Genomic DNA, 72,089 nt, shown 5'->3' on the forward strand with positions numbered 1-72,089 from the left:
ATAATGTCCAGTGTTTGTGTTCTTTTGGTTTGGTCTGTCATATTCTAGGTCTATTGTGTGCCTTGTCTTGTCTCCTAAAATTCGATCTAATAATTTTCTGGTTCTTAGTTTGTGCTTTGCCATCAGCATTTTGATTGCTTAATTGAATTTTTCACCTTTCCATGATGATTAAATTGTATTCTCTACCTAGATTTTCTCTTATTTCATTCCCTTTTTTCTTCAGTTAAAGTATGCCCATTAATATTATATGATGTTATGTCTAGATATATTATGTTCTTATATTTACAATTATATGTAACATAATTTTCTCACACTTCCTAGTGCTACTCTATCCATATTTTAAATTGAATATTAGACTAAACAAGCTCATATACAGAAGAGGATGGCAAAGAAGAAAAACAAACAAATGAATGAAAATGTAATAAGGAAACTTGCAGCATCAAGAGAATAATTTTAAGATATTTTAAAGAGGATAAATTTTTTAAAACACTATCCTTTATAGCTTTCTTGAAATTTAATTTAAGAAATGGAAGAATAAGTAAGTGTAGTAATAGCTTACTGAGATTCTTTAAAATACGTAGAAAAAATAAACTAAAAAAATAGAACATGAACAGCTGCTTATTTCAAAATGCATATTGAGAATAAAGAATGCTCCATCCATCATTGTTGATATTTCTCTAGCTCTGTGCATCAAAGGAAGCTAAATGACTCTGGCTTTAAGTGTTGTGTAGGGATACAAACACTGTGACAGCCGTCCTGCATACTAATAAGAGCTCTAGAGTGCCACTGCTATAAGCTAGTAGAAAACGTGAAGCTAGGGCCATCGTGTTTCTCTATCCCTCTCTTATTTCTCTTTATAACAAAATTCTTTCTATAGAAATTGTCCACCTAGAAGTCACAATGTACTTCAAAATAATTGTTGTTTTTCTGTTGAACACTTTTTATAGAGTATATTTATTGCTTTGAGTTGTCTATTTCGCTATTGAATCGAACGTATTAAGTGGAATTGAAAATAATATTGGAGATAATACTCTAGGATCTTGATTATGAACATAAGCCATTTTAAACTGGATCTACCAATATGTTCAGAAGATGAGAGAGAGAGAGAGAGAGAGAGAGAGAGAGAGAGAGAGAGAGAGAGAGAGAGACAAAGAAAAAGGGAGAGAAATTAGGAAGGGAAATAATCTCTGAAAACAAATTTTTTAAATTACATGAAAGTAATATTTAAATAGGGGAAAATGGAAATAACCAGGTGGTACCCTAAATAAAGATAGGCCCAAATTATGCTGAAAAATAATAATTCTTAGTTTACACATTATCTGGTCCTGTGGCCATATGAAACTCAATATCCTTTTTAATCCTTCAGTAAGAAAAACAAAGGATGCACAATTCATTCTACCTGTAGAAAGAGGAATTAAAACTCCATTCCCTCTTAAGAACAACCACATATATTAAACCAAGGGAAACTTTATGGCAAATGTTGATTTTATAATCTATTGATAACTTTCTTATGAAAAACTTTGCAAAACAATTCTTTTTTTTGTATTAAATTCTTTTATTGGTACATTGTAGGTATACAACACAATTACATTTCTCATTGGGAATTGTACCTTTACATAATGCATCTTGGTTCTTATTTTTTCCCCATTCCTAGCCCTCCCTTCATCCCTTCCATCCTTCCCTATTTACAAAGACTTTATTTCCATTTTTTCCATTTCTCAGCATTTTTCATTCCCTTCTTTCCTTTCCCCTGCCCCTCCCACTACCCTGACCCCTTCGGACGTTTTCTTCCTATTTTGCATTATCGATTATTCATTCTAATAACTGGTACATTTTAGGTATACAATATAATGACATTCATCATTGGAAATTTGCATCTTTACATAGTCTCTCTCAGTTCTTATTTTTCACCTGTGCCCAGCCCTCCCTTCAACACCTCCATTCCTCCCTATTTACAAAGATCTGGTTCCTATTTTTCCATTTTCTCACATTAATCCTACTCCCTTCTATCCTTTCCCCTAGCCGTCCCACTTCCTTCCCCTTTGCCCCTTTTCTTCCTATTTCACATTACCTAGTATACATTTTATTCCTTATATACACTTTCAGTTTCTCACACCAGAGAAACTACTTGGTATTTATACATGTGTGTCCTATTTATTTCACTTAAGAGTGTTGCCACAATGTGCATACACTAAGCTATAAATGTCTCTAATTTCTCATTTTTTATGGCTGAGTAGTGTTCCATTTTATTAAAAAAAACACATTTTCTTTATCCAGTCTCCAGTTGATGGGCATTTGGGCTGTTTCCAAGTTTTAGCTATCACAAACTGTGCTGCTATGAACATGGGTGCACATATATCATTGTGGTATGATTCTTTTAATTCTTTGGGGAAGATCCCCAGCAGTGGAATAGCAGGGTCAAATGGGACTACCAGTCCTAGTTCTTTGAGGTATCTCCATACTGATTTCCACAATGCTTGCACCAGTCTACACACCCACCAGCAGTGGAGCAGGGTTCCTCTTCCCCTACCGCGCATCCAGCATTTGTTATTGGTTGATTTCATGATAGCAGCCATTCATTCTGGAGTGAGGTGGAATCTCAACATTGTTTTCATTTGCATCTCTCAAATGACAAATGATGTTGAACATTTTTTCATGTATTTATTTGCTATTTCTATTTCTTTGTCTGAGAAATGCCTGTTCATCTCAGATGCCCATTTTCAGATTTGGTCTTTAAATTTGGGAGATCTGATCTTTTAAAATTCTTTATAAATTTAAGATAGTAGACCTTTGTCTGAGTAACAGCGTGTGAAGATTTTTTCCCCACATTGTGGATTGTCTCTTCACACTGCTGGTGGTTTCTCTTGCTGTGCAGAAGCTTTGTAATAAGAAGAGATTCCACTTGTTGATTATTTGTGCTAGTTCACAGGCAACTGAGGTTTTGTTCATAAAATCTTTTCCTACACCGATGTCTTCAAGAGTTCTACCTAACCTCTGTTCCAACTGGTTCAGAGTTTCTATTTTAATATTTAGATCTTTAATCCATTTCAATTTTAGGTTAGTGAATGGTGAGAGATATAGGTCTAGTTTTAATCTTTGGTAAGTTGAAACCCAATTTTTTCAGCACCATTATTAAAGAGGCTATCTTTCCTCCAGTGAGGATGTTTGGCTCCTTTATCGAAGATGAGATGGCTGAGTGTGTCTGGAGGTGTTTCGGCATCTTCTAATCTGTTCCACTGGTCCTCAGGTCTGTTTCTTTGCCAGTACCATGCTGTTTTTGTCACAGTAGCTTTGTAGTATAGTTGCAGGTTGGGGATTGTGGTACCCCCTGCCATGTCTCTGTTACCTAGAATTGCTTTTTCTATTCTGGGTCTCTTCTTGTTCCAAATGAATTTTTGGATTGTTTTCTCAAGTTCCATGAAGTATGCTGCTGGGATCTCAATTGGAATTGCATTAAATCTATATAGCAGTTTTGGAAGTATGGCCATATTCACTATATTAATCCTTCCTACCCAGGAGCAGGGGATGTCTGTCCATTTTCTGATAGCATCTTCAATCTCTCTTTTCAGAGTACCATAGTTTTCAGAGAAGAGGTCTTTGATTTCTTTCATTAGGTTGATTCCTAGGTATTTCAGTTTTTTGGATGCTGTTGTGAAGGGAATTATTTGCCCTATTTCTCTCTCAGTGAGCCTGTCATTCATGTAGAGGAAAGCTATTGAGTTTTGTGGGTTGACTTTGTCACCAGCTACTTGACTGAATTTGGTTATTAAGTCTAGAAGGCTTTTGGTGGAGTTCTTTGGGTCTTCTATATTCAGTATCATGTCATCTGCAAATAATGACAATTTGACTTCTTCATTTCCTGTCTTTATTCCTTTTATTTCTTTCTCTTATCTAATTGCCGTGGCTAATGTTTCCAAAACTATATTGAACATGAGTGGTGATAGTGGACACCTTTGTCTTGTTCCTGATTTTAGTGTGAAGGATTTCAGTTTTTGACCATTTAGTATGATATTGACTGTTGGTTTTTCATAGATGGCTTTTATCAGTTTGAGGTAGAGACCATCTATTCCAATTTTTTGTAGGGTTTTTACCATAGATGCATGTTGGATTTTGTCAAATGCTTTTTCTGTGTCTGTGGAGATAATCATATGGTTTTTGTACTTGGCTCTATTGATATAGTATATTACATTGATTGATTAGCATATGTTGAACCATCCCTGCATCCCTGGGATGCAACCCACTTGATCAGGGTGTATGAACTTCTGGATGATCTTCTGCTTTCTATTTGCCAGTATCTTGTTAAGGTTTTTGCATCTATGTTCATTAGTGAGATTGGTTGATAGTTCTCCTTTTTGGTTGGGTCTTTCTCTGCTTTGGGGATCAAGGTGATGCTTGCTTCCAGGAATGAATTTGGGAGTATTGCTTCCCTTTCAATTTCATTGAAGAGTTTAAACAGTCGTGGCAGAAGTTCCTCTCTAAATATCTTGTAGAATTCAACAGTGAATCCATCAGGGCCCGGGATTTTCTTCATTGATAAGTTTTTACTTATGTTTTCAATTTCATTGTTTGATATTGGGTTGTTTAGAATTTTTAGGTCTTCTTTATTCAACTTTGATAATTTGTATGTATCTAGGAATCTGTCCATTTCTTCTGTGTTTTCCATCTTATTTGCATATAGGTTCTGGAAGTAGGTATTGATGATCCTCTGGATTTCTGCTGGGTCTGTTGTAATTTCACCCTTTTCATTCCTAATTGCATGGATTTGGGCCTTCTCTTTCTTTTTCTATTAAGGTTGACTAAGGGTTTGTCAATTTTGTTGATTCTTTCAAAGAATCAACTCTTTGGTTCATTGATTTTTTTGTATCATTTTCTTAGTCTCCATTGCATTGATTTCTCCTTGATCTTTATAATTTCCTCCTTTGTATGAGCTTTGGGGTTGTTCTGCTCTTCTTCTTCTAGAAGCTTGAGGTTCAGCATCAGGTTGTTTAATTGGGCTCATTCTGTTTTCCTAATATGAATATTCACTACTATGAATTTCCCTTGTACTACACTTGATCTTAGCCAAAAGGCCGAGAAGCGATGAATTTCCCTTGTAAGACTGGTTTCATTGTGCCCACAGATTCTGATATGTTGTATTGTCATTGTCATTTAATTGAAGGAACTGTCTGATTTCTTCTTTAATTTCCTCTGTGACCCATTGGTTATTCAGAAGTGTGTTGTTCAATTTCCACGTGTTTATGAAATTTTTTTAGTTTCTTTTGCTGTGGATCTCCAGTTTCACTGCACTATGGTCTGGTAATATACAGGGGATAACTTCAATTCCTTTGCACTTACTTAAACATGTTCTATGTGTGAGTATGTGGTCTATTTTGGAGAATGACCCATGTGCAGCTGAGAAGAATGTGTATTCTGATTTTGTGGGGTGGAAGATTCTGTAAACATCTGTTTAATTCATTTGTTCATTTGTTAATTGAGTTCTAGTATTTCATTACTTATTTTTTGTCTAGTTGATCTATCTATTTGTGACAATGGGGTGTTGTGGTCCCACACTACAATTGTGTTAGTGCATATATGACTTTTCATGTCGGTTAGTATTTGTTTTATATAGTTGGGTGCACTAGTGTTTGGTGCATAGATATTTATGATTGTCATCTCTTCCTCTTGGATTGTTCCCTTTACAAGGATGTAGTGTCCTTCATCATCTGTCTCTTTTTTTTTAACCTGCAGTACTTTTATTTTAGACATGCAAGAAAAGGTATTTCAGAATCTACTAATTTAAAGCAAGCAGCTGTTTACGGATAACAAAAGAAGCAACATTTTGTTACAACTTAGCACACAGCATCCAAAGCAAACAGGCATGAGACAATGCATATTTATGCAGCATTAAAACCAGATGAACAACATAGTGCAGGGCAGAGGGAGGGATGGAGGGGGAGAAAAGGAAATGAAAGACCCGTGTTTCCCAGTGCTTTGAATGTAGTGTCTTACAAACAAGAATGCCAAGAATAGAAATAACTGATTTGTATACCTGCCTAACACACAACACATTTTTGTAGGTCTTCCAGTGGCAAACCAGTTTGGGTAATTTTTGAAGCTACTGTTTAATGACAACTTACTTAACTCAGGCCTTAAATTCTGTAGATACAAACAATGAAGTATTTGGTACTTTTTCTTTTACAATAAAATATGCTATAAGTTTTATTAAAAGCATACACAATAGTGATTGATGTTAAAGGTTTTAGTATTCAGAAATATAAAACTATAGTTAACAAAGCATTAAATAACACCAACTTATATAGACTATAAGATAATTACACTAAATATAATTGTTTTCTTCAACAATTGAACAACAAGCCACTGTCAGTATTATGGCATTGCTTATTTTGATGGAGCACTTCAGCCATATTTTCTTTGGTAACATTAACGATTGCTGTGTTTTTCTCTTATAAGATTAATCACAGATATGTGTGTATGTGTCTAAGGTAAAAGTACATAGGACATATTTTGTCAAGAAGAAATTAAACCAGTTGTGGACAGGAATAAGCTATATCAAGATCACATATAGATTGAAAACAGGAAAGAAAATTATGAATGAAAAAATACAATTGTCAAGATATTAGTTCTGAAATGTTGTATGATTATTTAACATGACAACCAGTCACCATGCTGAGGACATTTTCTTTTATAAGTATATCAGCTCTCTTATTTCCTCTGGGAAATTCTGCATACTTGATGAGTAGTCATTTAGCACACAGGGACATTAAAATATTCGTGACGTGGCTACAAGAGAAATGCATATATTCTTACACAGAGTACACAAACTGGTACAGACACAATCAGATTTCTAGAATGTTTAGTTCATGGTAAAGTCACCTAAAACTTAAGTTTTTGGTTGCTTTTGTTCTTTGGTTTATGGCTAAACACGAAACTTCTTAATGCCTAGGAGTTCAGATTTATTTGTATAACTTTATATAATGATAAACAAGGTGATCACTTACACCCCAAAATATCCTATTTATATTTACTAGTAATACCCTGAAAAGATTTTCAGTTTAAGTCACCTACTCAGTGCCGAGTTAACTGAAAAAACAGAATAAATCCTTCCACCAGTATCTTAAGTTCATCAGGATTTTATCATATGAAGCAGGGGATCCTAGAGGAAAATCTTCCAAGAGAAAAATGGAAGTAGTCATGCATATGGTATTTTAAATAACAATAAAGGCTTTTAACTGTTCATTTAGCTACAAAACAGTAAGTCCAATGAATATGACTTTCAAAATAAAGATATTAATTTTTTTAAAAATCCTCAAATTAGACTTTTAGAGAACTCTCCAAACAAAACTGTTTAAATGTATATACCTACAAATTTATCTCACAAGATGTTTCTCACATCAACAAGGCAAAAAAGGTAACCTGAAGTGGGGTTTAAACTGATCCTGTCTGCCCCTGCCCCAATTTCCTGAGATAACATGGAAAATTCTGTCTATTCTATTTTATATTTATTCAAGCTTGAACTCTGAGATATTTGGCTACAAAAGCATGTAAACTGTCCCTCCAAAAATAACATTCCTACATTTATACAACCATTAAATACAGTAATATCTGAGGATAAAATCCAGTCATAAACATTTTAAGGAGATAGCTGCCCGTTTTTCTCCACTCAAAAGATAGTAGTGAAATTAAACAGCAAGCAATTAAAATAAATATTAATAACAAACAACCCCCAATTCAATTCCTTAGAGAAGCTTTTGTTTTCATAGGGAAATTCTACTTTACTGATGGTTTTAGAAAATCACAATATTTAATAAATATCTTTTTGTTTGTGAACCTCTAAACCTATTTCAATATTCTCTGTAGAAAATAAATTACAAGCCCCAGTGACTGCTCACTATCAGAGCAAAATTCCCTATGAAAGCATCAGTTTAATGAAATAATTGAGACTATCCCTTGGGATTTAATGTAATTTGGGCTAAGTAATGCTAAAATATAATAAGCTTGACAAAATTATAACTGTCAACTGAATTCATATATCCTACTACATTTTGATGCATGTCAGCACTCCAGCATGTATTCTAGTATGGATTTTTTCTTAGACCACCCATTGAAACTCCTGCTGTGATACGTATTCTGTTCTCCTGAAGGGGATGGGCTTGTTCGATTGCTTTAAGGACTTTTTTCTTGGATGTTTCCTGAACTTCTCCTCCCAAAAGAAGTTCATCCAAAATAAAAAAGGCCTCCTCAAAATTAAAGATGATATCAAGATAACACACACTGCCAAAATACTTGTCAAGTAATTCCATGTAACAATGAATTATTTCCAGGGTAATTAGTTCATTGTCCTGATCCTCAATAGCACAGCAAAAATACAGACTAGCATATCTTTTGTAAACAATCTTCAGATCTCCCCACTCAAGGAAGCTGCACATTTTAGGTTTCCTTGCTAAAATGGTTTGAACAAGTTCTCTTGTGATCTTTTTCTTCTCTTTGTCTGACAGTGGGACATACCATTTCTGCAGTCAAAGCTTTCCCTGACGACTAAAAAGCAACATAAACTGCATGGCGGCCGTGGGCCGCGGACGCGACAGGGATCAGCCAGCGGTGGCGGCAGAGGCAGAGGGGGAGCCCCTGCTGCCCAGCTGAGGAAGGGAAGCCCTGTTGCTGTGAGGAGGGCTTCATCATCTCTCTTAATCAGTGTTGGTTTGAAATCTACTTGATCTGCAAAGAGGATAGCTACTCCTGCTTTTTTTGGGGGGGGTGTCCTGTCGCATGGAGTATTGTTTTCCACCCTTTAACTTTCAGTCTATGAGTTTCATTTTGAATTAAGTGTGTTCCTTGTATGCAGCATATTGTTGGATTTTGCTTCTTGACCCATTCGGCCAGTCTATTTCTTTTGATTGGTGGATTGAGACCATTAACGTTGATGGTTATAAGTAAAACGTATTGACTTGTCATTGCCATGACTTTTTCTTTTTGTTGGGTTCTCCCCCTTTACATTTAATTTCTTGTCATGCCAGATGGGTTCATTCTGCTTTTCTTCCTGGGGTGCTGATCCTCAATGTCTGTTCCTAGGATATTGTGTAAAATATTTTGGAGTGCTGTTTTGGTATTCACGAAGTTCCTAAAGTGCTATCATGAAAGTATCTTATTTCTCCATTAATTTTGCAAGATAGTTTTGCAGGGTACATCCATCTAGGTTGGAGGCTGTTTTCTTTTAGGGCTTGGAATACATCACTCCAAGATCTTCTTGCCTTGAGGGTTTGCACTGAGAAGTCTGCTGTGATTCTGATGGGCTTTCCTTTGTATGTGATTTCTTTCTTTTCTCTAACTGCTTGTAGAACTTTGTTTTTCTGTTGAGTTTCTGGAATCGTCTCAATTATATGCCTATGTGTAGATTTTTTTTGATCAAGGCTATTTGGAGTCCTGTATGCCTGACTTATCTGGATGTCAAGTTCTTTTCCCCTGCTTGGGAAGTTTTCTCCCATCACTTCAGCGAAGAGTTTCTTTATGTCATCTGCACTCTCTCCTGTGTCTTCATTGACTCCAATCAGTCTTACGTTATTTTTCTTTGAATCATCTAGCAGCTGCTGGATTGATTTCTCATGTTCCCTTATAATTTTGAAGCAATTTTTCTTTTCCTGGTCACTAATTGCATTCTTATCTTCTATATCTGAAATTCTGTCCTCACATTGGCTCATCCTGCTGTGTAGACTTTCAATGGAGTTTTTCATCTCCTGGAAATCTATTTGCATCTGTTTTATGGATTCCATTTGTTTCCTGTATTGGGATATCATGTTCCTCAGCTCCTCTCTAGATTTATGAATCATGTCTTGCACTAGGGACACAATTTCTCCTGTTATCTGAGAAATTATTTCTGATTTCATTTTTTCCAGATCCCCTTTTGTTGCCAGTTCAGTGGGTCCAGGTGGTTGAGTATCAGAGTGTTCCATCTCATTTCTCTTTGGGGTTGCTGTAGGTGATTTGGAAGTCTGGTTTTGAGACTTATTTACGTGTTTTCTCATTTTGAGTGGGGGGGCAAGGGGGTGCTGTTGGCGCCTCTCCTCTGAGCTGGAAGAGGTGGGACAGGGCCCGGGAGCAGCAGTAGGGATGGTGGCCTGGAAGCCCCTTCCTCTGGACCGGGAGTGGCGGGACAGAAGATGGTCCAAAAGCCCCTTCCTCTGCTGGGAGCAGCTGGAGGAATGGTGGCTGGGAAGCACTTTCCTCTGGACCAGGAACAGTGGGACAGTGGCTCAGAAGGCCCTACCTCTCTGCTGGAAGTGTCGGGAGGGATGCTGGGTGGAAAGCCCCTTCCTCTGGACCAGGAACAGTGGGACGGTGGCTCAGAAGCCCCTACCTCTGGGCCAGGAGCAGTGGGATCTCATTTTACTCTTGAAAATCCATTGATTTGGCTTAGATTTTGCACACATCTTTTACTCATACATGATTTTTATATCATAAAATAGTGGGGTTTTTGAGACATATTTGTTAATTTAGGCCGACCTTTCAAAGTTTTGATTCACTTCACTATACAATAGCAAAATGTCATATTTTTTATATCCAAACAATCTCATCAATAAAGTATTTGAATATCTGGATACTTTTCAAGTCCCCTCATGACTAACATAAGTATTTCAAATTCTAATTTTCAATTGAAGGCCCACATTTCATCATTAACAAAAATTTTTTAATGTTACTATTGGAGTTATGGAATCTTTATGCATTGTTGAGTAAACAGTTTTAAGGTCCAAATATTCAAGTAAACATAACCACAGGTTTTTTGTTAGCTTTTTCTTTGCCAAGCAAAACTGATTTTTCATTTTAAAAGCACCTAGATTAGTTATTACCACATTCAATTGTATGAGTATTTTTCCTTGAGACAGCTCTCTACTTTAGTGCTTTATCCATATTTCCTATTTGGCGCACAAAATGTTATAAAGACAAGTAATCAAATATTGAGTTGTAATAAAATTAGTAAAATTTATTTTCAAGTAAAATCATAAGGAAATCAGATTTCTATAAAAAATTTATGGAGATGAAGAGATACAATAATACTAGTATAATTTGGGGCTATTGTCTTGCTTTGAGCTAATTTGTCAACAGGTTTATACACAATTGCTGTCAGAATCTTGGTGAAAATACAAACACAATAAAAAAAAACAAGTGAAGTTTTAATTTTAGCATGAAAATAATTTCAACCTCAAAGACATTCTGCAAAGATAAGAGAAACTCCTAGAGTATGTAAATCATCCACTGAAGCTCAATATTTTGGTGAAATTAAAATTCCAAAAAATAAAGCAGGTTTCAATGGACAAGAAAATACGCAATACCTTCAAGGGTCTGGAAAAAATGGCAATCAGATACATATTTTCTCTTTGTAACAAATTGTGAAGACTGTGCTATGAGCAGAATAGAGGTGAAGTAAAAGCAACCATGCCTTTTCTTCTGCTGTTTTGTGAAAGATAGCATAAACTACACTAAGGGTCTCTTTGCAGACTTTCTTTCAACTTCATCAATGCTGTAAACAATATAGTTGTATAATATACATTTAATAAGTTTAACTATAAGCACACACTGCTCAATATGTATTAATCTATATTTTATTTATGATTTTATATTAATTAATTTGTACTATGAATTTGTATTTTGTATTAATTATTGAAGTTGAATACTATGAATAACTGAATAATTTGAGGTTTGGTTTCACAACTTTCCAACCAGGTAACCTGGTAAATTCATTATTTTAATTTCTCAGTATCTGTGCAGGTAAAGTAAGAATCATGTGGATGCCATGATCATAGAGTATAGCAAACATTCTCATCTCACTGCTTTAGCATGAGAATGTATTTACTCCATTGTCTACCAATATTTTTAATCATCTCGTGGCATTAGTTTGCTTTTATTTCCCAAATGTTTTCATGTAAAAGAATTTAAAATTGTGAAATAGTTCATTCTAGTCATGCATCTCTCATTCCATTATTTAAAAAGAGAGAAAAGAAAAAGAGAAGGGATGGGGAGGCAAAGTGAGGGAGAAAACTCCTTTTAGGAGTTCAGTGGGAATTTATTACAAAATTTGCTATAAAAATAATGGAAAAGCTAAGTGAGTAAATGAAATGGACTGAGAAAGCCCAGATACTGTTAATGACATAAAGCAGCTATTACTTTTAACAATGAGAGAAAAAAAATAAAGAAAAGAGATGGTTTTAAGAGAGATCACACAATTCAGGCAGTATTCTTGTGGGGAATATTGTGCTTTGAGTGTGTCATGCAAAGTACTGTTGTTGCTGCACTTTCCTCAGTAGTTTTATTTTAAGGAGTATTTCTGCCTATCACTGTTCAATTACAAACATGCTCTCCTTAAGAAATGCTGCTAAAACATTATATGAGACTTTTTAAGCATGGTGTCTTTGAAAATGCTTATAAAAAACCCTTAGGGGGATTATAGAAAATTTTTGGAAAAGGCATATTATGGGGGTATGTAATGCCCATGTTTACTTTTTAGGAGTATTTCTACTGATGAATTATTAATTTTATGAGTTTTGGTTGCTGTTCCACTGCTCTCAGCCAGGAGGAAGAGGCTTCTGGGCTGCTGTTCCACCACTCCCAGCCCAGAGGTAGGGGCTTCCAGGCAGCTGTTCCACTGCTCCCAGCCCAGAGGAGGTGAGCTATGTGGGAGCCAACAGCACCCCTCCCCCAGCCACCCTGGCAAAATGAAAAGACATGTAAACAAGTCTCAAAACCAGACTACAAGATCACTTGAAGCAACCTGAAAGGGAAATGAGAAGGAACATTCTGATACTCAACCACCTGGACTCCATGAACTGGAAAAAAAAAGAAGATATGGAAAAAATGAAATCAGACATAATTTCTCAGGTAACAGCAGAGATTGTGTGTCCATAGTGCAAGACATGATTAATAAAACTAGAGAGGACACAGATAAAAAAATAGAGGAGCTGAAAAACATGATGGAATCCCATCAGGGGAAATAAATGGAATCCATAAAACAGATACAAACAGATTTCCAGGAGATTAAAACCTCCATTGAAAGTCTACACAGCAAAATGAGCCAATGTGAGGACAGAATTTCAGATATAGAAGATAAGATTGCAATTAGTGACCAGGAAAATAAAAATTGCTCCAAAATTGTAGGGAGTCATGAGAAATCAATCCAGCAACTGCTAGACGATTCAAAGAAAAATAACATAAGACTGATTGGAGTCAACAAAGAAATAGAAGAGAATGCAGATGACATAAAAAATTGTTCACAGAAGTAATGACAGAAAACTTCCCAAGCAGGGGAAAAGAACTTGACATACAGATAAGTGACACATATAGGACTCCAAATAGACTTGATCAAAAAAAATCTACACATAGGCATATAATTGTTAAGATTCCAGAAGCACAACAGAAGAACAAAGTTCTCCAAGCAGTCAGAGAAAAGAAACAAATCACATACAAAGGAAAGCCCATCAGAATCATAGCAGACTTCTCAATGCAAACCCTCAAGGCAAGAAGATCTGGGAGTGATGTATTCCAAGCCCTAAAAGAAAACAGCCTCCAATCTAGAATGATGTACCCTGCAAAACTGTCTTTCAAAATTGGTGGAGAAACAACATACTTTCATGATAAAGAGCACCTTAGGAACTTCATGAATACCAAACTAGCACTTCAAAAAATTTTAGGGGGCTGGGGATTTAGCTCAGTGGTTCTGTTGCCTGCCTCATAAGCACAAGGTCCCTCATTTGATCTCCAGTACCAAAAAAAAAAAGTAGATAATATCCTAGGTACAGACAATGAGGATCACAACCCCAGGAAGCACAGCCAAATGAGTCCATCAGGTGAAAAAAGAAATTAAAAGCAAAGGGGGAGAATTCAACAAAAAGAAAAAGTCATGACAATTATAACTCAATATGTATCAGTTACAACCATCAATGTTAATGGTCTCAATTCACCAATCAAAAGAAACAGACTGGCAGAATGGGTCAAGAAGGAAAATCCAACAATATGCTGCATACAAGAAACACACTTAATTCAAAAAGAAAATCATATATTGAAAGTTGAAGGGTAGAAAACAATACTCCATGTGATAGGAACCCCCCAAAAAGCAGGGGTAGCTATCCTCTTTTCAGAGCAAGTGGATTTCAAAGCAACACTGATTAAGAGAGACAAAGAAGGACACTACATCCTTGTAAAGGATACAATCCAAGAGGAAGAGATGACAATCATAAATATATATGCACCAAATACTAGTGCTCCCAACTATATAAAACAAATACTAAAGGACATTAAAAGTCATATATGCACTTATACAATAGTAGTGGGTGACTTGAATACCCCACTATCACAATTAAATAGATCAACTACACAAAAAATAAATAATGAAATACTAGAATGCAATCAAACTCTTGAACAAATGTATTTAACAGATGTTTACAGAGTGTTCCACCTCAAAAATGAGAATACACATTCTTCTCAGCTACACACTGGTCATTCTCCAAAATAGACCATATATTCACATATAGAACATGTTTAATTAAGTGCAAAGAAATGGAAGTTATCCCCTGTTGATTATCAGACCATAGTGCAATGAAATTGGAGATCAATAGCAAAAGAAACCACAAAAAATTCATAAACACATGGAATTTGAACAACATACTTCTGAATAACCAATGGGTCACAGGGGAAATTAAAGAAGAACTCACAGAGTTCCTTCAGTTAAATGACGGTGACAATAAAACATATTACAATCTATGGGACACAATGAAAGCAGTCTTATGAGGGAAATTCATAGCAGTGAATACACATATTAGGAAAATAGAGTAAAACAAATAAAACAACCTAATGCTGAACCTCAAGCTTCTACAAAAAGAAAAGCAGAACAAACCCAAAACTCATACAAGGGAGGAAATTATAAAGATCAGAGGAAAAATCAATGCAATGGAAACTAAGAGAATGATACAAAAAAGAAAATGAAGCCAAGAGTTGATTCTATGAAAGAATAAACAAAACTGACAAACCCTTACCAACCTTTTAAGAAAAAGGAAAGAAAAGGCCCAAATCCATGTGATAAGGAATGGAAAGGGTGAAATTACAACAGACCCAGCAGAAATCCAGAGGATCATCAATACCTACTTCCAGAACCTATACGCAAACAAGATGGAAAACACAGAAGAATTGGACAAATTCCTAGATACATACGAATTACCAAAGTTGAACAAAGAAGACCTGAAAATTCTAAACAACCCAATATCAAAAAGTGAAATTGAAAACATAATTAAAAACTTATCAATGAAGAAAAGCCCAGGCCCTGATGGATTCACTGTTGAATTCTACATGATATTTAGAGAGGAACTTCTGCCACGACTGTTTAAACTCTTCAATGAAATTGAAAGGGAAGCAATACTCCCAAATTCATTCCTGGAAGCAAGCATCACCTTGATCCCCAAAGCAGAGAAAGACCCAACTGAAAAGGAGAACTATCAACCAATCTCACTAATGAACATAGATGCAAAAATCTGTGATAAAATATTGGCAAATAGAATACAAAAGATCATCCAGAAGATCATACACCCTGACCAAGTGGGTTTCATCCCAGTGATACAGGGTTGGTTCAACATATGCAAATCAATCAATGTAATACACTATATCAATAGAGCCAAGGACAAAAATTATAAGATTATCTCCATAGATGCAGAAAAAGCATTTGACAAAATCCAACATGCATTTATGATAAAAACCCTACAAAAAATTGGAATAGATTGTCTCTACCTCAATCTGATAAAAGTCATCTATGAAAAAGCAACAGCAAATATCATATTAAATGGTCAAAAACTGAAATCCTTCACACTAAAATCAGGAACAAGACAAGGGCATCCACTATCACCACTCTTCTTCAATATAGTTTTGGAAACATTAGCCATGGCAAATAGACAAGAGAAAGAATTAAAAGGAATAAAGATAGGAAAAGAAGAAGTCAAATTGTCATTATTTGTAGATGGCATGATACTCTATATAGAAGACCCCAAGAACTCCACCAAAAGTCTTCTAGACTTAACAACCAAATTCAGTAGAGTAGTTGGATCCAAGGTCAACACACAAAAATCAATTGCTTTCCTCTACATGAACAACAGGTTCACTGAGAGAGAAACAGGGCAAACAATTCCTTTCACAATAGCATCCAAAAAAACTGAAATACCTAGGAATCAACCTAATGAAAGAAATCAAAGACCTCTTCTCTGAAAACTATAGCACTCTGAAAAGAGAGATTGAACATGATATCAGAAAATGGAAAGACATCCCCCACTCCTAGGTAGGAATGATCAATATAGTGAAAATGGCCATACTTCCAAAACTGCTATATAGATTCAATGCAATTCCAATTGAGACCCCAGCAGTATACTTCATGGAACTTGAGAAAACAATCCAAAAATTCATTTGGAACAAGAAGAGACCCAGAATAGAAGAAGCAATTCTAGGTAACAGAGACATGGCAGGGGGTATCACAATCCCCAACCTGCAACTATATTACAAAGCTACTGTGATAAAAACAGCATGGTACTGGCAAAGAAACAGACCTGAGGACCAGTGGAACAGATTAGAAGATGCAGAAACAACAGCAGACACACTCAGCCATCTCATCTTCGAAAAAGGAGCCAAACACCCTCACTGGAGGAAAAATAGCCTCTTTAATAAATGATGTCGGAAAAATTGGGTTTCAACTTGCCAAAGATTAAAACTAGACCTGTATCTCTCACCATGCACTAAACTAAAATCAAAATGGATTAAAGATCTAAATATTAAAATAGAAAGTCTGATCCAGATGGAACAGAGGTTACATAGAACTCTTGAAAGTGTAGGAAAAGATTTTATGAACAAAACCTCAGTTGTCCATGAACTAGCCCAAACAATGAACAAGTGGGATCTCTTCTTATTATAAAGCTTCTGCACAGCAAGAGAAACCACCAGCAGTGTGAAGAGACAACCCACAATGTCGGAAAATATCTTCACCTCCAATTCCTCAGACAAAAGTCTACTATCTCAAATCTATAAGAACTTAAAAATATCAGACCTCCCAAATTTAAAAACCCAATCTGAAAATGGGCCTCTGAAATGAACAGACATTTCTCAGACAAAGAAGTAGAAATAGCAAATAAACATATGAAAAAATGTTCAGCATCACTGGTAATTTGAGAGATGCTGAGATTCACCCTCAATCCAGAGAGATTGGCTGCTATCATGAAATCAACCAATAAAAAATACTGGAGGAGCTGTGGGGAAAGAAGAACCCTGCTGCACTGCTGGTGGGAGTGTAGACTGGTGCCACCACTGTGTAAATCAGTATGGAGATACCTCAAAGAACTAGGACTGGAAATCCCATTTGACCCAGCTATTCCCCTGCTGGTATCTTCCCCAAAGATTTAAAAGAATCATACCACAGTGATATATGTGCACCTATGTCCATAGCAGCACAGTTTGTAATAGCTAAAACTTTAAAGCAGCCTAAATGCCCATCAAGTGGAGCTGGATAAATAAAATGAGGTGTTCTTTTTAGGAAAATGGAACACTACTCAGCCATAAAAATGAGAAATTAGAGACATTTATAGCTAAATGGATGCACATTGAGGTGATACACTTAAGTGGAATAAACAGGACACACATCTGTAAATCCCGAATAGTTTCTCTAGTGTAAGAAACTGAAAGTGTAAATAAGGACTAAAATGTATAATAGATAATGTGAAATAGGAAGAAAAGGGGCAGAGGGGAAGGTGAAGTGGGAGGGGTAGGGGAAAGGAAAGAAGGGAATGGAATTAATATGAGAAAATGGAAAAATGGAAACAAAGTCTTTGTAAATAGGGAGGGATGGAGGGGTTGAAGGGAGGGCTGGGCAAGGGTGAAAAATAAGAACCAAGAGAGATTATGTAAAGGTGCAAATTTCCAATGATGAATGTCATTATATTGTATGCCTAAAATGTACCAGTAAAACAATATTAAAAAAATAACTGCAGTTCAAACTGCAAAGCCACCCTGAAAAAAAATTATGTTTTATTGTATTACACAATGTATATTTAACAGCAAAATAAAATATCAATAAAATATTAAATTTTTAATATGTATTGAATGTGTGGAATAAACACCAACTGTTTACCTGCTTACAAGATCTAAAAAATAACAGCAGAAATAAATTCTTATGTGATTTACAGTGAAAATACAAACAATATTCTACCACAAAAATAGTCTTTGCTTCAATTATCACACCTAAGGCAGTCTTCACACATGGCAACAGCATGTTCCATACACAAGTCTCACTCACACTGACAGCACATGTGCTTATCTTTCCTTTCCTGTTTGGCATGCCATACTCACCATCACTCTTATTTTATACAATGTATACTTACCAGGAAAATGAAACAACAATAAAATAAAATACCAAATATATAATAAGTGTTTAAAATAAATGTCATTTTCTACATCCACTTTTTGTTTGCTTACTAATTCTAAAAAATAACAACAGAAATACATTCTTATGTGAACTACTATGAGAATACAAACAAAACACTACCGCGAAAATAATGTTTACTTCATGTATCACACCTATGGCAGCTTTCTCACATGAAAACAGCATGTTCCATACACAGCGGCCATCTATACTGATAGGACATGTGTTTGGTATTCCTGTCTTCTTTCATAGGACATATTTGACATCTTGCTGGTCTTCCTATTCTCTTAGGAAGTTCTTGAATTGTTTTCATCTGTCTTCTCACCAGTCTTCACTGGAATCCTTTGTGGAGTTTTTTTGGACAGATACATATTATTCCTCCTCTGTTGTAATTGATCATTTATCAATTCCAGTTCCAATCCTGTAAGAAAATTTCTCTGAGATATTTTGTGTTTGTTATTTTCTTTGTAAACTATGAAACAATTTATGCCTGACATGCTTAGAATCCAGCAAGATACAATCATTCAGCAATGCTTTGTGTTTCAAGTGACATCATAGTTACTGTATAGCTCGTCAACAACATCTACTCCAACTTTCGTTTTGATGCAAAACATTATCATTTCTGGCTTCATTTGTGTTGAGGATTCACTATCAATCTTTTTTTCTTTGTTTGGTTGTTTTTTTGAGATAGGGTCACACTATGTAGTCCAGGCTAGCCTTGAACTCAACATGTACCACAGTCTGACCTTGAACTCACAGGATCCTCCTGCCTCAGCACCTGTCAAGTGCTGGGATTACAATTATGCACCACCACGCCTGGCTTCACTATCAATCTTATCATAATGTAACACTGACAGTATCAATGTCTTTCTTCAACATAATGTAGTCCAGGCTAACCTGGAACTCACTGTGTAGCACAGGCTGACACTGAACTCACAGCCCACCCCACCAAGTGATGGAATTATGGTTATGTACCATCAAGCCCTGCTTCATTATCAATCTTATCATTATGGTGTAATGTTGACAGTTTCAATTCTACTTTGTTCTTCTTCACCATATGGGAGGCCAATGGTATATTTTTCTGAAATCCAAAGGTTGTACTATATATTTCTCTGTAGTGAAATTGAAACATTTTCTTTTCAGGAATCTCTACTTTGTTTTTGCAAATAGTTCTTTGCCAGTCAACTTTTACCAAATGTAACATCAATGTGCAACTCATGAACCAATTGTCTATTGTGACATTTGGGTTACTTTTGGAAATAAGTGCAACAGTCTGTTCACAGTGTAATACAGTTTATTATTGCATGAATAGAGACCTGGAGGCTAAATTCTAGAATAAATTTCTAAATTTAAAGTGTAAAATGTCTTCACATCTACCAGGCATATATTTTTATACAATATTTGGAAGGTTTATTTGGCATATATTGCCAAAATCTTCAACATCCATGAAGTGATGCAAGTTGTTTGTCCATTGTCATGTATTCAGACGGATTATAAATTGCTTGACAGTTCAAAACAAATCTTTCAAAAAATTAGCAAATAGTAGCAAAATTGTATGATTTTTTTCTTTCTTGGTGAGTCTTTTTGTCATCAAAATGTAGGCAATTTAAAAAAAAAAATCCAAATCTTTTGAGTATCATTATTGTTCTAAAAATGGCAGTGCCACATCTGTCACTTCTCCATAAATCCTTTTGATCCTGACACTTAAAATGATAAAGTCCTGTCATGAAGGCTTTTAGTTCAGATAGTGAGATGTCATAATAAATATATTTTTGAGCATTACTACTGATGCACATAGAATGTTTTACTTGTATTTCATTATTAGTGTATTTCAAAACATCTTGTAGCATATCGTCCATTACAATTTCCAACATTGAATCTCAGTGTTGGCATTCCATCTAATAGGTTTCACCCTTGACAAAAACCTAATAATTTTTATGACCTCATTTTAATGCTGGATCATTCAGGTATATGCAACCATTTTGTACCATTTTGACTAGTAAAATATTTATTTGCATTACTGTTCTCTTCTTCATGTGAATCAAATTCTTCATTGTATACTTCTCTATCTGTCCTGCCTTGCTACTTCTGTGGCTTAGATTATCCAAGTCATCAGTAGCTGAATCACCTGATGACACTTTCAACCTCCTCTCAAAGTTGTAAAAGTGGATTTTCATGAGCCATTGTACTGAATTGGGTTAATTCTACAAGAAAATCAAAAGAAAACATGTAATAAAAATTACAAATATACAAAAATGTAACATGATGCATAATGTAGGTAAAACTTACCCACTTACACTTTGATGCAAGTGTATACACCTTGATGTTCATGTACCAAGTGGTCAAGACAAAGATTGTTTCCTGTATTCCCCCAGTGCAGCTACTGAGATGCACAGATGACTACTGTTATGTTAAAGTATATATTTTCATTAGAAAAATATTGTTGATATTTATTTTACCCACCATGATGCTCCTTGTTTTGATACAGAAATGATAAATATAAATATTATGTGTGTCCTTGAGAGGAAGTCTATTGAGCTGCTCATAATAGTGTATAGCTGATGTACTGATAAGCCCCGTGAACGAACTTGAGCATAAAAACCCAGCCTGCTTTCCATCCCTGAGTGTTACTCTTCCTTCATTATTTCTGGAAAATTCTAACCAATTTTATTTATGGAGACACAGTTGGCTGGTCAAATGTGATACAACTTCAAATTCCATGGGAAGATAAGAGAAATGATATTGCTTGCAGAGGTCAGACATACCAGCTTTGAGGTAGTAGTGGCCAAGATAAGCAAAAGATCTGAATAAGGCAGCTCTTACTTATCATAGTTGCTTGGGTCTTCTAGGTTACTCCTTATTTAGTTCATTGATGGAAATAAATACAAATGTTGTACTAAACTAGTATGTGTGGATCATCAGTAATTTTTTAAAGTATTGACTATTTCTTGACATAGCAGATCTTAGGTAATGACGTATGCCCTCAGGTAAACATTCTGAACAAGATTCCACATCATTAATGAAACTCAATATTTTTGTCAGAATCACCAAAACCCACATAATGGCTACATGTGCCTTACAGTAATAACACATCCCAAAATACTATCAGATTCCTAAGCCTCAGCCCCCTGATGCTGGGGTAGTCCATTCCTACAAAAACAGATGCTGTAACATAGAATTACTGGGAAAATGTGTTTTGTTCTCTCCGTAGTTTAAGCTTCTTTCAAGTGACTTCTGTTGGCAGAACAAAGTGTAATAAATGGAGTATGGAAAGTTCTATCCCTGAAGTGAAGAGCTGACCCCAGAACAGTGAAAACAGAATTGTATGCCACTGTGAATGTACCAGAAGCTACTGAATTGTATACTTTATTTTTTTAAAATTTTATTTCATTGGTGCATTTTAGGTATACAATATAATGACATTCACCATTGGAAATTTGTACCTTTACATAATCTCTCTTGGTTCTTATTTTTCCCCCTTCCCCTGCCCTCCCTTCAACCCTTCCATCCCTCCCTATTTACAAAGACTTTGTTTCCATTGTATACATTCAAAAGGTGAATTTTATGTTACATTAATTTTACTATCATAAAACATGAAATAGAAGAAAAAAGAATATAAACATAGTATCAACTTATGGTAATTTAGAAATATCTGTTTGACATACTCCAATTCTCACAAATTCTAGTCTTTTCATTATAATAAAATTAAAGACTTTAGGAAATTGGAATAGCAGAAATTTTACCTTCATTTTACTAGTGTCCTGAGACTTTGCCTGAGACTAAGATTAAAGAGAGATGAACTAATTAACCTGGTCAGAAAATTTCAATTAGGCTCATAGTTCAGATTGTGACATGGGTACCATTGGCTAATTTTATTCATATCTACCATGAGAATCAGGACCCAAAACCAGAGGTGAATCATTTTTTAAAATTTTTCCAGAGGCCAGAAAGAAAAGACCTGTAAAGTTGAAACCTGTAAAGTTAGGGCTGAGGAGAGATTGGTTGCTGAAAATATTAGCATTAACAAAAAGCCAAGTAATTTGCATCAGGACAAAAGGAAAGATGACTTGGGCACATTTTAGTAAGACCCCCCATTTTCTTCAGGCTCAAAGCTGCAAAAGTAAAAGATATTTCTTTTAGAAGAGAGCCCCAGAAAGCTCAGTTCACTGAGGACTAACTGGGAAGGAATTTTCCAGAACTCAGCAATCCAGGCATTCAGAGGCTTCTGCAGATATAATGTAAGGGACGAGGCTACTGTTAAGGTGGCAGCAAACCTTGACATAATCCACATGGTATAGGTTTTAGAGGCATGCAGAATGTAAGAATTGTGAGTTCAGAAAAGCTTCTACCTGGATTTCAAGAGAAGCCTGAGAGAATAAGTAGTTTGGCCATGAGAGAGCATGCATGAAGCTGTGAGAGTGAAGCCAAACATGTAGTGGGGATCCCAGGAATTTGGATAAGCCAGAAATCTGGAACATCTGAGAAAAGCCATAGGCAATAAGCAAAGCCATCCCAAGAAAGGGGCCATGGAAGCTGCTAATGGGGATGCTGTAGGGACAGGGCTGCCAAACCCTTTGTCTTGCCACAAATTGCCCTTGGTGCTGGGGATGGAATTAGAGGAATTAATATTTGTCTTGTAGGTTTCTAATCTTGATTTGGTCCAATTCAATTCTATCCTATTTCTCCCTTATGGAAGGGAATGTTTACCATTAGTCATTATATGTTGGCAGAGTTTAACTTTCTTTTTTATTTTTCCAGGGGCTCATAGCTAAGAGTTTTCCTTGTGTCTCAAAGGATACTTTGGTTTTGAATTTTTCAGCACTACTGAAAGTGTAAAGACTTGGATGACTCTTAGAAATGGTCTCAGTGCATTTGCATTATGAGATGAACATAAATATTTTGGGGGGCCAGGGGCGGAATATTATGGTTTAGATCTAGGATATCCCTCAAATATTTCATATTTTCATAGATTGGGCTTTTGGAGAGGTGACTGAATCTTGAGGGTATTATAGTGGGCAGTGGATTCATCCACTAATGAGTTCAGCAGCTGAATGTTCTGATAAGATGTGGGGCCTGGTCAGAAGTGGCTCACTGAGGACTTGACCAGGAAAAGTATTTCTCCTTCCCAGGTCCTCCCAATTCTGATTTCTGGCTGCCATGAAGTGAGTGGGTTTCCTTCTTAGCAGGCCCTTCTACCATGCAGTTTCTGTGTTTGAGCCTGCCAACCATGGACTGTAACTTCTAAAACTGTGAGCCAAATAAACTTCTCCTCCTTTAAATACAGGTGTTGTGAATATCTATCACCAACAGAAGAGTGAGGAAGACACCAAGAAATTCCTCCAAAATAGATGAATGAAGATACCATAACTACTTAGATTGTGTTTATGTTGCTTCACATTTGGAGTTGGGGATTTGAGAGTAACAAACTAGATGTATGTATATGCCAGGATGTACTATAAATTTTCAGTTATTCACCTTATGTTTCCTTCATCTTCCTAGACTCTCAAGATTTTTCTTCCATTCCTTGTAGAATATATGAGTTTTTTGCACATAGTTTTATATTTGGCATTCAGCAAGCCTGATCCTTTTGCAATAAGGAGAATTAACTAACACGAATCAATAGTCAACAAGTTTATTACTAAATGAACTGAAAAAATGTGCCAATTTTTTAAAAGAAAGAATCATCCTCAAATATATAGAACAGAGATTTCCAAAGGTTAAAAAGAAATATCAAAATACTTCAATCTGTGGATTTTGAGAGCTGAGGAACAAATTTTGTAACCATAGAGATAAATCAGTAGTTCAAAAATCACATGTAAAGAATATGCCACTACAAAGAACTTTGTAATGATTTTAAATTTCAGCTAACGTATGTTTTAGCTAGAGCAAGGTTAAATTAAATTTCAAGGGAAAGAATATACCCCGAATTTTGATAGTATCAACATAAATTCAGAAATCATTTTTTGGAAAAGATTATTGACTTTTACTTTTTAAATAAACTTTTGATTTTGAGGTAATTGTGAATTCACAAGTATTTGTAAGAAATGATATAGAGATCCTTTATAGCCTTTGGACAGCTTACCTCAATTATGTAACTTGAAAAACTAGAACATAATATCACAACCAGAATATTGACATTGATACAACCCACATATTTAATAAGTTGTATTTGCTCTTTTTTTCTGTTTGTGTATGTATTTTCTTCTTGACTATTTTATCACATATGTAGATGTACCTATCAAGATATAGAGCAGTTCCATCTGTGCAAAAATTCTTGTGCTGCCCTTTTATAATCACATATACCTTCCCAGGCACATATAGCACTTGCACTCCCACTTGAGTGTTTACGTCTGTATGATGGTGAATATCATGAGCCAGCTTGTCTAAGATATGGTGTCCAGATATGTAATCAAACATCAATCTGAATGCTTGATAGTGTTTTGGATGAGATTATCACTTAAACTGGTGCAATTTGAGTAGAGCAAATTTCTATCCTTAATGTAGGAAGGCCTTATCCAATCAGCTGAAGGCCCAAAGAGAGTAAAAGACTGACTTTTTCAAAGCAAAAGGAAATCCAGCCACATAGATTTGGTATATGAAAAACTGAACCACAGCATGAATTCTTACCTGTTCTACCAGAGCAATCTGTAGATTTTACACTTGGCAGCTCCTTACTCATGTAAGTCAGTATCTTCCAATAACTCACACACACACACGCACACACACACACACACATCCTATTTGTTCTAATTCTCTGGAGAGTCCTGACTAATATACCCTGACAAATATTTTTATAATGTTGCCATTGTAAGAAACAGTGTATACATTAAATTATATTAAAGGAAGCTTTGGAATTGGCTTTTTATGCTTAGCATAATTCTCTGAAGATGCATTAAAGTTGTTGTATGCCATTAATTGATTTCTTCTTTTATTGCTGAGTGATATTTTGTATTTAGATATACCAAAATTTGTTTAACCATTCACCCATTTTTTCTTATATTCTCTATTACAAATAACTGCTATGAACATTTCTGTATAGTTATTGGCAAATGTAAGTTTATATTTCCCTAGGATAAATGATCAAGAGTACAGTAACTTATTTGTATGGTAATTGCATGCTTAGTTTTATAAAAATTGCAAAAATGTTTCCCATGATGGCTGTATCATTTTCCATTCCTAACAGGAATATATGAGTAATCCAGTTTCTCTGAATTTTTGCCAATATTTGTGGCCAATCATTATTATTATTTTTACTATTACATTAGCCATTCAGAAACAATGGTAATGATGCGTCATTGTGAGTTTATACTGCTAATTGCCATACTGGTTAATAAATTTGAACATCATTTTTATACTATTTGATATATGTATATCTTCTTTTTGGGAATGTCTGTTCATATTGCTTGCCCATTTTCTATTCAGATTCTTATTTGCTGAGTTCAAACCATTTTTAAATATTCTAGTACTAGTCTTTTGTTAGCAATTAGTTTTTCAAATATTTTTTCAGTGTATACCTTGACTTTTAATCCTCATAACAAGGCCTCATACAACAAAATTTTAAATTTGATGAGGTCAAATTTATCAATTTTTTATGATTGATCATCCTTTGAATGGAAAGTCTAAAGTCTAAAAGATATCTAATCTAGATTCTCATTTCTCCATATTTTTCATCTAAACTATTAAAGTTTTAAATTTCAGGGCTGGGGATTCAGCTCAGTGATTCCATCACCTTCCTTGTAAGTGCAAATTCCCAAGTTCTAATCCCAGTACCAAAATGTTTTAAATTTCAAATTTATTTCTGTGATCTAGTCTGAGTTACTTTTAATTTTTTTGTAGTATATGACACTTACATTGAAATTCTATCTTCTTGGTTTGTTTTAGGCTGAGGATATTTGATTATTCTAACACAACCAGTTTAAAAGACTATCCTTCATTATTTTTGCACTTTTATCAAAAATCAGTTTTATATATCCAGTTGGGTCTATGTCTGGATTTCCTATTTTGCCTTGCTGCAATAAGTCCTATTTCCCATCAATATCATGCTGTCTAGATTACTATACCTCTGAAGTAAGCATTAATATGGAATTGAATAATGTCTGTAGGTTAATTGCTTTTAAGATTGTTTTAAATGTAATAGAATCCAGACATTTCCATGAAAAATTTATAATAATATTTAAATCTACATAAAAATTCAAATAGGAATTGATCGATTGGGCAACAGTGAAATTTTTGAAATGTTAAAATGTTAAGTCTTCCACTTGATGAGTACCATGTGTCATTCTGTTTACTTAAAACTTTTGACTACTTTAATCTATATATCTATATATCTATATCTATAAATATTCAGGATACATATTTTGCACATATCTTTTTAAGATTATAACTATCTCCTTTCTTTTGTAGCAACTGTAAATGATATAATATTAATTTTATTTGCTGGCATATAGAAATGTAATAGGTTTTACATGTTGATCATTTGTTCTATATTCATGCTGAGCTCACTAAATTCTGGGAATTTCTTTGTAGATTTCATGGAATTTCCTATGTTTGGAATATAATTAAATTATGTTAAAATTATACTTCTGCCCAATTTTGAGATTACATAGGAGAGATGTTAATTATATTACACAAATAGAACCTTTGACTTTAATGCACCCCTACCACACTGCATTTGTAAAAAGGCAAATCTGAAGGAAAATTAAAGTCATTAAAGAAGTAATCTTTCAAACTTATCTACTTAGTACATTTTAATTGTCAAGTCCCTAGCCAATCCACCCTCTTTCCACCTTTCCTATTTCTTTATGATTGTGTATTGAAATATTTCTTGTTATTAATCTGTGTTTGGAAGAGAGGAGCAGGGAAAAGTGAGTCTTTACCATTTAAATTAGAAAAAAACTAAAATGATTATTTTAAAAATATTCAAATATTTACTTTTATAGCAAGTAATATATGTATATATTGTATTCTGTGCATATATTTAATATTAACCCTTGGGATTAAATAATTACAGATATTTTTGTATTACAATATTCTCTAAAATGTATAAAAAACACTAATGTCTTATATTTTAAAGTAATTTAGTTTTCCTAAATATCACCATGAAGAAAAAGGAAGACTCAACAGTTGCATTTTGCAGAGGAGAAAATTGAGACATTCATTTTATTTGACCACTTTGTATGACAGCTAGTCAGAGCTAGGTAAGAAAACATCAAATTATAGTCCAGGACATTTTTTGGCCTATAATTTTCATATTTTGGAAAAAAGACCAAGCTGAAAATTTGTAGAATTAATGTCAATTACAATTGCTTGTTTCTTAAAATTTAGTGACATTTAGGTTTTCTTTTACTGCTTATTTTTCAAAAACTGACAATAAGAGGCCGAGGATTTAGCTCAGTGGTTCTGCTGCCTGCCTCGCAAGCACAAGGTCCTGAGTTCAATCCCTGGTACCAAAACAAAAACAAAAACAAAAACTGACAATATAATGGCTCAGCATGATACATACTGGTCAAATTATATATATATATATATATATATATATATATATATGTGTGTGTGTGTGTGTGTGTGTGTGTGTCAGATATGTACACATATAATTTTAATATTTGAATAGATATCTCAATATTATTTTAAAAGGAGTACCAGAAGTGAATGTGGATTAATCTGAAAATTTTGATATGTACATATTAACAAGATTGATTATAACTGATGTGAAATCTAGCTACAATATACATCATTTGTTCAAAGAATATGAATTTAACAATTAAAGAACTATCCCATAATTAAGGAGATGGGCCTAATTAAACATGTGGACCTTGATTATTGAAATAATTATAATTATTCATGGAAACATGTAGACTTCACACTACCATTTATATTGAGTGAGAAATAGGAATTCCATCTTCTGAGAGAACTACTGCTAACAAAGGAGTGATCCATTTTAGCCAGACTCTCAGAATAGTAGCTCTCAATATTTTAAATCTGATTTCATAGTGAGGTTACAAGTGCCTCCATCAATTCCTTTGCAATTCTTATTTAGTTAGCTTTCTGTAAATGAACAGTTTTTGGCACAAATTTACACTATCACTCCATAGAAGGAGACACGATGTGGAGACAGTTAAATGTACCTCAGAATAACATTGAATTAACAGTGCCAGAAGTTATTAAATTTATAGTGAAGTGAAATATTTATGGTTTACTTGTAGTTGCCACTGAGTGAGGATGTACTGAAACAATAGGCTTTAATTCTCTAATCTGGAAGAGAGCATCCACCACCTTCTTTCCAACACTCCCCACCTTCTAAAACCCCCTGAAAGCAAAGTAAACAACCCAAATAAATAACACGAACAAACAATAATAAAATTACATATCATGTAATTTTGCTTAAATGGCTTTTGTTAAAACTCACAAATCTCAATATGTCAATATTTCTCTACATTTATAAAGCAGCAGACACCCTGTTGGGTACCAAATATAGATTTTCTGGGGGCATGTCAAAAGTTAAAGCAGCAGAAAAACATTTTTTAACAACTGACTTCACTTATCAAATAGCAGAAGCCGTGAAAAGTCTCTGGCACCTGAAATCATTTAATGTTTTTATGGCAGTGATAAAAATCACTTCAGGTGTTGCTTCAGCAACAGCTTTGAAAGCAATAGAGTTCCGGTGTGGAAAAGATCCATCAAAAATAAATCAAATCTTGTTTCAGTGGTGCCAAAGGAAGAGTGCATAATGGAAAGTTATTAAGACCAAAGCCATGTGCAGGCTTTGGCCCCAGCTCAGGGCCTCTTGCTAGAATATCCCCCAATCAATCACCGCTCCTCTCATTTCTTCTGCCTGCTATCAGGATACTCATAGGCTGTAGATTACATAGGTAAGTGCTTTAAGGCTTTGGGAGCCTTTCCTAGCATATAATTTTGCTATACTATGCTACACATATGTACACACACATGCACATACACACACAGATTTACTGCAAATACAGTAGTTTTGTAGAATTTACAAGCCAGTAATGCAGTAATATTTATCTAACATCTACGAATTTCTGGCCTCCTTAATGTAAGTGATCTTATTTAATACATACAAAATCCTATGTATAACCCTGAAGAACTGTAATGTTAATTTCATTTTGTAGACCAAAAGCCAAGACTCATAGAACTTAAATGTTTTACAAAATTTACAAAATTCATGGAAATGAATTAATATTCATAATCTTCTATTTCACCTTCTGTATTGCTTTTATCCAACTTTTCTACCTCCAAAGCAATATTTTCAATACTTATGTGTGTTTATCTTTTGAAATAGAAATTAATTCTATTCAAAAGTAATTTTCTTCCCTGAAAAGTCAGTGTGAATTTATTCTTTAAAAAGTAATAATGTTATTTTTAAATGTACAAATTAAACTAGGTGTGCTCTGTCACAGCTTTTAAAGATCATAAAGACAAAGTAAATAAGAAAATACAAGATTAAAATGGAGCTTGAGTTAGCATGGCTGAGATGACAGCCACAATACTCATTGTTCACAATACAAATATGCAACTGAACAGCTAGTAGCACAAGCTAGGCCATATGTATAAACCCATGTTGGACTGTGTGATAACCTTAATTTTTCACCTTTGGGGTCTCTTTGTGTCACATAAAACGAGCTTCTCTATATTATGCTGTTTTGTGCCACTATTTGTCCTTTAATTACTGTTTATACATCTTTCTCTTTTCCTTTTATATTAGCCCCTGATAATTGAAGTAGTTCTACTTGATTTCAATGATACTAAGTACAGATAATTATGTAATGTTTATTTGCAGCACAGTAATTCAGATGTAAAATATGTTTTGATATATTTTTAGTAATTACAACTAAAATGAAAACACAAAAAGAGAAAGTAAAACACTATGATTCTCATACTCCAAAAAATAAACCAAAGAGCAACCCATGTGCATAAATGCCAGTTTGTGAAAATACTCTAAAAAAGAAATAAGAAATTTAACATGGTATGTTGTTTTGAATAACTGATTCTTACCAATTTTATGCAAACATTTTTTGTACTTTATACAATCAAATTAGAATTATTAATCAAGTTACAATTAGAAATATATGAAATGATTTATAATCAAATGAGAATTATTAACATAAGTAATTTACTTGATGATTCAAACTCATGACTGTATAATCATGTCAAGATGCCTTGCTATGCCACACTAGTTTGTTAATCATCTCCATCAACTTAGCTTTCTACATCAACTTCCACCAGTCCTCTAACACAGAATATCTTTCAGCTAGTGATTCTTAGGGCTGGCTTCTCATTCAGACAATGTATATAAAAGATAATCATATCAGGCCCTATCTGTACAGATCCTGATTTAATGGGACACAAGGAGGACCTTAGCATATAGTTATTTTAAATAGCTCTCTGGATATTTGCGTGTACAGACAGAATTGAGAATAACTGTTTATCTTAGTTACTTTCCCATTGTTAAGACACAATATTCAATACCCATAACATAAAGGAGGATAGGTTTATTTTGACTCATGCTTTCAGTCCATACCTGGTAGGCTCCAGGGCAGAAACAGGATGATAGGGGCACATGGCAGAGGAAAAGGTGCTCAATCCATGGAAGCAAGGAAGTGGAGAGAGAAGGAAGAAGACAAAGACAACAGTATAGCCTGTCAGCAGCCCCACCACCAACATTAACATTGTGGAAACTCCAACCAAGTTCCACATCCTAACAGTACATTTGGTGCTCCCTTGATATGATCACCTCCAAACACATGAGACTTTAGGGACCTTTATTAGGTGTAAACCATAACACTGTTCTATTCCATTAGGAAAAAAAAAAAAAAGCTTTGAAATCTCTCTATAATTTTAGATTTTTTCCTGATTTATACATACCCATTTTTAGAGGCTAATTTCATGTCCCCAGATGTCCAGGTCAAATACCAGTACCCTGTAATGCCTTCCTAGAAAAATGTAGTCTACATTGATTACTTTCTATACCTTCCTCATGTCATTTAAAACTAACTGAATAATAAAGCATATATTATAATATCATGTGTGTTCACTTCTCTGATTCAATAAGCCTGTCACCACAAACTGCATATTGTAAGGATCCACAATTCCAATAGCAGAAATAAAATATTTGGCAGATACTTGTGAATGACTGAATAAAAAAAATATGAAAAAATGAATTAGTCTTCAAAATAACTTTCTTTTTAATTTATTGTTGTTCTCAATCTCTATCTGGGTGTACAGAATTATTTGTATAGGCATCAAATAGAGTACCTTTTTAAACATGGCCCTTACATACTTGCATTGTAAATTTGCTCTTTTCAGTAGGTCTGCTTTATATAGGCACTCCCTATATTCTCTAGTACTTTTACAATACTACAAAGTCACCAAATTTGTTAAACTAGCACATACTTTCACTTTACCAGATTGAATCTCTTCTGATATAAAATATTTGACTTCAATGGTAACTATTTTGAGATAATATATACTTTACAGATCATTAAAATTTTATTTTGCATTATGTATTTGAGATGATCAGAAGGTCAGACAGTAGATAAAAGATCTACTTGTGCTACACCTTCCTCAAATGTCCCTGCTACTGATAGCAGAAAAAGGGCTTCATGCAGAGTTGAATGTCTAAGACCCAGCATTTTTAAGAAGAAAAAATAATAAATTCACTCAATATTGCATCATCGCTGAAGACTTTTTCATCCTCTACATAAAATAGCATTCTTCCACCCTTGGACTGCCTAACTACAGACAGACATATGTATCATCTCTATAGCTCTCATTATCACCTGTGGTAAGTCTCCAACTTACCAACAAGTTCCAGTCTGGGAGAATGTTTGTAAGAGGGATTAGTTTGTAAGACTGACAAAGTGAGTTTTATATATCTCTGACACAAATATACAATGTAAAGCATAAACACACACACACACACAAATATTGTAAACAATTTTTTCTTGAAGTACAGTGAAACTGTAAATAAACTATTTTTACTTTTATAGTTACCTTAAAATGGTAAGCTAGACATGTGAACTACTTCCGCCATTTGTTGCCATCCACCTTAATACGAGGTCCGTTCCTAACTGTGAAAGTTCACAACTTGAATGTTCCTAAGTCAGGGGCTTACTGTATTTTAGTTCTCTAGGACGGCTATTACAAACTACTACAAACTAGGTTCCTTAGAGTAACGTATCTTTATTCTCTCACAGTTACAGGGGCTATAATTATAAAGCCAAAGTGTCCTAATTTCCATGCTCCCTTTGAAAATGTTAAAGAGTAATCTTTCTTTGAATTCCTCTTCCAGCTTCAAGTGGCTTCTGTGAATCCCTGATGTTCCTAACCAGGTGGCTTCCTCCAGATATAATCATGAAGGTGGAATGGGAAGGCAGAGAAAGAGGAATCGAGTGTTTTTAATACGTTAATCTCGGAGGGGAACACCATCTCTCCAGCATCTTTTCTGTCATATTCTATTGACCTCACAAAGGAACGTTGATATGATGCAAAAAGTGAAAATGGCAATGTGACTGAGTAAATTTCATGAAATAAGACTCTTTGGTGGCTACCTTGATTGCTGGCTACCATACATACTTTATTTATTGTGCAAAATTGTCCTTTGTTTTCAAAGATAGTTACCATTCCTACTCACTCCCTTTCTGTGCTCCATAACATGAAATTAAAGACAGTCCTTATGAAAATAAGAAATTCCTTGTGATTTTCCAAAAATCCCTCAACTGAGAAGAAATATCTGAAATAGGACATCTCTTATTTTTAGAGGCTGCTTGTTTAAAAGGGATCTCTCTGAACTATTTGAAATGCAAAAACAGTGCATGTGAATTACTCTGCAATCCTTATTTAGAGGCAAAGCAGCCAGCCTGAACTCCCCACGTCAAAGAGTATCAGAGTGCTCACAAAGGTGATTCATTTTGACAGTAGGAATATCTGATTATGTGCATAGCTCACTGAATTTTTAATAGAATATCCTATACATGAAGGGCTGAAAGATATACTCTACTACAGCAATGTTTGTGTCTACTTTCCCATTGTTCTTCATCAAACATTAGTGTGAAGACCCTCAATTCCACCTACTGTAACAATGCTGTGATTATTAAATCAGTAAGTGCTTAGCCTGTTCAAATTCTATTTACAAATATCTTTACTACTGAAGCATGTACAGACTTCTAATTATTGTGGATTTTTAAAACAAAAACTGAAAATTAATTTTGCTTTTCTGTCAGAATGATGAAACAAAAGATCAATTATTTTAGATTTATTGTATGAGTAATGTACTCTTATTCTTCATTACGTTTCCTTGTCAGAATGCCAAAGGATACAATCAATTTTTCATTAATTTGTTTATTTATTTATTCATTCATTCAGAAATGAAGGAATTTACTGTGAACTCTATTTAGAAACATAGTATATGCCAACTAGCTTATGGAGATGTATCTCCTTTGGGTCCTGCCCTCAGGAGATCCATTCTCTCATAATGTTCATAATGTGTAGTCACTGCACAGGAATTCATTAATTTTATTTGTCAAAAGGCCAGTTCAGGTAAAATAAACATCAAAAATATTCCCAGGTACTCTTACACCACGAAAGTTGAAAGAGGAATTTTCTTTGAGCTCAAAATATACAAATGCGAAGGATGAAAAAATGAAGGATTCATTCATATTGGATACAAGTTAAACATCATCTTATTCTCACTGGATGTCCCTTATGGTACCAGGTTGAATAAAATTCTGTTATTGAAAACAGACCACTGTGTTCAGTTTTAACTAACACCAGTGCAGTAGGGAGCAAGAACCATTATTGACTGGCTCACAAGAACTAATTGATAAATTTTTAGAAACCTTTGTAATCAGTTGACATTTACCCTGTAGCTTAAAATTAAATGTGGTGAGAATATTTGAGGCATATAAACTAACAAACACTATAAATGTTTAACAAATGTTTACCAGCATACCACTGTAGGAAGGCTTCTAATCATTTTTAAATTTATTTCCAAAGAAGATACAGCCACTAAAATCACACTCACTATCATGTCACTTTCTTGGGTTTCTCAGTTGCACTGCAATCCCATCTAGCAAAAAGGTAAGTTTTCAGTCTTGGAAAAGAAAGTACTCCAAAACACTCTAGTTTATATATTTGGGATATATTACACTCTAGAAAATCAAGCTGGGTTTTCAAGGAGTCTCAATAAAAGCACTTTTAAACCTCTTTGACCCTAGTCTACTTTAGATTCATGAAGCTAAAAAAATTAAAATGTCTATAAAATTTCAGAGACTAATATTCATTTAAATCATATTTTACCACTTCATTTTAAGTAGATATTATTAGTACTATGCAATTTGGGCTAAAAATATTAGAATACAAGGAACTATCTCTATAAAGCATGTGGCTTTACTATTGTTTATTAAGATAACAAATTACTCATCCCCAACAGAACCTGTATGTCTATGCCAGGCAGTTGTAAAATGTAAGCTTAAGAACGTACATTTATTCAAAACTACGTTTATTTCTCTATAAGATCAAAATAGCTATTTTCTTCATGAGTTTTGAAAATAAAGCAAATGAACGAAATGTTTGTGCAAAAATGTATTATGTTTTTAGAGCTTGATTATTAATACACCTGAGTTAGAAAATTTCAGTTCATGATTCCCAGGGTGAAAATAGCCTTGGCAGGCTACAGAGAGTATGTAAAAAGACATAGATGCTGTAGTACATATTCAGTTCCAAAATGTTCCATCTGTGCATTGGGGGCTGAGTTATGATTGCTGGGGGAGATATAACTTCCTAATGCACTTACTTTCATGTCTTTCAGAATTTTACTATACTGGAAACTTTTAGTCCCATAATGTTTCTAAATATTGGAAATTTTGTTTGTGCTATAGGAATATTCAATCTGATAAGCTTTTATGTAAAATTATTAACACTCTAATTTAGATTTAAGAAAAGTGAATGGCCATGGACAATATATATAATTAGAAAACCAAGGTATTGACTATCTACCATATTTCTCACACTCAAATCATTCAGAACTGTTTCCCATGAAATACAGTACATACAAAATATTTCTTAGTCTCCAGAATCTAATCAACTACCTAAAGTTTTCATTCTAATTCATGATAGAATTCTTCAACATGTCATTTTCCTTGCAAATGTATCACTGTTTTTAAGGGATAACCAATATAAGATGAACAAGCAATCACCACCAATTTAGTGCTGGCATTTACATGCAATGTTATTTTCTTACAAATATTTTTTATGTAGTTTTCATCCACCAATGGTTTTTGTGTTCATTTAAATAAAATATTTTTATTTTATGTTTGCATATTTAGCCAATAACATCCCCTTAAAAATATCAATATAAGCATTTTGATGAAACATACAAGATGATTAGTATAATTTTGGACACATTTATCATTTTAAAATTCTGAAATTGTATTTACAATTTGTATTTGTGTACTGTGATTATTCACTTTTCCAATAGCAATTTTGTGAAGCAGGTCGACATCCTTTTCTAAGCCGTGAAATAAGTTCTGTAGGACTTCCCTTAGGTAGTGATTTAATAGTGAGGGGGAGATACCTTCACAGCTGCCTATAAATTTAATACATCAGACTTCAGTGTCCTTTTCTGTCCCCGCATGTACCAGCAGTTCTCATTATTTCCTTAGAGAAAGCTAAAACATTGACCATGGAGAAGCACAAGAAAACAAGTAGAAGAAAGACACAGGGAAAAAATGGTGCATGTGTGTTTGTGTGTGTGTGTGTGTGTGTGCGTGTGTAGTAGGAGAATGAGGGAAGCAAGAAAAGAATGAGAGAAATGGAAAAGAAATACAATGTTGCAGCTCTGTAAACTCTCTAGGCTAAATTATTATTTAATAATAATAGAGTGCAGATGTAACTCAATAGCACAGTGCTTACCTAGGAGACCCTGAATTTGATACCCTGTATTGAAAGCAAACAAACAAACAAAATAAATAAGTTACTTATTCCATATAAATGTTCCATTTTATTTCCATCTGTATATGTCTAATGAGTTTGTGTATTAAAGAAGGTAACAGCAGAATTGTCCACATATGTTTACTATGATACAGAATATATAGTCTACATTTTCATTCAATCAGATACACTATTAATTGGGTGAGTGCCAATCCCAATGCTATCTACAGGTTTTGAAATAAGAAAAACAAAATAATTAAGATGTCTTTTATTTAATATGGAGGAAATAAAAAGTTTCAAAAATCTTCAGTCATTGTTTATTAGCTTCTATTTGAGGCCATAGGTACACTCATGAAAAATCCATGTAAATAAATTTTCCCGCACAAGGAATGGACTACAGGAGCCATCAGAGCTGACATAATGCTCTCAGTTTGTAATTTATGTGAATATATTTCAGTATAATCTTATTACTATTCACTTACCTTCACGAACATTAAAAACTCTTGGTGGTCTCTATGACTTTTCTTTTTGATATGTTGAACAGGTCAAGGTCCATTTTTTTAATATTTGGTCTCAAGACAAAACAAGGCTTTATTTTTGAAATATGCTATGAAATTAACTATAAATTCTTATAGATTAAGATGATTTAAAAATGACAATATGTTGGACATGAAAAAGACTTCTGTAGGTTATTGGTAAAGCACATGAATCCTAAAGTCAGATAGCTTAGGTTACCAGCTTTGTCATGTGGGTAATTGAACAAATTAATCTGTCTGACTTTGGTTTCCTTTTCACAAATAGAAATTTATATTATTTTACTTCTTATGATTTTAAAGTTTAAGGTATTTAGACAAGTCCTTCACAGGTAATAATGGCTCAAATATACTTCCTTTAACTTTATTAGTGTTATCTAGCAGAGAAGCACTGAATTATTGTTGAGGATATTAAAGCCAAGCAGAAAAGGTCACTTCTGCAAGGTCATAGAATTTATTAGTGGCATAACAAGGCTTAAAAACTAAGCAATCTGTTAACAGAATGTTAACAGAATGTGGAAACACAGACAAGGGAAAAGAAAGTTGGGACAGCTGTGTAACCATTTTGTTGGTGATGTTGATTTCTTATAAGTAAAATTTAATCTTGTAACTTAAAAATATTTTGGATGTGCAGATAGTATTCTTGATCTGAATGCATTGAACAATATGATATTTAGAAAATAAGTAGCTAACTTAAGGCTGGGACTTAGAGACTGCAAAGATTGTTTTTGGGAAAGATTGAAAGTGGAATTATTTAAGAATATTAATCATTTTATTTTTGTTAAGATAAATCTGGAAAGGAATTGTCTCTTCTATGTATTGGTCAAAATTATTTAAAGTGTTTCTCAAAACCTCTAAGAAAATTGGGAGTTTGGAAATTTTGTTTTCAAACTTAAAGATGTATTTAATAGTTTCACTGTTTCAATCTATATTGGCAATGTTCATTTTGAGGAGAGGAGCTTTAAAATAATTACCACAAAATATTTGAAAATAGATAACAGCCAAGTAAATAAATTCATTACTAGAAAGACAACGATGACTTTATTCCACTGTATTCTATATGTGTTGAATGCACAATAATTAAACTACTTAAGAGTTCCAAATTCAACAGGCCTTCCAACAGCAATTTCTGCAAAGGGATGCCTACATTTAGCTCCTGCTTCAATGCAATTGCACAGGTATATAATGTAAAAATCTCAGAACATTTGATAAAAATTTCCAAAACAAAAAGAAATACACAAACACATAAATATATACATGTGTATACACATACATATGCATGGCTATATGTGCATAAATACAGTGTGTGTGTATTTATATGCATATATGTATGTGCAAGTGTGTGGGTGTGCATATGTACACATTCATGTAGGAGGACAGATCCCAGATAGCCTGGGCTGACAGAGCTTTACCCTGTTATACTTTCAGTTCTTGAAATAAGAATGTGAAACCCTGAAAGAGGAAGAAGTGTCTAGAACACTCTAGGCAATGTCTTCATCCTTTCTAAAACAGGATGTTCTGTAGCACTTGTGCCTAGTGAACTCACAAATATCTAGGGTATGTAAGTTCAGAGTGTAGTGCTTTGGAATTTATCAGCTGTAGTACAGTGGAGATGAAGCAAGTGCCTGCAAAGTCCATTATTCCTTGGCAGCTTAAGTAATTGGATCACCTTGGGTTTTAGTGGCTTTGATCTAAAAGTGCACTCCCTCCTGAAAAGTCATATGATGATACCCAGTCCTTAGTACAATGTTATTAAGAGGTGGGGGCTTTGGGAAGAGATTTGGTCATGTTTGCCCTGTGCTTATTAGTGGGATAGTACCCTTACAAAAGAGGTCAGAAGGAGCTTGTTTAGTCCTTCAACCACCTAAAGACACAACTAGAAGGCATCGTCTTTGAAACAGAGAATGAGCCACTGACTCTTCTGGTGTTTGATATCAGACTTCCTAACCTCCTAAGCCATGAGCAATGAATTTCTGTTATTTGTAAATTACCTAGTCTAAGATACTTTGTTTCAGTAGCCTGAATGGACTAAGAAACCAGGCTTCTGGTTATTGTCAGAGTTGTCTGTGAGTCGTAATTATGCTCTGCCTCACTGCTGTGTGTGTTCTCACTGGTAGTAACACTGGGACTCAGTTGTTGCCTTTCAGTTGCCCTTATGGTGCCAGAACTGCTGAGGTAGCTGGATCTACTGCCAGAATTACTAGAACTTTTCAGCACACATACATGTTCTCTTCAAATACAAATTATAAACATTTAAGGAGATAGAAATGATAATTATCCTGATCTGGTAATTACACATTAATTATAAATTATATCAAAATTTCAAACTGAATCTCATGATGTGTACATTTATTATGTCAAAGTAAAAGTAAATTTTTAAATTTAAAATTATTAAATAATTATTAATGATGAAATTATTTAAAAATTTGAAAGATAAAAGAATAAGCCTTTAAAATAGTTTTAATTTGTACAGAGATTTGTATATTTTTGATAAAGCTTAAAAGAGACAAATCTTTGAATTTTCTTTATTAACAGATAGGAACAGACACTGGACAATCCTAAAGGAATTTAAAATTTTTTCTAGTGAGCTTATTTATATAATATTATTTTTCTGTAAATATTAATTGGAATTGCCATTGCCTAGGAAATATATTTTCTAACAGTTAGGAAATAGCTGGAAAATATCCAAAATAAGACATGAATTATAATTTCACCACTTTTAACTTTCAGCATAGATAATCCAGCCAGTCACTTTGGAGAGAGAGGCTCACTCTGGAGAGAGGCTAGGTGAGACCAGGGAGAAGACTTTATGCTTTTCTAAATTATCAAACCAGAAGAAAGAGGATTTGACAAATTCTAACCAATAGTTTAATTCTTGTCTTAATTTTGTCTTCCTTAGATTTAGTAATGTTCCTAACTTCAGTCAGTTCTAGATGTTCATATTCTATTGACTTTCTCATTGTCACAACAACTGTATGATGAAGACAAGCATATAAATAAATGACAAAATAGTGAGATAGTTGGATAATCATACCATCACTACCCACAGTGAGTTTTGCTGTGCCCTATTACCTCTCTTGCACATGCTGTGGATCACCTTTCTCTGAAAAATGCTATATTCCATGATTCCCTGAATGGAATTGTTCTGGAGGTAAGAACAATTATAACCTTATCATTGGTCTGTAAACAGATTACTTGTCATCAAATCATTTGCCAAGCCAGCCAGCTGCAGAACCCCTGTAGAAGATGAAGTCAGTAGTGCATTAGAGGCCAACACATTTCTTCCTGTTTGTAGGACAAAACTTCCCAATACAGAGACAAGCTAAGTTTAAGTGAAATTCATACTCCTGGGGAAACAACATCCCTAGTCCCAAATTCCTCACAAGTAAACTAAGTAGAGTAAGATTCAAAGTCACTTTCAAACTTCTTTTTATATCACTGTGTATTTCCAGATGCTCTGTGCTTGTCAAATACAATCCTTTTCATCTGAAGAATTATTCTGTCTATATACTATGGGAAATAGAAAGGAGAGAGTGATAATTTAGAGCAAGAGTATCCGTATCTCATTCTTTCTTGAAGTACTGATAGGAGGTCAGATAGTTCTGTCTTATTATTATTTGTTTAATTCTTCCTCTCATGGAAAGCCAGATGTGCTGTCCCTGTTTTAGATCAAGAATTGCCCTGCTGAAGCTGTCTATTTTCATAAAGAAAAGAAAAGAGTTCTCCTTATTTCACCTCTTGAATTCTTATGAATCCATAGATTCTATTGTGCTCTGCTGACTAAAGATGCAAGGGACAGGGCTGGGGATTTAGTTCAGTGGTTTTGCCACTTGGTGCGCAAGCACAAGGACCGGAGTTTGATCCCCAGTACCAAAAAAAAAAAAAAGATACAAGGGACAGTAATATCCTTTAGTAATACAACTTATAGGATTTTTTAAGTCAGGAAGATATAAAGCAGTACAATATTTGTAAACAGAATTAATCTCCATTTATTGGTATTTTCTTGGTTGGAGAAATTACCAGAGGTTTGGCTGTTTGTTTTCCTTCACAAAGCTTAGTACTGTGAAGCATTGAAGAAAGCCATTGGATTCCTGCTGGTTGGGGTCCAACTCTGGGATCTGATAAAGATATTCCATGTACAAAGTCCTAATAACCTCAATGAGTGGGACATTGTATGCCATAACATGAACTAAGATTAATACTATTAACAAGCATGAAAAAGAGAAAAGGGGAACTACAGAAAGAGGGAAGGATGGGGAAGGTGAAGATTTTAAAAAAGAAACAAGTATTATGTACTTGTACCAACTCCACAAGAGGACTGTAAAACGCATGTACCATAAATATACTAATGAGATAAAAAATAAAAAATTGAATATAATTTTCAAAAGGAAAGCTGTAAGACTCTTGTTTCAACTTAAATCAAACTGATGCCTGCAGGGTGCACAGGTAACAGCTAACTTCAAAATGCAACGTTTCTATTCAGCTACAGGTTGCTCTAATGGGAAAACCCTTCTTCCAACCTAAAGGATTTAGGGATATTAATAGACTGAATTTCTAGGAAATTTTCCCAACAGTGGCATCTATAGAAAGCTGGTAAACTAATAAAGACAAAAACACACTTGAGAGAAAATTCAGAAATAATTTCCAGGTTGTGTAAAAGGGAGTTAGATAATGGTGAAAAATAGAACAGTTATTTGAGAAAAATATATTTCCATGAAAGAGGAAAATACAGCACCTATAAGATAATGAATAAAGATTACATGCTCCTGGGAAGGAGTGTATAGTTTCCCTTACAGATCAGTACACCATGCTTGTCGGCATTTCCAGGTGTTGAGTAGCTGCACTTCCCAAGTGAATCTGATGCTCAGCTAATAGAGAAAACCCAGGTCAATGGGCAACTAGCAATCATATATTTTTCCCTAAAATTGTAATCTTTCTTTACAAATATGAGAGGAATGGAGGATTTCCAACAGGATCTCTTGACTTCTTTATAAGGATACGGTAATTTAGATGAACTGAATATTCCTGGTTCACTTGCTGACACTTTGTAACTCTTTTCCAAATAAGACCACTTCCAACTGATATATATATATACACACACACACACACATATATATATATATATACACACACACATATATACACCTATATATACATATATATACCTATATATACATGTATACCTATATATGCATATATATACATATATATATATGCCAGTGTAGAAGTCAACCACATTATAGTTCCTTTTCTTCTAAAATAGGCCAGAACTCTTCTTTCTTATTTATTTCCAAAATAAATTTAAAATCTATTTGAAGGCACATGAAAAGTTTATACTTTAGGTGCATAACACCTAAAAAATGATTTATGAATAGTTGGTAAGTTCACACACACACACACACACACACACACACACACAGAATTATTTGTTGAATAAGTGATTACTGAATGAGACACTAAGGTTTTTCAGTGCTCCAGAGTTCATACTAGTAAAAATACAATAAATTTTTATAAAATATCTGTTCACCCAAATCTCTTTTAGAAGAACTATATAGATATATTTACCTTACAAGGATCTAAATAATTCTTCAACATTTGAAAATTATAGAGTAACTTGCATACCATTCTTTAGTATATAATATACTAAAGAGAAAAGAGGACCGCTAAAGAGATTATTATAATATCAGAATGGCTCCTGAAATAATTTCAGAATGAATATGACTAATGAATGACTCACAAACTATTGATATTTATTTCAGTTCCCAAAGGAAGAGCTAATTCACTTGCAGTATACTCTTAACATTTAGCATGTCTTCATTTGAATTGCAATTATCTTTACAGAAGACTGAAAAAAAGCTGAATAAAAGTTTCTAGAAATTAAATGGAAATATGACTTCCAGCTTACTGATCTCTATTTCTAAATAAATCTTATTATTTTTATACCACATTACATCATATTCATGAAATAAGATCAGGGAAGATATATTTCATTCTAGCATTTCATTGCTCATTACCTCATACAGAGCTCTATCCTAAGCCTTATATATTAAAGATATGGAATATGTTTTATTTTTATACATTACATTTAAATGTAAACTCATGTTAACTATTGAGTATTTATTTAAATTTTTTCTGTCAGTATTACATTTTGATTAAACTTTATTGTAGGACCATTTATAAATAATAAAATAATAATCCTAAAATACAATTTAAAGTGTTAACAGATATAATCTAATTTAAAATTTTTTGTTATAAAAATTCAAAATTAATGTTTGGTCCTAATATTTGATATATATTTAAATATGTAACTTCTATCCACTTAAATAAAAAATGGATATCAAGTCTAGTATTTAAAAATTATAGGTGAATATATTTTTTATAATGTATGTGACCTGACTTTTAGAGTTCATTAACTTCTGTACTCTATACATTTGATAATGCTCTTAAGAAGATAGTAAGACAATGATGTTAAGAAGACAGTAAGTAAAATAAGTGTATTTTAAGAAATAATGAAAAATAAAGACATTGTACAAAAATATGCATTACCATTAATAGTGACAATCTTTAATCAGATATGATTATCAAAAAGGAAGATTTTTACACCACTCAGACCCTGATAAGGATCAATTAAAAAAAATAAAAATAGGAAAACGTGAGACTCTTTCATCAGTGGTTTTGGTAAATTCTCCAAATGCATTTCCCATTATTATCTTTACAAGAAATTTATCTTTGGCAGAAAACATTTCATCTTACTCACTTTTAACCATACCGCATAACAGTGTTGAGTAAATTCCCATTGTGCAATGCTCTGAACTTTTCTGACCTTGATAAACTGAAACTGAATCCATTAAGCAACTCTCTATTTCCATATCCCTGCACCCTAAAAAAAAATCATCATTCTACTATATTCCTCTGTGAATTTGATTATTATCTAAATCATATGAGAAGAATTTGACATACTCAGTCTTTGTGCTTGGTTTATTTCACTTAGCAGAAAGTTATGAAGGTAAAACCTTGTACCATGCATCAGAATTTCCTTTATGCTTGATTAATATTTCCTTGATGTTAATATATGTACTTCACATTTTTGTTCACATTTTGTTCACATTTTTTTCCATTCACCTGCTAATATGCACTTATGTTGCTTTTAATTTTGGCTAGCATCAATAGCAATGTTATAAATGCTGGTGTACTAATATCCCTTTTAGACCTATTTTTTCCATTATTTGGGGTGACTCAGAAGTGAAGTCATAGAGTCATATACTGTATTTTGTGTGTAATTTTTTGAGCAACAGGATAATGTTTTCATAATGAGTGCATCATTTTACATTTCCACCATTAGCATATCAGGGTTCTTATTTCTCTACAACATTCCCAATATTTACTTTCTTTCTTTTTTAACATATAATACTCTTACTACTGGATGTCAAGTGCAATCACATTAAGGTTTTGATTCACATTTCTCTAATGATTGGCATTGTTGAGCATCTTTTCATTTACTTCCTGGTCATTTGTCCTCTTCTTAGGAAAAATAGCTATTCAAGTATGTTGTTCATTTTTTAGTCAGTCTGTATATTTTGTTTTTTAGTATCAGAATTTCTCTATGTTCTAAATATTCACATTATCAGATATATGACTTGCAAATATTTCTTATTCTTTGAGTTGTTGCCTTTTTATTGGTTATAGTGTCTTTTAATGCAATATATTGAAAAAATATTTTCATGAAATGAAACTGGTCTGTTTTTTGGTTGCCTATATCTCATGTCATATTCAAGAAATAAATTAATTGTATAAAAACTTACATGTTTGAATTAAATATTGGCAATTAATAAACATTGATTTTTAAAAGCACATTTAACAAAATACTCTTTTGTGATCACAAATTTCACAGACTATAAAGAGGAAAGTACCTCAACATAATAAAAGCACCTATGAAAATAAATAGTTAACATCGTGTTCGGTGGTAAAAGATAGAAAATTTTTCCTCTAAGACCAGGAGCAAGACAAAAATATTTGTTTTTGACATTTGGACTCTATTTAGCTTGGAAGGTCTAGCCAAAGAAATTAGAGTACAACAGGAAAATAAAAATGAATAAAGGAAGCAAATTAGGAGAGGAAGAACTAATATTATTTTATTTTACATAGTATAATCTATATGTAGGGTACACAGAGATATCTATCTATATATCTATATCTATCAATCTATATATGTATGTATTCACACACATACATACATATACAAGTACATATATTTAAACACACACAAAATATTGTTAGATCTATTTTCAAAAGAGCAAAATATAAGGATAGAAAATCAATAGCAAAAATAGGTAGTGTTTCTGTATACTAAAACTAAATGATCCATAAAGGAAATTAATAATTCCATTTACAATAACATAATTGAGAATAAAATATTAGGGAACAATTTCACCAAGAAGTTGAAAAATATGTACAGTGAAAATTACCAGACACAAATTAAAATAAATTAAGTAAGATCCAAATAAATGAAAAGACATCCTATGTCTAAATGCATTTAAGACACATCTCAAATTATTCTTACTTCTACACTGGATAAGTACTGCTTATTTCATCATATTTTTATTTAGAGGTATAAGTAGTTTATATGTGTCATATTAGTGCAGCTAGCACACTTAGGGACTGTAAGATGGCTGCCTTTCCATTCACCTAAATCTGGGCAACACCCCAGTGCCAACTCTCCTTCTATTATCCTAAGAGAAACAGAAATAAGAATAATAAAGACCTAGGAAATCTTTAAAGCTCCAGGCCACAGTCTGTTAGATACTATGGCCCGACTTTCCGTAACCTTTTCCCCACTTGAACTTCATTAAAGGTTCACGGATAGGCATCGCATATTAGACATGCTGTTAAAACAGAGTGAATTATGAGACATTCATGTCTACTAAGGTCCCCTGTATGATTCAGCACGTGATGAATTATTTCTGTCAATATTATCCAGACAGATCTAATGAGAGGCACTTGGGACAGTGTGTACTTTTAAAATCTGATAGCCTGATTTATCTTTGCTGTTTTCCTATTCCCCCTCCAATCCTGGAGCCACTTTCCCATTTATGCCCCTTTTTTGTTTCTGCTGCTATGAACCCGAGCACATTTTCCTGTTATCTTTCATAAATGTAAACTGCTTTTTCTTTTAGCACTGGGTGTACACTTGTAATTCTTTGCTCACCATACGCAAGAACCTGGACTCTCTTGACCACCTCCAATACTGTATCAATAACATATAAGATTTTATAAATTATTTAACTCCAGAAATGACATTATCTACATCTTTCTTTTCATTTTAGTTTCTTTACAGACTAATAATCAGAACAGCAGATGTGTTTGTTTAAACTATATTGATCATAGCTCTAAAAATAAAATCACTGCAGGATTTTTACTAACAAAACCTAGAAGAGAAATAGAAAAACTATTTCTTCCATTGGTTGGGTACACAGTCCTTTCAAAGAAAAATTTTATGCCATCTGGTGAAAAAATTCTAACTGTAAGATTACATCAATACAATAGGAAATATTGGATGATAATATTAAAAGTTCTTTGGGGGTAGGAGGCTGCAGAGGTTGAGAAAGTATAGATCAAAAGACTCTCATTTTTGACACCAGTTGCAAGCTCAGGATTTTTTTCCAAACCTTAGGTTTAGTAACTTGCTAGGATTCACAAAACTCACTGAAAGCTATTTTTCTAACAGTTAAAACCCAGGGCAGGGAAAAGAGACACATTAAAATGAGCCAAAGGAGCCAGAGAGTTAGCTCAGTGGTACCTAGCTCAGTAGCACCGCACCTGCTTGGGAAGTGCAAAGTCCTGAGTTCAATCCCTGGTACAAAAAAAAAAAAAAAAAATGAGCCAAAGAAATTTCCAAATGAGCAGTTTCCAGTTGTTCTGCCCTGTGGAGTCACAATATGATTTCATTCCTGGCATCAAAGTGTGACAATATGCAAGAAGGTTTCCAACAAAGTTCATCCTAGTCTTAGTCTCCACAGCATTACTGGGGTCCCTCACTCCACATTTCGCCAGAAGACAAGCAATTCGGGAATCCTGGGGCAGAGAAACCAATGTGGGGAACCAGACAGTGGTGCAAGTCTTCTTTCTGGGCCAGACCTCCCCAGAGGACAACCATCCAGACCTTTCAGATGTGCTGAAATTTGAGAGTGCGAAGCACCATGACATTCTTATGTGAAACTACAGAGACACTTTCTTCAACTTGTCACTGAAGGAAGTGATGTTTCTCAGGTGGATGAGTACTTCCTGCACAGTCACTGATTTCATTTTCAAGGGCGATGACGATGTTTTTGTGAACACCCATCACATCCTGAATTACTTGAATAGCTTGTCCAAGAGCAAAGCTGAAGATTTGTTTATAGGTGACGTGATCCACAATGCTGGGCCCCATTGAGATAAGAAACTGAAGTACTACATCCCGGAAGTTGTTTACTCTGGGGTTTACCCAGTTTATGCACAGGGAGGTGGATTCCTCTACTCCGACCACTTGGCCTTGAGGCTGTACAACCTCTCTGACCGGGTTCATCTCTATCCCATTGATGATGTTTATACTGGAATGTGCCTTCAGAAACTGGGCCTCGTTCCAGAGAAACACAAAGGCTTCAGGACATTTGATATCGAGGAGAAAAACTGGAATAATATTTGTTCCTATGTAGATTTGATGTTAGTACATAGTACAAAACCTCAGGAGATGATTGATATTTGGTCAAGGTTGCAAAGTGCTCATTTAAAATGCTAAACTACATACAAGCTAAATTTTGCATAGAAAAGCATATCTGATCTAGTTCCCAAATTGTGTTTTCACATCAGGTTATTTGTATGTTAAGCCATCGGAATTGCCTTTATAAGTAGTATCCATTTGAGGGCCTCCAAGCCCTTCGATTTGGTACTTTTGTGACAAGGGAAAGCAGATGACAATTTTTTATGGAGAATATGACAGGGTGATTGGTTCTAATCCCTTCTACTCACTAATGGTCATTATTTTCTAATTTGTCCCCTTTCATCTGAGTCATGTTTCTAGAATTTGACCACTGTAAGTTATTTTTGTTTTGCCCTTCTGTATGAGAATATTCTTACTTCCATTATAATGACTGATATATCTATAATTCAGGTATATTGAACTTATTTGCTGCCAAGATCTTCTTGTTCATGACTCAATGGTTTTTGTGAAATAGAATTATGTTATTTTCATAAGATGTGGATGAATTTTGTTTTTGCTTGTTTGTTTTGGTTTTGTTTTTTTGAGACAGAGTCTCACCATGTAGTCCAGACTGGTCTTGAACTTGCTATGTAGTTGAGGATAGCCTTGAAGTCATGGCCATCCTCCTGCCTCAGCTTCCCAAATGCTGGGATTACAGGCATGTGCCATGACACCCAGCTGAAATGTGGACGAATTTTAAAAATTGTTTAGAAAATGGACTATATCAAAGTTTCCTGCCACCCCATCAGTATTTTCTTGTGTTAATTAATTAATTAATTTTATAAAATAAGAGTCACTGTATGACATATCCAGTTTATCTTGTTGTGGTTTATGATCAGGAAAATAAATTTAATTTTTCTTATGAGTGATGGCACAATAGTTACATAATTTTAGTATTTTGAAAATAAGAAGTGTGATTCCATAATAGCCAACTGATGATTGCATCTCCCCTGACAAACATTCATATGAGTTTATAAATTTTCAATGTGGATTAGGACTTTTGAACTTGAAATGCAAAGATGGCAGTTACAGATGTTTTAAGTGGTTTGCCAGTTTAAAACTCCAGGATTCTATTCTTGCCATATTTTCACATGTTGCTTATCCAAAGTTATTATTCTGAGTAGTGATCGCTTCCCTGTTGCAGTGTAGAAGTGCCTGTGTTTTTATTTATTGTTCAGATTGAAGACCAAAACATTTTCTTAAATATATTTTGTGTAATATTTTGTTTGTATACAGTGTTGTTGATGAAATATTTAATTAAAGCATGGTATTTTAAATGTTAAGATGTAACATGTTAAATAAAGCTAATGGTTACTTTTGAATTTTAAAATTCTTTTTTTGGAGGTATGAACTAGTTGATAAAATTCTGCCAAACTATTGTTTATATGTACTATTTTGTAACATGCTTTCTTGAAATATTTTTGTGTTTTTAGAGATGAAGATTCCTATCAGATACAATACTGGAGACTGTAAAAATGTGGAAATAAAGCAATTGTATTTTTTAAATAAATAAATAAGTAAATAAATAAATAAATTGTAAAAGGAAAATTGTCCTCTGAGATTTCATATGGAGGTAATTTTAAGTTACATAAGGATAAATGGGGTAGATTTAAGAGTGAACTCTATAAATCTATTCTGAGCTAATTGGCAAATTCAAATAACTCAATATCCAAATATCTAGGCAAGTTTTAGTTTAGTGACTTGGTAATGTTCACTTAATAATGGTATAAACATATTTACAAATGCACAGAACTATTTTTATTTATTTATTTATTTATTTTTTGTTAAATTCTTTTATTGGTACATTTTAGGTATACAACACAATTACATTTCTCATTGGGAATTGTACCTTTACATAAGGCATCTTGGTTCTTACTTTTTCCCCATTCCTAGCCCTCCCTTCACCCCCTCAACCCTTCCCTATTTACAAAGACTTTATTTCCAATTTTTCCTTTTCTCATCATTTTTCCTTTCCCTTCTTTCCTTTCCCCTGCCCCTCCTACTACCCCTACCCCTTTGGACCTTTTCTTCCTATTTTGCATTATCAATTATTCATTCTAATCATTGGTGCATTTAAGGTATACAATATACTGAAATTCATTGTTGGAAATTTGCACCTTTACATAACTTCTCTTGGTTGTTATTTTTCACCCTTGCCCAGCCCTCCCTTCAACCCCTCCATTCCTCCCTATTTACAAAGATTTTGTTCCTATTTTTCCATTTTCTCATTTAATTCCATTCTCTTCCATCCTTTCCCCTACCCATCCCACTTCGTTTCTATTTGCCCATTTTCTTCCTATTTCACATTACCTATTATATATCTTAGTCCTTATTTGCACTTTCACTTTCTCACACCAGAGAAACTATTTGGTATTTGTACATGTGTGTCCTATTTATTTCACTTAAGAGTACCACTTCAATGTGCATCCATTTAGTTATAAATGCCTCTATTTTCTCATTTTTTATGGCTGAGTAGTACTCCATTTTATTAAAAAATACACATTTTCTTTATCCAGTCTCCAGTTGATGGGCATTTGGGCTGTTTCCAAGTTTTAGCTATCACAAACTGTGCTGCTATGAACATGGGTGCACATATATCATTGTGGTATGATTCTTTTAATTCTTTGGGGAAGATCCCCAGCAGTGGAATAGCGGGGTCAAATGGGACTACCAGTCCTAGTTCTTTGAGGTATCTCCATACTGATTTCCACAATGCTTGCACCAGTCTACACACCCACCAGCAGTGGAGCAGGGTTCCTCTTTCCCTACCACCCATGCAGCATTTGTTATTGGTTGATTTCATGATAGCAGCCATTCATTCTGGAGTGAGGTGGAATCTCAGTACTGTTTTCATTTGCATCTCTCAAATGACCAGTGATGTGGAACATTTTTTCATGTATTTATTTGCTATTTCTATTTCTTTGTCTGAGAAATATTGGTTTATTTCAAATGCCCATTTTTGGAATGGGTCTTTAAATTTGGGAGGTCTGATCTTTTTAAGTTCTTTATAGATTTGAGATAGTAGATCTTTGTCTGAGGAAGAGCAGGTGAAGATTTTTTCCCACATTGTGGGTTGTCTCTTCACACTGCTGGTGGTTTCTCTTGCTGTACAGAAGCTTTTTAATAAGAAGAGATCCCATTTGTTGACTTTTTGTGTTAGTTCACAGGCAATTGTGGTTTTGTTCATAAAATGTTTTCCTACACCGATATCTTCAAGGGTTCTACCTAACCTCTGTTCCAACTGATTCAGAGTTTCTATTTTAATATTTAGATCTTTAATCCATTTCAATTTTAGTTTAGTGCATGGTGAGAGGTATAGGTATAGTTTTAATCTTTCGCAAGTTGAAGCCCAATTTTTCCAACACCATATATTAAAGAAGCTATCTTTCCTCCAGTGAGGGTGTTTGGCTCCTTTATCAAAGATGAGATGGCTGAGTGTGTCTGGCATTATTTCTGCATCTTCTAACCTGTTCCACTGGTCCTCAGGTCTGTTTCTTTGACAATACCATGCTGTTTTTATTACAGTAGCTTTGGAGTAGAGTTGCAGTATGGGGATTGTGATGCCTCCTGCCATGTCTCTGTTACCTAGAATTGCTTTTTCTATTCTGGGTCTCTTCTTGTTCCAAATGAATTTTTGGATTGTTTTCTCAAGTTCCATGAAGTATGCTTCTGGGATCTCAATTGGAATCGCATTGAAACTATATAGGAGTTTTGGAACTAAGGCCATTTTCACTATCTTAATCCTTCCTACCCAGGAGCAGGGGATGTCTGTCCATTTTCTGATGTCATCTTCAATCTCTCTTTTCAGAGTGCTATAGTTTTCAGAGAAGAGGTCTTTGATTTCTTTTGTTAGATTGATTCCTAGGTATTTCAGTTTTTTGGATGCTATTGTGAAAGGAATTATTTGTCCTATTTCTCTCTCAGTGAGTCTGTCATTTGTGTGAGGAAACCTATTGATTTTTGTGTGTTGACCTTGTAACCAGACACTTGAATGAATTTCTTTATTAAGTCTAGAAGACTTTTGGTGGAGTTCTTGGGGTCTTCTATATACAATATCATGTCATCTGCAAGTAATGACAATTTCACTTCTTTATTTCCTATCTTTATTCCTTTTATTTCTTTTTCTTGTCTAATTGTCATGGCTAATGTTTCCAGAACTATATTGAACAAGAGTGGTGATAGTGGATACCCTTGTCTTGTTCCTGATTTTAGTGTGAAGGATTTCAGTTCTTGACCATTTAGTATGATATTGGATGTTGGTTTTTCATAGGTGGCTTCTATCAGTTTGAGGTAGAGACAATCTATTCCCATTTTTGTAGGGTTTTTATCATAAATGCATGTTGGATTTTGTCAAATGCTTTTTCTGCGTCTATGGAGATAATCATATGGTATTTTTCCTTGGCTCTATTGATATAGTATATTACTTTGATTGATTTGTGTATGTTGAACCATTCCTGCATCCCTGGGATGAATTCCACTTGATCAGGGTGTATGATCTTCTTGATGATCTTCTGCATTCTATTTGCCAGTATCTTATTAAGAATTTTTGCATCTATGTTCATTAGTGAGATTGGCCTATAGTTCTTTTTATAGTTGGGTCTTTCTCTGCTTTGGGAATCAAGGTGATGCTTACTTCCAGGAATGAATTTGGGGTATTGCTTCCCTTTCAATTTCATTGAAGAGTTTAAACAATAGTAGCAGTAGTTCCTCTATAAATGTCTTGTAGAATTCAGCATTGAAGCTATTAGACCCCGGGCTTTTCTTAGTTGATAAGGTTTTAATTACATTTTCAATTTCATTGATTGATATTGGGTTGTTTAGAATTTTTAGGTCTTCTTTGTTCAACTTTGATAATTCATATGTATCTAGGAATCTGTCCATTTCTTCTGTATTTTCCATCTTATTGGGCCTTAGGTTCTGGAAGTAGGTATTGATGATCCTCTGGATTTATGCAGGTCTGTTGTGATTTCACCCTTTTCATTCCTAATTGCATGGATTTGGGCCTTTTCTTTCCCTTTTCTGATAAGGTTGGCTAAGGGTTTGTGAATTTTGTTGGTTCTTTCAAAGAACCAACTCTTGGCTTCATTAATTTTTTGTATCATTCTTTAGTCTCCATTGCATTGATTTCTCCTCTGATCTTTATAATTTCCTCCCATGTATGAGCTTTCTGGTTGTCCTGCTCTTCTTTTTCTAGAAGCTTGAGGTTCAGCATCAGGTTGTTTAATTGGGCTCATTCCATTTTCCTAATATGAACATTCACTACTATGAATTTCCCTCATAAGACTGCTTTCATTGTGTCCCATAGATTCCGATATGTTGTATTGTCATTGTCATTTAATTGAAGGAACTGTCTGATTTCTTCTTTAATTTCCTCTGTGACCCATTGGTTATTCAGAAGTGTGCTGTTCAATTTCCATGTGTTTTTGAAATTTTTCCAGTTTCTTTTGCTATGAATCTCCAATTTCATCACACTATGGTCTGATAATATACAGAGGGTAACTTCAATTCCTTTGGACTTACTTAAACATGTTCTATGTGTGAGTATATGTCTATTTTGGAGAATGACCTATGTGCACCAAAGAACGTTTACTCTGATTTTGTGGGGTGGAAGACTCTGCAAACATTTGTTAAGTTCATTTGTTCAAGAGTTTGATTGAGTTCTAGTATTTTGTTACTTATATTTTGGCTAGTTGATCTATTTGTGACAGTGGAGTGTTGAGGTCCCCCACTACAATTGTATTAGTGCATATATGACTTTTCATGTCCGTTAGTATTTGTTTTATATAGTTGGGCACACTAGTGTTTGGTGCATTGATATGTATGATTGTCATCTCTTCCTCTTGGATTCTTCCCTTTACAAGGATGTAATGTCCTTCTCTGTCTCTCTTAATCAGTGTTGGTTTGAAATCTACTTGATCTGCAAAGAGGATAGCTACTCCTGCTTTTCTTTGGGTTCCTGTCACATGGAGTATTGTTTTCTACCTTTTAACTTACAGTCTATGAGTTTCCTTTTGAATTAAGTGTGTTTCTTGTATGCAGCATATTGTTGGATTTTGCTTCTTGACCCATTCTGCCTTTCTTTTTCTTTTGATTGATGAATTGAGACCATTAACATTGATGGTATAACTGAAATGTATTGACTTGTCATTGCCATGACTTTTTCTTTTTGTTGGTTTCTCCCTCTTTACATTTAATTTCTTGTCATGCCAGATGGGTTCATTCTGCTTTGCTTCCTGGGGTTGTGATCCTCAATGTCTGTTCCTAGGATATTGTGCAAAATTCCTTGGAGTGCTGGCTTGGTATTCATGAAGTTCCTAAGGTGCTCTTTGTCATGAAAGTATCTTATTTCTCCATCAATTTTAAAAGATAGTTTTGCAGGGTACATCCATCTGGGTTGGAGGCTGTTTTCTTTTAGGCTTTGGAGTATGTCATTCCCAGCCCTTCTTGCCTTGATTTTTTTGTGTTGAGAAGTCTGCTGTGATTCTGATGGGCATTGCTTTGTATGTGATTTGTTTCTTTTCTCTAACTGCTTGTGGAACTTTGTTCTGTTGAGTTTCTGGAATCTTAACAATTATTTGCCTATGGGTAGATTTTTTTTGATCAAGGTATTTGGAGTCCTATATGCCTGACTTATCTGTATGTCAAGTTTTTTTCCCCTGCTTGGGAATTTTTCTGCCACTATTTCTGTGAAGAGTTTTTTTTATGTCATCTGCACTCTCTCCTGTTTCTTCATTGACTCCAATCAGTCTTATGTTATTCTTCTTTGCATTGTCTAGCAGCTCCTTGTTTCATTTCTCCTGTTCCCTTATAATTTTGAAGCAATTTTTCTTTTCCTGGTCATTAATTGCAATCTTATCTTCTATATCTGAAATTCTGTCCTCACATTGGCTCATTCTGCTGTGTAGACTTTCAATGGAGTTTTTCATGTCCTGGAAATCTATTTGCATCTGTTTTATGGATTCCATTTGTTTCCTATGTTGAGATTCCATCATGTTCCTGAGCTCCTCTGTAGATTTATTAATCATGTCTTGCACTAGGAGCACAGTCTCTCCTGTTATCTGAGAAATTATTTCTGATTTCATTTTTTTCCAGATCCCCTTTTGTTGCCAGTTCAGTGGGTCCAGGTGATTGAGTATCAGAGTGTTCCATCTCATTTCCTTTTGGGGTTGGTGTAGGTGATCTGGAAGTCTGGTTTTGAGACTTATTTACATGTTTTCTCGTTTTGACTTGGGGTGGGGGCGCGTTGGCACCTGTGTGTATAACCTCCTCTGAGCTGGGAGAGGTGGGACAGGGGCTGGGAGCGGCAGTAGGGATGGTGCCCTTGAAGCCCCTTCCTCCAGGCTGACAGCGGTGGGACAGAAGTTGGCCCCAAAGCCCTTTCCTCTGGGCTGGGAGCAGCAGAAGGGATGGTGGCTGGGAAGCCCCTTCTTCTGGACCAGGAGCAGTGGGACGGCAGCTCAGAAGCCCCTACCTCTGGGCTGGGAGCAGTGGGAAGCATGGTGGCCCTGAAGCCCCTACCTCTGGGCTGGGAGCAGCAGGATGGAGGGCAGCCCCAAAGCCCTTTCCTCTGGGCTAGGAGTGGCGGGAGGGATGGTGGTTGCGAAGCCCCTTCCTCTAGACCGGGAGCAGTGGGGAAAACTATTTTTAAATTAACTTTTTACATGCAAAGATTTCTGTCCCAGGAAGGTTGTTGAAAATTACTTTCATATTATTGCCTTTTAGATTCTTGTTTTTAAAATTTATTTCTAAACTTTGTTTCTTCTTTCATCCATATACCTCATTGTCATTAATGAGCAGCATTCTTGTAACCCCTTTTACTTGAAGCAACTTTTCTGTTACCTAATTTATGCCCTGCTTCAAGCTCAAATAAGTAATATGACTATGTTTCTAATTTGTTTATGAAAATTACATTACTAGCTCTTTGTCTCTGGACTCAAGTCTACCCCACCTCTGTGAATTGCTATGGCATCAACCTGAGTTTACACTTCTGGCTTTAAAATTTCTCTGCTTCACTGAATTTTTAATGCCACACATACCTGTATGCCTAATATACCTGATGTCGCAATGATTTCATTACCCCAAAGCCCTGGCTACTCTCACTATAATTTCATCTTCTGTCTCATTTTTCAACAGAATATCCTGATCTCCATAGTTTCTGCCATGGCGTGTAGAAACTGGCTTCCATGGCAGCTGAACAAAGGGGCCAGGTATCACTATCGGGAAGTTTGGGGGACTCAAGGCTCTGTGCTGTGAAGTTTGGATGAGAAAGAATAAAACTCTGGCAGATAAATTTCCGTTACTTCATTTATTATTCCAATACTTGTCCCAAGTGAAGTGATTCTACATAGTTTGATTCAAAATGTACTGTGACTGAACAACTAGCTGTGTTTCCTTGTGGCTATATGACCAGTTTAGTAACACAGGATGATGTATTCATGTGTCCATTTGCCTTGACTCACTTTCCTGACACTTGATGCCCTGGTTTTTATTTTTCAATAAAGTTTTAGCAGGTAAGCTTTCCCTGAACCAGAAGCTAAGGTGGCTTTTAGTCCTTTCTGGCACCTAGGAAACTATACATTGCAGTATCACATTTATCAATAATAGTATCTGATTAATTAATGAGCCCTCATTCCCACTTTTTCCTATCCTACACTGATGAGAGTGGAAGTTGACAATAAGGGTAAATTTTGTGAAAAGTGTTATTTTAGCAGACAGTCCTAAGGATGCTTGCAGTGCCTGGCTGGTAATATAGGCTACATTCCTCTTAAACAGAATCTAAAGAAAATAACACCAGAGTCCTAGGACTTTATAACATGTCAAGTGTAGACAAATTTATGTTTTGCATGCTCTCTATTAAAAATGGAAGTTGAACAGTTAAAGCAGAATTCCAAAACAACAAAACAACAACAACAAAGGAGCAAACAACCTGCTCTACTTTGGATCTGCAATTCCTCCAGAGGCCCATGTGCAGAAGACTTGGTTGCCAGCCTGGGGCATTATTTGGGAATGGAGGAAGCTAAGAAGGTGGTACCTAGGGAAGGAAGTTAGGGCAGTTGGAATATGCCCCTTAAGAGGATATTGAGATTTCAGCCCTTTGCTCTCTCTCTCTCTTTCTGCTTGTCAACCATCATGAGGTGAGCAGCCTCCTATATCACAAGTTTCCATTATGGTGTTCTGTGCTGCTGCAGGTCCAATGCAATGTGACCAACTCAACAAGAACTGAAAAAATCAGCCCAAGTAAACTTCTTATGAGTTGCTTATCCCAGATATTTGTCACAGTAACAAAAAACTGACTAGCACAGGCCCCAAAACACTAATAATTTTAAAAATAAGGATTAGGGACACAACTAAATTAAATATTTTCAGATTTAATTTTGATGTTAGTGGTCTTAACAAGTCTTTGGACGTTGCTCATATGTGCCTGGTTGAGTGGTTTAGATTCATTCAAAGAGAACCAATTAATTTTGTTGAAAAAAATTATTATTTTGTCTAAAAATATGTGTATTGGCTACAAGTAAAAATTCAAATATAATTATATTTTTACTTTGTCTAAGTTTAATCCAAATTCCACTAAGGAGAAGGAGCATAACAAGTCATCAAATGATCTGACACCCTAAAGACAAAGCAAGAGCTGATTGATTGAATGTTCCTTTTCAGGTGCTATTTTGCCATGAGGTGATCTAGACTTGATTGAATACATTCATCAAACTATGCACCTTCAAATTTTTATACTTCTGCCTTCCACTATCTCTTGTATCCTACAACATCACACTATTACAGCATAATATATTGAGAGCTCTAAAGTTCATTAAAGGGTAAAATAATTGTGCAGAGTCATCATCACTAAAATGGGAGAAATTGAGGGAACAGAATGTTATTAAAAATAATGATTACCAAAAAACCCAGAATTATCTCATGATATAAATGTCTTATGTATTTGCAATATAAATATAATAAAATTTCTCCTGTTCATCAATTTCATGTTCTCTATCTTCCCCCCTCCCCTTCTACTTCTTTCTCAGGAGTAAAAATCAAATGCTTCTCAGGAATAAATAGAAACTTTTCCCATTTCCCCATGAAAACAATTTGGGAAGACAGCATAAGGGTTAAATTCTTCAACATATCCTTTTCTATCTCAAAATATTTATTTAAGCATTCTTCCAAAGCTTGTTTGCTTTTTAAAAGGATTTCTGGGTTTTGCTTAGTTTATGCCTTGACTTTTCTCCAACCTTAGGGAGTAGATGTTATAGATTTTATTACAAGAAAAAGCAAAATAAAATAATGTAGAATAATTCCTCCCATGTTTTCACAAATAAATAAAACATATTGTTGAAAATATATAAAGCACTTCTAATATTTCGTATTACCTTGAATTTTTCCTTGTCTTCATTTATTATTGTTCACTTTAAAGTAGTGCACTTTTTTATAAGAAGAAAAAAGATTAAATATGTGCTTGGTGTAATATTAAATAACTACCTATTATCAAACACCTAGTGTATATAAAACACTACGTAAAACACTTTGCATCTATTACCTGACTTAATTTTGACAACTCTTGAAGATACATACAATTATGTTCTTTTGACATTTGCATTTATCCTCTAGGTAATGGGTCTGAGTCTTCCAAAGATGGGGTAATCTCCCTGACATTGTACCCTCATACACTGTCAAGATTAAATAGTTCAGACCTCTTTTCTGCCTGCAAGCTGTGATCCAGACTACTATACCATATTGTTATAGTTTAACCTTTCCTGACTATCATAAAAGTCTGAGTTGTTTTGCAAACTCCTGGGTAGTAAGAAACTTTCTTAAATTTATTTTCAGTTTCACTCAGTAACACAGCAGGTTTGCAATAAATATTCATTTTAAAAAATGAAAGAATGAAAGAATATGTTGAATAAATGTTTCAAGCATCTAAATGGTCTTATATACATAAACCATGCTATTGCATAAACTGTTATGTTTTCCTTTTAAAATCTGAAAATTAAAGAAGAGATAGAGCATTTAAATTTTTATTGTGATTTATTTTGTTTAGAGGTTCACTTTTCCCCATAGGGGCTATAAAATATGGAAACTAGCCTTTTCTAAAATTCTGAACCAGAGGAAGCATAAACTATCACTCACTCTTTATAAGAGGGAATGATAAACATATGATTTAATGCTTCTTGACAAGACAAAAAGCACCTATATTTAACTGTAAAATACCATATTATTTAAATAAACTATAGAAATTTAAATATAAACAGTCACATGTTGTATTAAATTTTATATTTGCTGTAAACAAGTGAGTTTGCAGGGCCAAAATAATTTTTCTTCAACTTAGAGAAAAGTTAAAGATTAGCATATTATCCAAAATTTCAAAGTAGCCTTTTTTATTTTTTTCTGCTTCTCTCCTCATTTTAATTTTCATTCTTCTTCTTTTCTTTTTCTTAAAAGATCACAGACCAAGAATGTGTCACCATCGCCCTAAAAAACACTGAAAACTGATCAACTGTAGCATATGAAATAGTTTCTTATGTCTGGAGTAAACCATTATCAATATTTCTAATCTTAAATTTGTTAAGAGTTGCTTGGTGGTCTAACATGATTTATACTGGGTGAAGTTTCATCTGTAGTCAAGAATAATATGTATCCTTTTCAGTTATATATAAGGTTAAGTATGTGTCATTTGTTCGAAAACATTGCTAGAGTTTCCTTGTATTTGCCTCTTTATCAGCTCTGGATAATCTGTCCATTGTTGAAAGTCAGATAGTGAAATCCCTTACTATTGCAATTCAATCTATTTCACCCACAAATTGATTAATATTTGCTTTATATACTTACATGCGCCAATGTTGGGTGTAAATAAATACAAAATATAATAGAAAAAATGGTCAATACTTTGCACAAGTTAATCCTCTAGTGAGAGTATAATTTTTTAAATCTCTTCGTACAATTTTTGACTTAAAATTTATATTAAGTAAGGTTACCCTTGCACTCTTTCAGTTATCATTTACCTTAAATATCTTTTCCTAGCCTTTCATTTGAAGTCTATGACTGTTTTTATGGTTGAAATGAATTTCTTGTCTGGAGCATATTGTTGGATCTTGTTTATATTAATCCATTCCGCCACTCATGGTGAATTTTGATTGGATGCTTTAATCCATTTAAATTTAAATAACTATTGGTACATAAAGAATTGCTACTGGCATTTTGTTAAATTTTTACCATTTTTTTATAGTTTTTTAAAACCTTCTCTTCCAATTTTTCTTTGGGATTCATTTTCCTTTTTAGTGATGAAGTTTGACTCCTTTTTCTTTCTTTTTGGGGTATCTACTGGAAGTTTCTTGTTTGAGTTTACCATGAGACTTCCATGAAATATCTTTATGTTATGTATTAAACAAGTGTTTCTAATCATAGTTATTTTATTATAGCTATCTTAATTACTATACTAAAGAGTAATTTATAAACCATCTTGACAATATTAATGTATTCTGAATTTGATATATATTAAATTTTACTAGTGATTTTTTTTATACTTTATGTTTTTTTATTTTTAATTTTCCTCTTATTTTAATTCAAAGAACATCACTTACCACTTTTTACAAGCATTGTGAGCATCAGGCTCATTTGGTATCTTCCATGTTTTGCATGGTAACTTGGGAAAAATAGCTACTTCATGTATATTAGCTGAAAAAGACATGAATTGTAGATACACGAAAAGTATCTCTAGCATTATTACATAATAATGAAGCTTTATATAACTAGCATTAAGATTTTTCTCATCTAAATTATATATATATATAATTTAAATTATATATATATAATTTAAATTATATATATATATATATATGGCTTTCAATTATAGGGAATATTCCTATAAATGCTATGTGAAGTAACTGATTATGTCATTCTCTTTTCACATGTGTGGGATGTATGGCTGGCTCAGGATATGTGGATACAAGTTTTAAATAGCTCAGACTAATGCAGCAAATGAGTGGAGCCACATGTGTCCTTTGATTGAGCTTTGTCTCATTCAGAATTACTTTAAATTACCTTATATACTCTTTTCTCAGTACTTTTCTGCCAGTTTTGCAACAATATAAATTTCCTGATGACAAAATATGTTAGATGCTATAAAAACCAAACAAAGCAATAGTGTTGAAGTTGGATAAAATGAACATTTTTCTTTAAAATTGAGCACTTGGAGTGACTTCTAATAATTCACCATAGACAGCCTGATCTTAGCTATACTGCAATAGTTCAAGAAGCTGAGAAATAATGTCCTTTGGTTCCAGCTGTCAAAGTATAATCATCCTAAGCTCACTTTATTTAATACTTTTTAGAAGTTTGTGGAGACAACTTTCAGTAATAAGGATTGACCACTATAATATAAAATTGTACATTCCCTTTTAATAATATTGAGGTTTTTTTCTTTTGTATGTAGTACTTTAAAATAAGATAAATGGTGATTATATATTTGAATCCTAAACAATACAAATTAAATGACTTGCCTTATAAACATATAAGTTCTTTCAGATTTCTTTTTAGCTACCTCAGAGGTTACATTCCAGGTAGTACACTGGACTTCATATCTCAGATTCCATAGAATTCCTTGTTTAACCCATTCCAAGACATTTCAGGGGCATGCAAAATATTTAGTCATATTTATTCTAAAATACACCACCCTCTAGCAATATGTTATCAGATTTCTCTTTGTACAATTCTACTAAAACAATTGGAAAGATTGTGGTTCAATATACAATGCTCAAATCCTCATAGTTAAAATTGTGCATTTATACCAAAGTATACTTAATATATTAATAAAAATTACTAATAGCCTCTATAAGATTATTTCCTATTTTATTTCAACTTTTGTTAAAAAACCTTTTTTGATCAACTATACTGATACTGCTCTTGGTGTAGTAAAAAATATCCCTCTGATAAATTTTAATTCAACTCAATGTTTACTTTTTTATGCAATTTCATTGACCTTGTCTTAGTGTATAGAGTCTGTATGTGCCCCAATCTACTATTCTTAAATGTATTACTGACAAAGATATAATTTAATTAATAGTAGTTTTTCCTTTTGGCCTCTAATTAAATTAGTGCTGATTAATAAAAGCAACTCTCTGCTTGTCAAGTTAAAATAAGGTGTTATCCTCCAATGATTATACAGATGTCAATGAGCATTTAGGCTTCAGTAAGGAAAAGAGACTTAAAATACTCACCTGTATTAAGCATCCTAAAATTTCTGGTGGTTAAAAAAAAGTTATTACCAGATACAATGATAAAATAATTTTTAAAGGGCAGCTAGTTTTAATGGAACAATTCTTAGTATATCTTGAAAAAGATCTAAGCAGCACCAAAACCATTCTCTTGACTATTCAGGTTAAGAGTTTTATTATTATACATATATAGGAATAGGTAAAAGTTTCCATTTATATGATTAGATTTACAAATTGTTTATGGGAATATAAACTAGTGCAGCTACACTTGAAATCAGTATAGGAATCCCTCAAAATGTAAGAAATAGAAATTTTATTTTCCTGAATATCTTCTCAAAAACATTAAAGTCATTGCATTACAGCAATAAATGCTTTCCCATGTACATAGCAGAGCAATTCATAGAAGCTAAATGATGAAACAGCCTAGATATCCATGAACTGATGAACTAGAGAAAATTACATATATATACGCATTTATATATAAAATGTGATACATATACATATACACATATACATATATGACATATCACATATGTGATACCATATATCACATTTTATATATAAAATGGAGTGTTACTTAACAACAAAGAAAGATAAATTTGAGTTATTTATTGAGGCTATCATGTTATGTGAAAAAAATCAGATGCTGAAAGTTAAATATTGAATTTTTTTTATATGAGAGACTTAAATTATAAATTATTTAAAGAGGAAAATAAAACAAGATGATAAAAAACCAGAAGGTAGACTTTTTGGACATAGGAAAAAGGATCTAAGAGAGAAGAGGGGAGTGGAGAGATGGGAAGGAGCTCAGTCACGATCAAGACAAGATATGTATGTATTGATTCACCAAACAAATACAATCATTATGTCTTATAAACAGATACTAATACAAAAGAGAAGTCCAGGGTTATAACATGTCATTCTTCCTTTATAGGAAGAATCTTATATCAATATAAAATACGTCAAATTTAGATCAATAAAAGAAAATTAATCTTTTTATATAATGACTATATATTTGTGCTACATGATAAAAGAATAAAAAATCTGTATCTTATGTACATTTAGTGAAAGAAATTAAAAAATAGTTAATTTATTTTTGTCATATTTTTGGATGTAACATGTAACACTTAAATTTTTTGAAATTTGAAAATTTTAATTTTTTTATATTATTTTCTAGCACATTGCTTGGTACATGTCAAAAATTCAAAAAAGTAATATTTAACTAAAAAATAACAAAAAGGATTTATTACAAGAACATATAAGAAAGTATAAAGACATTGCTTAGGCTCTCATTTCAAGTTGCAGTATTATTTATACCTAGTTATCTTTTCAGATTAATTTTCACACCTTTTATAACTCTCTGAAAGGCAATTGAAAAATCTGAGGAAATGAGTTCACATTTTCCACATTTCTTTAGCAACCCCTCATCAAGTATTAGGAAATTAGAAAAGTAGGGGGCAGTGTGTCCAAGTGATATTCAATTAAATTGAATGAATAATCATTTAGGCTACCTTTAAACTAATTTGAAGGTGGTGAAGATAAGAAAGAAGACACAAGGTAAGTTAAAGGAGAAGATGTAGAAATACAAAAGCAGCATAAAATCATTCAGAATATGTTTTGCATATCTTTAAGTCTCCATTTTCTTTTAAAATTTGGATTTTAGTGGTAGTCTTCTATTTCAATATTTTAAGGATTATAAAAACTAATTAATGCATAACTAAATTTTATTTTACTTTCAGAAGTGCAAATAATACCAAATTGAACTGAATTTCACTTCCACTTTGTTTTCTTCTTATAAATTATTTCCCTGTTACTTTAAAAAATATTTATTATGATCTTATGTGTGATTCATTGACCTGTTTTGTGCAACACAAAATTACAAAATATTTTCATGAAACAGGAATCATTTTATAGAGGAAACAAAAACAGAATTATTAAATATATAAATATTCACACTTTTATCTATATCCTTTTATTAATATTATCATGTAATTAACAAGTTTGAGAGGATCCCACAGAGTTGGATCCCTAAGAAAAAGAAGAAATGTGTCTCATTGAAATGCCTCTATTAATAAATTAATTTAAATGATTAGAAAATGTAATGATTAGCTGATACTTTGTCTCATTCTAAAGCATGACTTGCACAAGGCAAAGATCACATTATTCCTAAGCACTATGTACAAAAGAATCTTCAGTAACAAATGCACAATAAATATGTACAACATTTGTGGGCATATAGATATATTAAATGAAAAGGATGCTTAGTTTCTGTTATTTTTATTTAAAAGGTTTTTTTAAGAAACATTTAATGACCACCTAAAAATAGTTACTAGAGAGTAACACAAAAAGGCTGAATCTAAACAATAAACATAATAAAAAATATCTCATGAAACAATGAGTCAATAGAAAACTTTGATATAAAAATTGAGGATGTATGGAGTGATCTCAACTTGTGGCAAAAGGATACAGTTTCGGTAACCTTCTCACATTTATATGAGCAAGAAATCACCCTTATTAGTTTTGGTCAAAACATCTTTTTTTCTGTCTTTATTATTAACAATAACAACCTCCAGTCAAAATTGTAAACAGCTACTTAAAATATTTGATCAATTCTTGTTGAAGAGCTTGGAGTTGTTTAAAAGTACAGTACAATTGTTTATGAATTAAAATTATTTGAAAACTCAAAAGAAAATGTTTTGAAATTTCCATTAGTCTCCTCAATCAAAATTTAAAAATGGCTTTTCTCTCAAGTGTATACGTAACCATATGATTCCACTCCTTTCCTCATTTTAAACTGGAATTATTTCTCTTATGAAGATTACTTTGCTCTGAATATTCACTGTGTAAAGAAAGAAAATATAATTACATTACATCTTATGAATTTTCTTCTGAAGTAGTTTATAAAGGATAGTTTAAAACCCATTTTGAATTGTGTTTACAAAAATCTAAAAAGTTAAAGCTTCTTTAAAAGCCTATGTGCTATGTATATATATAAATTAACAGCCATAAGCTAAGGAATTTAATACTTTCTTTCCATTTCATAAAGTTGATATATAAATAGTGATTTAATTGTAAAGCTACATAGATATAGGCAAAGAGATTTAATTTAAATGCTACAAGTTAACAAAGCTGTTATAAATACAATGTAAGTAGTATAAAATATAACAACCAGATAGATCAGTCAGATAAATGGCTATTCATCCTTGAATTGTGATGAAGTTATGTCTAGATAGTCCCATCATAGGTTGAGAAAATGTAAGTTGAAAATGCATTTAATATATCTAGCCCATTGGTCATTTATGCTTTACCTAGCATACCTCACATGTACTGAGAAGACTCACATTAGTCTAAAAAATTCTCTAAGACAAAACCTATTTTATTATAAAATGTCGAACATCATGAACAACTTGATATGCAAAAACACAATATCTTAAAAATGGTGGCAACAGTACCCTGTGGAGAATTTGTTTTTCATCCTCATGATCAAAGTAGGAGCTATGTCTCCCTGCTATTACAGCATCTTGAGAAGAATATTATACACCAAAAGTACAGAATCACATAACAAACCCTGGAAAAAATCAAGCAGGAAATTTAAGTATAGTTTCTACTAAACACATACTGCTTCTGTACAATCATAAAGTAAAATAATTATGTTAGGACTATTTGTATATAAGTTGCCTTTACAATGAAATGAAATTCTCACTGAAAAGATAATTCTCAGCTAGTCAACTAAGTGATTGGGAAACCCTAACAATCATTAAGATTCCAATGAGATATGTTAGCCATATTTAAATTTTTGCGAGTGACAATTTCTAATCATCTATCAGCCATATAAGAACTTCATGGGTACATTTAATTACTTGATTTTAATTACCTCATCTTACAGGTCAGGAAAGTAAGGCATAAGCAGTTTAAATCTTGATGTAAGTTCTTCATAGCTAGTTTTGAACCCAGCAAACCTATTTTCTGACTTATGTTATCACACTATAACTCCACATTAGATTGTGTTTCCAACTGAACCAATCATGATTCAGTTTTTCACACTATGACATATAACTCTTTTTCAATCAATACCTTTTTGTCATACCCATCTCTTTGTATTTTTCTTCCTAAAGTATTTTTTCAGAGAGATGGAAATAAAGAATAATACGAGACTTAGAATCCAATTCTATTAAATCTTAACAACAAATGGAAACATTTATGATGAGTCATTTTACACAGGCAGCGTTTAACTTTCTTTTTTATTTTTCCAGGGACTCAAAGCTAACAATTTGTCTCTAATCTCAAATGAGACTTTAGACTTGGACTTTTCAACAGTGCTGAAACTGTTAAAACTTGGGTGATACTTAGAGATGGTCTAAATACATTTGCCTAAGGAGATGAACGTAAGTCTTTGGGGGGTAAGGGAGAGGATGTTATGGTTTAGTACTAGGTGGTTTTCCAAATGTCTCATGTGTTCCGAGGCTGGGCTTTTGGAATGTGAGTAAATCATAGGAGTGTTATACTCACCAACGGATTCATCACTAATGAGTCCAGTAGCAGAGTGTGCTGTGTGGAAGCCAGAGCTGGTTAGAGCTTGGTCACTGGGAGCATAATTTGGATCCATACATTTCCCATTCCTGCTTCTCCCTTAGCTCTCTGCTTCCTGGATGCAAAGAGCAATTTTCCTCTGCCCAGACCCTTCCATCATGCTTTCTCTGCCTTGAAGCAGGCTGACTGTGGAATGACATTTCTGAAACTGTCAATCAAAATAAACTTTTCCTCTTTTAGCTGGGGATATCAAGTATTGTGTCTCAGCAATGAGATAGTGACTAAAGCTCTCCTGGGGACTACTTCCTCCAGCTAGACCCTACCTCCTAATTTTCCATTACTTCTCAATAACACCATAAAATTATGATCTCATCAATGGATGAATCCATTAATGAAATTAAAGACCTCATTACCCAGTCATGTTCAATTTCCAAAAGTCCATCAGCAAAAAAGTCTTGAACAAAATGAGCTTTTTGGGCAGACATTTTGGATCACGACCATAAGAAGCTTTTGCTACAATGTTCATATTATCCTTCAGTAGTCTTTTATTAATTAAAATTCATCATTTTGTTTTTAGAAACTTATTGTTGTATGTATATGCAACTTTTACTTATTCCTTTATGGTAATATCATTCTATTGAAAGGCATTAAATTTCTTTCTAACTCTTTATTTTTACAAAAACTGTCCCAAGTAACGTACTGATATATGATCTCTAGCAAATGTGTCCAAAGTCCTTGGACATACATCATCAGCCTTAGTATATCAATTTAAAGGCACATGACTCTACTAAGTCTAGTAGTTTCCAGATAAACAATTTGTTAAAATTATCTTCCTTCCTCAAGCTGATCTACCAGAATATGTGATGTAATAAACTTATCATCCCAGTGTTCCTATCTTGAACTTCATATTCAAGTTACAAGTTACCCATTCTCTATTTTACAAAAAATGACATAATTGTGGGATTAATTTAGTGAGAATTTTTAGGCTGGCTGACTAAGGTATTAAATATCTTTTTATACCTAATTATGTTTGCATGCATTTGCCTTAGAAAGATACCTATCTTGGCACAGTTTTGATAGCAAGTTTTCTAATATATTTAATTTTTCATATTTTCTTCAATATTTAATATGTTTTATAGGCTGTATATTTATGTCTTTTTATCTATTTTGTGCTTATTTCTGCAACATTTTTGTTAAAAATTATCTGAAACTTGAAAATATATAAAATAAATTCATGTTCTTTCAATTGATAGTCTCATAATCTGGATTTTTAAAATTAATTTGATTGGTACATTTTAGGTATACAATGCAATGACATTTACCATTGGAAATTTGTAACTTTATATAATATATCTTGGTTCTTATTTTTTCCCCATTCCCCTGCCCTTCCTTCCACTCCTCCATACCTCCCTGTTTACAAATACTTTGTTTCCATTTTTTCCTTTTTTCATATTAATTCCATTCCCTTCTTTCCTTTCCCCAACCCCTCATCCTTCTCTTTCCCCTTTGGACCTTTTCTTCCTATTTCACATTATCTATTATCCCTTTTGATCCTTATTTACTCTTTCAGTTTCTCACACCAGAAAAACTATTTGGTATTTATACATGTGTGTCCTATTTATTTCACTTAAGAGTATGGCCTCAATGTGCATTTATTTAGCTATAAATGTCTTTAATTTCTCATTCTTTAAGGCTGAGTAGTACTCCATTTTATAAAAAAATATATATTTTCTTTACCCAGTCTCCAGTCCATCAGCAAATGGGCTGTTTTCAAGTTTTATCTATTACACACTCTGCCACTATGAACATGGGTGCACATATACAACTGTGGAGTGATTCTTTTCTTTTGGGAAGATATCCAGCAGGGAAATAGCTGAGTCAAATGGAACCTCTAATCCTAGTTCTTTGAGGTATCTCCATACTGATTTCCATAGTGGTTGCACCAATTTACACTCCCACCAAGAGTGGAGTGGGTTTCCTTTGTCCCCACTCCCCCACCAGCATTTGTTATTGGTTGATTTCTTCATAGCATCCATTCTTTCTGGGGTGAGGTAGAATCTCAGTATTGTTTTCATTAGCATCTCTCGAATGACCAGTGATGTGGAGCATTTTTTCATATGTTTATTTGCTATTTCTACTTCTTTGTCTGAGAAATGTCTGTTCATTTCAGATGCCCATTTTTGGATTAGGTCTTTAAATCTGGGAGGTCTGATTTTTTAAAGCTTTTTATAGATTCAAAATACTAGACCTTTGTCTGAGGAACAGCTGGAAAAAAATTTTTTCCCACGTTGTGGGTTGTCTCTTCACACTGTTGGTGATTGCTCTTGCTGTGCAGAAGCTTTTTAACAGGAAGAGATCACACTTGTTGATTGTTTGTGCTAGTTCATATGCAACTGAGGTTTTGTTCATAAAATCTTTTCCTATGCCAATGTCTTCAAGAGTACTACCTAACCCATCTTCCAACCAGTTTAGTATTTCTGTTTAAAAATTTAGATCTTTATTCCATTTTGATTTTAGTTTAGTGCATGGTGAGAGTTATAGGTCTAGTTTTTATCTTTGGCAAGTTGAAGCTCAATTTTTCCAGCACCATTTATTAAAGAGGCTATCTTTCCTCCAATGAGGATGTTTGGCTCCTTTGTCAAAGATGAGGTGGCTGAGTGTTGCCTGGAGTTGTTTCAGTATCTTCTAATCTGTTCCACTGGTCCTCTGGTATGATCTTGATTTTATATCAAATGTACTCTTTCAGAATTCTGGAGAGGCAGAGTCCAACTCAGGTTAATTACTATCTAGTAGGGTTATATATAATTTTTGTATGGCAGATAACTCCAAAGTTTATAGTTTATACCCCCACAAGACAAAACACCAGCAATCTTATTTTAAAATTTCTATATTAAATAATCTATGCATACTCAGTTTCTCAAATCCACTGTGAACAGTTTCAACACTTTAATGGTTGCCTCATTACTTACTGACTATAATAAAAGTTTTCACCTGCACTTGTTTTATATTTTAATTTTAATAGCATATTTAATTTTACTTTAGTATCTCCAACTTCCATCTCAACCTCTCTAAATGGTCTTCTATTTTACTAAACATATTCTTATAAATAATCAATTTTTAACTTCAATGAACAATATTAAATTTTAATTTTCTGATTTTGTTAAAATTATTTCCACCTATTTTGTTACTTAGGTTATTTTTGGATTATCTCTGAATATCATAGACTGACCACATCCTTATTTGACATTAATTTTCAAACTTTAATATTTCTAAATTAAATATTTAATTTTATAAACATATCCAAATAAGTTTTATTATTTTCAATATTTAATTATAATTACTATTAAATTTTGTTTTCTTTTTATACCCATCAATTACTTAAAAGTGTATTTTTATATCTGTAGGGTTTTAAAAAGACAGCTTTTTAGATTTTTAGTTTGTAAATTTTAACTTTTTTACAGTGTTTATATATTAGTTCTGCTTCTCCCATTTTTAATGTACATTTGCAAAACATAATATGTATGTTTATTTGGGTAAGTGTTACATGTCCATAGTATCTCCTGATCATTTTCAATCCTTCTTTCCATTTCCTGAACCCCCCAATTCTATTTCTCATCATGAAAAATGTTTGCCTCCTTGTGTCCTACCATTTCTCCTAAATTTTAGTTTTTAATTTATTTATATTTTAGGTTTCTCATGTAAGATAAACCATTTAATATTTAACATTCTGTATCTGATTTATTTTGCTTAGTGTTATAGTCTCAAGTTATATCTATTTTCTTGGGGATGACATAATTTCACTTTAATGGCTGCATAATATTCCATTACATGCACATGACACATTTTGATTCTCCATCCTTCTGTTGGTGGACATCTACACTATTTCCAAAAGCTAATTTGAGTTGTGCTACTATAAACATGGTTATGTAATGTATTTCTCATTATTGTATGATATATTTAACTCTTGAAGGCATAGTATACCTAAGAGAGGTATAGATGGGTCAAATGGAATTCATACTTTAAAATTTTTGAAGTCTCTACACTAATTATCATAGTGGTTATACTAGTCTGCTTATATTCTTAGTTCTTTCTTTTGTGTTTGTTATATAATTGTGGTGATATTTAATGTGGCTCCCAAGAGATAACATTTGATTTTTCAGAAATGCTTATTTCTAGAGGAATTATCATAGAGGAATTGCCTCACACTTAAAACATTACTTTCTTGACTTTTAATTTTCTTTGGGTTTACAGATTTTTTCTTTTGTGATAAAATACCAGTATCTAAAACATAGTGACCACAGATTGCTCACAACAGAAGTATGATATCTATTTGTTGTGTCTGAGTAGGGAAATTTATACAGATAATCATTTGACTAAGAGCTTGTTATTTACAACTGAACAAATGTATTCTTCCTTGATTAATAAATACAAATATACTCACAGGCTCACTACAAGTGATGTCATTTCTGCTGTAGTTTTAAAAGGAAAATAGTTCATTGAACTATTCAAAATTAGTAAGTCATTCCACTAGAATATTATAATATTAGGATGAAGAGAGGAAGAACTTGTTGTTTTACCATCTTCAGTAATCTGGAAGACAGATAATAGGAGTTCAGAAATAAGTTCCAAAGTTAATAATGTAACAAAATCCCCTTACCCATTCATTTTAAATAACTTAATAGGATTGGATCAGCAAGAACTATGAAAATTGAGAGAAATGATACCTGAAAATGGAATCAAAAACATTTTCAATAAATCTATTCTCTTAAACAGATAAGAATTGAGGGTCAAATTAAAAATTATCCCACTTTTAACTAAAATGCTAATATCTCACATAGTTGGTCAAAAAAGTAGCTTCTTATTTTCACTAGCATGTCTTTTCTTTAGGTTTGTATTCTATCCTTTCCAGCAAGGAATGCTACTATTGGAACAAGATATGAAATACTATTTTTCCAGTGTTCTAAAGAAATTTTAATTTTTGTACATGTAAACTAATTGTGGCAATAGTAACTAATAGATGGTATCATCTCTAATAAGTTAATGTCATTCAAACTATGTAGCAACATAGTAAACAGCATATATGTTTAGGTCTGCTTGGGTGTTTTTCTATATTACTGTATAGTGTTGTGTTCCTGTGTTCAAATTATTACAATTTAAGATAAACCTATACCTTTCAGGCAAATTTACCTATTTGATTTTAGTCTGCAAAAATTTCCATTTTTTTAATACTCTTAACCACATGAAATTTAGAATCACTGAATAGACTTCTACGGCAAAGCTTATTAGGACTTTGGGATCGTACTGCACAAACAGAGAGAAATATAAACCGGTGATGATTAGAGCCTTTAATATATTATTTCTCATACTTAAATAGATTGTTTTGTAACCTTTTATGTCTAATTTTATACCTTGTTTACACTCATAAAAACTAATCCAATGTTCTAGCTCCATTTCCAGTGATTCTAACTCCATTTCAATATTTTTGACATCATCTTCCTAGATCTCTACCATCTTAGTTCACTCATGTCAAAATTATGTTAATAGGTAAACTCAATTTTATTTTGAAAAACATTTAAAAACATTACCATACCTATAATTATGGACCAGTTTTTATCACTGCTACTGTTTGTCATTGTTCTGTGACTCTTACTTAGATTTTGTTCATTGTGTCTTCTTCTTTTCCTGAATTAATTTCTGCCACAACTATT

The 72,089-nt window shown here is 33.5% G+C and overlaps 1 long non-coding RNA gene and 3 pseudogenes across 1 annotated transcript in view; 1 reads left to right on the plus strand and 3 right to left on the minus strand.

Moving 5' to 3' along the window:
• Window positions 1-4,989: 4,989 nt before the first annotated feature.
• On the minus strand, window positions 4,990-5,081 carry LOC147823720 (U2 spliceosomal RNA; annotated as a pseudogene).
• Window positions 5,082-8,072: 2,991 nt separating this feature from the next.
• On the minus strand, window positions 8,073-8,558 carry LOC101713896 (AP-1 complex subunit sigma-2 pseudogene; annotated as a pseudogene).
• Window positions 8,559-21,400: 12,842 nt separating this feature from the next.
• On the plus strand, window positions 21,401-47,683 carry LOC101713546 (N-acetyllactosaminide beta-1,3-N-acetylglucosaminyltransferase 2-like; annotated as a pseudogene).
• Window positions 47,684-70,493: 22,810 nt separating this feature from the next.
• Window positions 70,494-72,089, minus strand: part of LOC110345133 (uncharacterized) — a 16,682-nt gene continuing 15,086 nt past the window's right edge. Inside the window, exon 3 of the long non-coding RNA XR_002388266.2 lies at window positions 70,494-70,971. This is a non-coding gene — a long non-coding RNA (uncharacterized LOC110345133). The remainder of the gene's footprint in view (window positions 70,972-72,089) is intronic.

Source organism: Heterocephalus glaber, unplaced genomic scaffold (assembly GCF_053883595.1).
Source record: "Heterocephalus glaber isolate CG9 unplaced genomic scaffold, H.glaber_assembly_v1.0 deba00001569, whole genome shotgun sequence".
NCBI lineage: Eukaryota > Metazoa > Chordata > Mammalia > Rodentia > Bathyergidae > Heterocephalus > Heterocephalus glaber.